This window comes from Coregonus clupeaformis, chromosome 15 (assembly GCF_020615455.1).
Source record: "Coregonus clupeaformis isolate EN_2021a chromosome 15, ASM2061545v1, whole genome shotgun sequence".
Classification (NCBI taxonomy): domain Eukaryota; kingdom Metazoa; phylum Chordata; class Actinopteri; order Salmoniformes; family Salmonidae; genus Coregonus; species Coregonus clupeaformis.
The window spans coordinates 30,737,678-30,798,625 of record NC_059206.1 but is presented as its reverse complement, the minus strand read 5'-3'; the positions used below and the strand labels follow the sequence as shown (position 1 = coordinate 30,798,625).

The 60,948-nt window shown below is 41.6% G+C and overlaps 1 protein-coding gene and 1 pseudogene across 1 annotated transcript; both read right to left on the bottom strand.

Moving 5' to 3' along the window:
- Nucleotides 1-1,269: 1,269 nt before the first annotated feature.
- Nucleotides 1,270-4,750, bottom strand: f2rl1.2 (coagulation factor II (thrombin) receptor-like 1, tandem duplicate 2). The gene is made up of 2 exons (XM_041899531.1): nucleotides 4,595-4,750; nucleotides 1,270-3,138 (listed from the first exon to the last, which is right to left on the bottom strand). Exons 1-2 carry the CDS (start codon nucleotides 4,659-4,661, stop codon nucleotides 2,048-2,050), a joined length of 1,158 nt encoding a protein of 385 aa, XP_041755465.1. The 5' UTR covers nucleotides 4,662-4,750; the 3' UTR covers nucleotides 1,270-2,047.
- Nucleotides 4,751-5,760: 1,010 nt separating this feature from the next.
- Nucleotides 5,761-34,303, bottom strand: LOC121582638 (annotated as a pseudogene).
- Between the last annotated feature and the right edge of the window lie 26,645 nt (nucleotides 34,304-60,948).

Below are 60,948 nucleotides of genomic sequence, written 5' to 3'. Positions count from 1 at the left end.
CGCTCTCACCAAGCTCTAAGAAACATATGGTTCTCAGAACGTTATGTGCTAGCTGGGGTGTGTGTGTCTGTGTCATTACCTGCCTAGGGCTCCACATAGCTAGAATAACACAATGGCGACACTTGGGTCATTGTGTTGGTCTACAGGAGATCACTGGGTTGACCTGGTCTGGTCCTTGTCTACATATAACAGACAAGATCCAGTGTCTCTCCACTAAACAACCCTGGTATCTTCTGTCCATTGTTACATTTTAACTTACACATATCAGAGGGAAAAGGCACTTTTCAAAGGTCATAAATGCAGGAAAACTGAATCATATAAAGTTAGTTTCATGCAGGTTTCTTAACACATGCAAGGTGGTGGATAGATAACGGAGGACAGTGTTCTAACCCACAGATCCCTAAAGAATGTAGGGTATATTTATTGTAGTGTCTAGTTCAACCAGGACAAATTGGGGTGTATGTAAACACAGAGCTAGAGAGTGAGCTGGGTGGGTGATACATGGACTTATCCCTAGATCCTCATCTTTTCAATCAGTAGACATAGTTTTACTCACAAGGATTTTTCTACAGTACAAACTTATTTTCACAGCTCAACATTGCACAGCTTACTCTATAATCCTCAATCTAAATACTCCTTTCTATCCAATACTCATATATATCTACCTATTGAGGGGAAGAGAGGAGTAAATCACAGTATAGTAATCAGAGGTTGTTCCTGCCTGCCCTCCAGGGGTTCCTACACAGAGACCAGTTATCTGTGGGAATCACTGACACCATGGAAACAGAAACACAACAGTTCGATATTACTCTGAAACATTCCTCAGCCTAGCCTACCTCAGCTGACTGAAACAGAGAGAGAGAGAGCGAGAGAGTCAAGTCTTCTTTATAAAAGATGAGAAACTGAAAAATCCCTGTAGTTTCAACGTTGTGTTGATATATTGACCTTCAACAACAGTCAACTGTTCTGAAACAGAAAACAGTCTTCAGATTGTCATACTGAAAGGTATCGTGACACATTCAATTAATTCCTTACCATAATCACAGACAATGACTCTTGTAACGTCATCTTCCACCAGGCATGTGAGAGGAGTGATTCAGTCTATCCAGTACTAGGAGCATTGGAATATTGATAAGGATTACGCAACAGACAAAAAGTTACACATTAGAGAACAATAAGAACTATAGAAACAAACACCTTTAGCTTATCATATTGCATACATTTATTTAAGAAACCAACAAACTTAAAACAAAAAATAACTTTTCATGGCTTAAAAAATTCACGTGAGCTTAAAACATAATGACACTAAAGTAAAAAAATAGCAGTGTTAATGTTTACAGCCTACTGCCATATATAATCTCACTGAGGTAAATATAAAGTATATTACACTGTATAAAGGCATATACCAGTGAAGATATGTAGACCATAGACTTAAAGCCAGTTTGACCCCAACACCGCCCCTCTACAATATGGGTAAATCATCATCATGATACTTTTCACCTAAAGGCATGACATTTGAGTTCCTTTACACTAGCACTATAAGGCACAATTTAAGAGTCTATATTTGGGGATTTCATAAAACATGTTGTTTACCATGTGCTAGGCAACATCATGTCCAATATGCATTGATGTTAGACCTCTTGATCTTCAAATTTAGAATATCTAACTAGATCTTTACATCTTTCGCATTAGCCCTTTAACAGCCTATCAAGAATTGTGATGAATACATTCTGCTTTCATTTCATCCATGAGAGATATGTCTATGAAAATGACAAAACAAGTAGCAAGTCCACGATATTGTCAGCCATTTTCACTACTCTGGAGCTCAGCAGCGTCCAGGGCTAATTTAAAACGTGTTCCATTTCTTGCCAATGCTGTCTATATCCCAACTGTTATAGGAGAGATCCCTCTAGTCTCTTTATTTTCATAAGGCACATTCAGACAGTTCCAGTGCATCACAGTCCACATACATACAGAGAAATATTGTATTTTCAATGAGCCTCTCCCAGTGTCTTTACCTAGTCGGCCGAATGGCTCCCATGCACTATTAGCAGGTACTGCTCTGTGTGTTCCCTGACTCAGACACATAGGCCTTGCTCTTCTTGGAGTACTTCATGGAGCTGAAGGAGACCCTCATCCTCTCCACCGTCCTGCTGCTTCTACACAGCAGTGTGTTCTTCACATGGTTCCTGAAGTCCTCAGACACAAAGTAGTAGATGAAGGGATCCAGACAGCTGTTGAGGCTGGCCAGACACAGGGTGGTGATGTAGAAGCCGTAGCCGTTGTTGATCACCCCGTCCTTGAGGAGGGTGTAGTGGATGACCAGCATGATGTTACTGGGGACGAAACACACCAGGAAGGTGACCAGCACGGTCACGATCAGCACCACGGCTTTCTGACGGTTCTTCCCAGCGTTCCCGTCCGTCATGGAGTTCCCCAGGGCCTTGAGGAGGAGAATGTAGGCCAAGATGATGACCAGGGAGGGGACTAGGAAGACAATGCCGGCCATGAGGACGAAGTAGAAGTAGGGGAGCGCTACGTCAGGGAAGGGGTTCTCCAGGTCATGAATGATGTTGACGTCATGGCAGGTGGTGATGTTGAGGTCCATGAGCTTGGCCGTGTGGTCGTAGAGGTACAGGGGGGTGGTGGTGAGCCAGATGAAGGCCCAAATAGAGACGGAGACAGTGATGGCCATTTTGTTGTTCTTCTTCTGGTGGGACAGAGGATGAGCCACCACCCAGTAGCGCTGCACACTCAGACAGGTGATAAAAAGGATGGAGCAGTACATGTTCCCGTAGAAGAAGCCCACCAGCACTTTACACAGCCTCTCTCCATAGATCCAGTCATTGCCGTTGAAGTGGTAGGCGATCTTCAGGGGCGTCCAGATGACAAACAGCAGGTCGGACAGAGCCAGGTTGGCCATGTAGATGGCGGCAGGGTGCTTCTTCTTGGTCCTGAACAGGAAGACCCAGATGGCCATGGCGTTGGTGGGCAGCCCCACAGCAAACACCACTATGTAGACAATGGGGAGGAACACCGTGGTCAGACTGCTCCGCAGAGTTTCCGCGGTTGCCTTGTCCACCGTGACGCGGTCGGCATCCTGAGGGTCGACCACCCCGATGAACGCACGTCCTATACCTGTGATAAGAAACAGGAGAGAAACATCACTGATAAAGATCTGTAATATTGGACAGTGTGTTGGCGATTTCCAACATACAATAAGCTACTATAAATAAGCTACATTTAACATAATCATCTTGAGCAGAGTTCTTTGAGTTTAAACATGTAACAGAAATTGTATTGTTAAAAAATGACATGATAAAAATAAATGCTCCAAATATAGTTGAATTATGAGGCTATTAACTTTAATTTCCCTCTCTTATTCATTGGTCTGATAATCACAAACAGGGTCATGTTCTATCTAGGCTACTCATTCTAAAAACACACAAAATACATATTCCAGTCAGGTGAAAAAACATTGACACCTACAATAAACAGCTGCACCATACTTCTTTTTATGTTAAATGATAAGACAGAGTCATTGATGCGACTAACCAGTGGGTAAATCCATTTGAATTCAATCACTTTTTGACAGCACCCCAAAATATTCAAGAGGTAAAGGTGCTCAAAGTTGACTTATTTTGCATACCCCACCATACCATTAGACATCCATGTCTTCATCAATGGAAAAGATAAACGTTTGAGATTGATCCCATTTAAAAGCTTACAAATTGGGTTGTCAAACTATTTAAACATTCCTCGATAAAAACAATTCATAACAATTTTCGCATATGTTGTAGTTTGTAGACTCTATTTTACATAATCTGAGGTTTTTGTGTTGTGTCCACCATCGGTTGCTCGAATACAGGGTGGGTGTAATGTTTTGGCTGATAAATGTACTAAAATGGGAATAAAATTGATGTTTCAACTTTCAACGATTGTTGGAGGTCCACACATCTGAGAATGTTGACTTGAATGGGAATATCTGTTGTTTTAAATTATACTGTCAATCCTCCATAGGAAACCTATTGAAATCATAGAAATATAGGTAATAGATTAAAGTAGGTTTACCTAAATATCAAAATAAAAGTCCTGCACGTGCACCACATGTGGATAAAAAAGGAATAACTTGTATTTTGACATGAGGTAAGCAGAGAAGTACGTCTACAACAGACCCACGTTTGAAGATCTGTTTAATAATACGATCCTTTAGATATTTTATCTCAAATTCCACCCGTCATAATGACCAACCTTCCTGCCCACCGACACAGTAAATTGAAATGGAATTGTATTTAACTTCTGGCTTCCCATGGACTATTTTTGTGCAACCCAATTGAAAGAAACGCTGGTGTATATAAATACTTTATCTCCTGAATGTTTTAGCATTCAGGTCCAAAAAGTCACATTCTGACCACTTCTTCCATGGGCAAAGACGTATGGAAAGTTGTTTAAATCAAAAGGGATGCTGTCAAAAAGTGTATTGAATTCAAATGTATTTACCCCAGTACAAGTACGCTAACTCAAGATAATACAATGTGTCTATAGGTAGGATACTGACAAAGGCATGAGATCAACTATAAAAGGTAAATCTTACCAATTGCATTTGCTGCACACACGCAACCGAACAACAATAAGCAGGAAAGTATTTGAGATGAGGCCATTGTCCTTGAACTTTGTACAGTATAAATGGTCGGTGTCTATGAATTGTCTTCGTCCTCCCGCGGTCGAGATGGTAGTTAACTTACTCCGATGTCCGATACATTCTCTATTACATAAACAGAAGGACACACCCTAAAAACAAGAGACTGACGGAATCAGGTTACCTGCGTGGCCTCTCTCTCTCTCTCGCGCTCTCTCTCTCTCTCTCTTTCTCTCACATGCGTCCTGATCATGTCCACATTCTGATTGTGCACACATTCTTGGGGGTCTACACATGGTCCCTCGACATGGTTTCGAGTGTCTGAATTTACACGCTCTAACCTGTTTGGTCTTATCCAAAAATAACCCAGACAAATCGCAGTTGATTCAATGTAAATCTTATTGGGGGATAGACCTATTTCTAAATAAATCTAATTATTCACAATTTTATGTATGACTGGACTTCATGTTTACCCTCTGTATTTTCAAGTAATGTGGAGGCAGCATTGTGTCATGAGTATGCTTGTCACCAGAAGGGAATGGGGAGTTTGTCAGGATAAAAATAAATATGAAAGAAACAAAGCCCAGGTAAAAAGTTTGCATATTGCTGTCCATCAATGATTCCCGCCCAAATGTACTAAGGTTGAGCATTTGCGACAGAAACAATTGATATAATGTTGCCCGAAAAGTTGTGCAGTGTTGGTAGAATCTTATTCAAAGCTGTAAATGCTGCCAAAGATGCTTCCACCAAGTGTTAACATTTTACATTTACATTTTAGTCATTTAGCAGACGCTCTTATCCAGAGCGACTTACAGGAGCAATTAGGGTTAAGTGCCTTGCTCAAGGGCACATCGACAGATTTTTCACCTAGTCGGCTCGGGGATTAGAACCAGCAACCTTTCGGTTACTGGCACAACGCTCTTAACCACTAAGCTACCTGCCGCCCGTTAACTCTGCGGTGTAAAGAAAGACATACACAATCAAGACTTCTTCATTTTGTTATTAATAAAAAATAATTCTATACTTGTTCTTTCACTTTGAAAATGTGGAGCAGGTTGTGTAGATCTGTAGGAAAAAAAATATTATTTCATATTTTGATTTTTTATTTAATTGCAGCAAAATGACAACTGTGCAAGGGGTGTGTAGACTTTCACTAGGCACTGTACAGTAGGTCAAGAATGGCTCCCTTGATAAAGAACAGTACCCATTACCAGAAGTGTAGGGTCAGTGCTGGGCACTGAGAACTAAGTTTACAGTTTCAGAGAGCTCAGTGCTGGAACAAACTTAATGGATACATCTCTGACTGTCAAAATGTGGGGGATGGATCACATTTTGTCTTCTAGATAAAACCAACAAAATCTGCACTAAAATTGTATGAGGGGAGAGGGGGCAATGCAACAAGCACATAGTCTGAAGTAGTCTGGGGTTGCATCTCCGTTTAAAATGGCTTTCTCTCCATTGATACTGATGAAAACAAAATGTCAGGTGAAAGAAACATAGTAGATTGAGAGCAACCCGGTATTGCCTTTAATCCGTCCAGTTCTTTAAAAACATCAGTACAGCCAACTTCCATCTCCACATGACAACCCCCCCTAACAGGAGCTGCTCTGTGTGTTCCCTGAGTTTGAGGTGTAGGTGCCAAGGTTGAAGTCAATTCCATTTTAATGCCATACAATTCAGAAAGTAAACAAAATCAACCAATCCAATTCCACATTTTCCTAATCAGTATTTACTGAATTGACTGGAATTGAAATGGAATTGACCCCAACCCTGGTAGGTGCTGCTCTTCTTGAAGTACTTCAGAGCACTGAACGAGACTATCATCCTAATCATGTCCTCTGGCTGCGGCACCTCAGCGTATTCTTCACTTGCTCCCTGAACTCATCTGAGATGAAGTAGTAGATGAAGGGATCCACACAGCTGTTGAGGCTGGCCAGACACAGGGTGGTGATGTAAAAGCCATAGTCATTGTGCTCTACTCGAACCAGCAGGAGGGAGTAGGTCACCAGCATCATGATGTTACTGGGGGTGAAACAGACCAGGAAGATGATCAGCACAGTGATGATGAGCACCACAGCCTTGCGCCGATTATTGGTGATGCTGGCGTCCGTCATGGAGTTCCTCAGGGACTTGAGCATCAGAACATTGGCCACCACGCACACCACGGTGGGAACTACAAATCCCAGGGTTCCCATGGTCATGAAGTAGCCGACGGCCATGCTATTCTGGCTGGGCCGGGTGACGTCGTGGCAGGTGGTGATGTTGAGGTTGGTCACCTTGACTGTCTGGTCGTAGAGGTAGAGAGGGGTGGTCAGAAGCCAGACCCCCACCCAGACTGCGACCGAGATACCGATGGCTACCTGGATATTCCTACAATTCTGGGAGAGGGGGTGAACAATAGCCCAGTAGCGCTGGACACTGATACAGGTGATGAAGAGGATGGAGCAGTACATGTTCCCGTAGAAGAAGCCCACCAGGACTTTACACAGCCTCTCTCCATAGATCCAGTCGTTGCCGTTGAGGTGGTAAGCGATCTTCAGGGGCGTCCAGATGACAAACAGCAGGTCGGACAGAGCCAGGTTGGCCATGTAGATGGCGGCATGGTGCTTCTTCTTGGTCCTGAACAGGAAGACCCAGATGGCCATGGCGTTGGTGGGCAGCCCCACAACAAACACCACTATGTAGACAATGGGGAAGAACACAGTGGTCAGATGACTGTCCAGAACCATGCGGGCGTCCAGGGAGATCTGCACCCCCACCGCTGTCTCGTCCCCCGTGAATCCTCGGTCTTCAACGTCAGCATCAAACCGCTCTGAGAAAGAGAGGAGAGAAACAAGGTGAGTATAAACAGGGCTGTTTAAGGACTTCCAACAATGGTCCAAGATGGCGTAGTAGTGCAGTTGTGTTTTTGTCGTATGTCTGTAAATAGCCTGTAAATACCCTATTTTTCTGTATTTTTCGTACATATTTCCCTATCAGACTTTTCATCCTTCTACAAAATATACTTTCCTGCAACCCGCCTCACTCAATGTGGAACGGATTCTATTATTGACTTACCTTTATCTAGAATCTAGAATCTCCAGTTGAAACTAGCTAGCCAGCTAACTAGCTACTTGCTATTAGCCACAGCTAGCGCTATTTCACCCAGAACATTGGATTTTTTTTCTGCGGGATTAATTTTAATCACTGGACATTAATCACCGGATATTCGGCCAGTCTGCACAGCTGCTATCGACCCAGAACATATCAGTTTTTCCGCCGGAATCACTGAATCACTGGACCTTTAACTCCGGATTCATCGCTACCAGCTAGCTACAACAAAACGGACGCTGTGGTCTGGCTAATCATCCTGAGCTAGGCCCATCTCCCGGCTATCTACCTCTCTGAAAATGTACCTCAATCCAGGGATGAGAAATGCGCTGCACTCGGAATTGTCCCATTATCCCAACTGTTTTACCGAGAAGATTTAAGATAGAAAAATGTCAATTTGTCCTCATGCTAGGTAGCAGAAGCCACAGCAGCCATTTTGGAATGGCAGTGTCAGCCAATCAGCTCCTTTAATTAATCAACACGACGTGCCATTCCATAATGGCTGCTATAACTACTGCTAGCTAGCATGAGGACGAAAATGGCAGTTTACTTAACTAGCAGTTGTTCAATATTACCCGGTGTAACAGTTGGGATAAACGGACAATTCAGAGTACAACGCATTTCTCATCCCTGGATTGAGGTATGTTTTTTCCGAGGCATATCTCACACCAGCTTCGCGGTATCTTAATCTACACAGTAAGCCTGTTCGACCCTAGTGCATCTGTAAGCAAACTGGTCGATCTGCTGGTTACAGTCAACTGAAGAGGTAGGGTACACACCCCTCCCTCACACAATAGGTGGGAAGAAAAAACCTGTGTGATGTCATAAGTCATGTGACCATACACGCCTGTGTTGACACTGATCTAAGGTTATGGATGATTTTCAAGTACATATGTTGTAGAATTAAACACCTATATGCCTTAAAATGTTTATGGATTGAGAACCAGTTGAAGGGCAGAGACATTTATGTGTTTTTCATAGACTCTCTGCAGCTGGTCTGAGTATGTCAATGACATGTGATGGCTGTGTGGGGATTGGAGTAACAATGGACCTAGTGTTATCATTTGTTTTGCTTATGACCCTATGACCTGACACATGGCCACATGCACATAATCTCAAGGGCCAGGGAGGATGGTAAATGATAAATGCCTTAATGTATGTACGTGTATTATTTGTAAAGAAGGGTCTGCAACCATATAATGAGATTAGGGAAAGGGTCTGCTACCAATATAATGAGATTAGGGAAGAGGCTTCCTGTGGAAAAGCGCCCATGACCTTTTGGAGTACATTACAGGTGACATCTGGACGTTGAAAGCTAAGGTAGAGTGGTACTAAAATAAGTTAATCATTTGCCCTAAGGGGAGGGACTGTATATGCTATGTAACACGATTATGCATTTGTGTGTATAAAAGGGAGCTCTAAGCCAAAGAGAGACAGTTTTTTGCTCCATGGAGCAAGCTCAGGCTTTGTTATGCAATAAAGTCTAAATTCTTGAATTCACAAGCTCCGGTGTCTTGAGAGATATTTTTGAGTCAAATATTTCCACGACATAATTGGCGAGCTTGCCAGGAGATGAAAAAAAGAGATCAGAGACGGTGTACATCTGCAGTTATGAAACGGCTTGGACGGACCATACAAACAAAAGCGGCCGCTTTTAAAAGGTAAGCCAAGTTCTTACTTATATAGTATAACGTTTGTGTGGTCCAATCCGGGGCACGGTATCAGCAGCAGAAATACCAAAGTAGGTCTCTCCAAATTTAAGAACCAGAAAATTAGAGACTAGGGGCTTTTGAATTTAAGAATACATGTCGCTGTTGTTTGTCCGAACCGTCTGTTCAATTGATTTGATTCATTTGATTCATTAGATTCATCTTGCTGATCGCTTTGTCTGAGTCATTTCGGCACGGGTGGTTGTCCCGCTGGTTGAGCGATCAGACAATAACATGTTAAGTCCTGCAGATACCGCTTTAGACGTGTTGGGGAAGTGAATCGTCTTGAGGACTGCTTAGGTAGGCAGAAATCCTGTGTAATACCGCTCCTTTTCCTGTGTTGAGAAAGTGTAACAGAAAAAATAGGGCAGAATTGACAGGTCGCTTAGGAAAGCGTAGTAGAAGTCCAGGTGTGTTGAGGAAGTGTAATACCTAGGGGGCTAAATAAATAGAAATCCTGTGGATACCGCTTTGGAGAGCTAAAATTAGCATTCCAGAGGACTGAACGGGCAGGTGGCTACCTACGGTTACCGCTCTGATGAGGAATTATTTGTTGGAGGTCTGCTCAGGTAGGTAGGGCATCATCCTGTGTTGTGGTGATGCCAAAATTAGGTAGGGTCGATCAGATAAAAAAGTTAGGTCATCCGGCGTAGGTGACACCATAAATTGGAGTAACACCGGTCATCCTGAGTAGGTGAACGGGTTAAATAGCTACAAGGGCTTCAAAATATAGAGAAAGTGTTAAATAAGAGTAGGTCTGCTCATCTCGTATGGTGAATGGTTTGCTTGTGCGGCTGTGAGTCATTCAACTGTCTGATTCATTTGGGCACAAGTGGCTGCTCATCTGTGTGAGTGAGAATAATAAGAAATCCTGCAAGTAAATAGCCTTTCTGTAAGGAAAGGAAATATATTTGAGGTTGTTTGAAGCTTCTGTCTGATGGAGAAAGGGTGTGCCCAATCTCACATTAGGAAAGAGAAGAATAAATGGTGCGTGGATATTCATTGATCAACTGAGTGTAGAAAATTCACGTTACCAGGAGGGGTAGAATAAATCCTGTTGGAGGAACAGGTCACGTGTACCGGTGTAGTCATATGACGTTTATGCATTGTATTTTGATAAATCTGTTAGGGTATGTTTCTGACATTATATTTAGAAACTTGAGAGGTGATGCAGTATTATGATAAATTGACCTCAGTAAAATAATAACTAGGATAGGGTTAACATTCCACATTTGGGCCCTTTGATAGAGTAAAATATTCCTGTAGGTTATACAAAGTAATTAAGGGCGTTTAAGAACAACATTGTATAAATATGGAATAAGAGTGGTATAATGATGTAAATTAGTCGCACTCTGAAGTTTGAATGATGAGATATAGAGGTGTGTTTGATAATTATATATACATTGAAATAATAAGCTTTTCTTGTAAATTATATCTTGGAGTTTCGTACAACAATGCCTGTCATAGAATTTTGTAAGATCAGGGAATAGTGACCAGCATATATGATTCTAGGAGGATTCTATGACTGAGGGAAAGGATTTGGGTAATTTGTTGTTGTTCCGCTGAGACTAGATGGTGATTAACTGATTTGTGGCAATAAAGAATAATTAGAAACATGAATGGTTTGGTAGATATGAATAAATTGGAATATAATGAATTTTATGTGAGTGTGATTTAATACGAGGGATTGGATAAAATTATAGGTGTTGACTTGCCCAAAAATTTAGACGTACGTGGAAATGGGAGAGAGTACATAGGACATGTGGTAGAATTAAGCATTATAATAAACTATCTATTATTTCAGAAGCAGATATATAATTAATTTGGTTAGGTCGTTAGATCTGTTTCCAAATCAATTAATGTGGGGTTTGACTTGTTGACTGCTAAGTTGATTACGTTGAGCGTGTGAGATCTGTGTCCTTCAAAGCTATTTTCTGATAAAGTGTGGTATGTGCCAGATACTAAAACTACTGACCATTATCATTGGAATAAAGGAGGATTAACTTGTCATTTCAATAAGGCATAGATTCGGCATCGCTGAACAGAGTCTAGGTTTTCTAAGTATAGTTTAGCTATAGTTGTGGGTTGTTTAGATTGAAGGAACAGTCAGGATAAGATTGGAAGATCTAGTAGCCTGCGTCTTTTCGGACTGAAGGACTCACTTATTCAACGGGAAGGAGTGAGGAGTGACTATAGTCTGAATAGCGTACTGGCAATTGCGATAGAGTTATGGCCATAATTTGAATTGTTTAGGTAGACTGGAATGAAAGTAAGGTATTTTAATATTATGAATATACATATATTATTAGTTATTGTTGGGATGTGAATAGATTTTACTAATACCATGAACTAGTTTCCGGTTAAAAGAGAGTCATACTTGTTTGACTGTATCGAGCTGAAATAGTTATTTAAAGAAAGTTTGAATAGTTGGATGGAAAACATCTATTTGACAAAATTCTAATTGTTATTACTTTATTCTATGGTTTGCGTCACCAGTGGTGTATGCGAATATTTGGTGAATTGTAGAATGATAATGTATTTTCATTACGTAAACCAGGGGATGCAAGGAGCTTTGGCTTTTATGCTGAGGGAATAGCGTCAATTTATAGTGGGTTCTGGATTTGTTGAATAAACAAACTTATGTTTTGAACTAAAGTAATGCGATGGGCTACAATTATAGCATTATCAGAGGAGGGCACTGTGTGCTCATCTGTGGTCCTCTGTAGCTCAGTTGGTAGAGCACGGTGCTTGTAACGCCAGGGTTGGGTGTTCGATTCCCAAGGGGGGCTAGCATAAATATAATAATGTATGAGCACACTAATTGTGAGTCGCTTGGAATAAGAGCATCAGCTAAATGACTAAAATGTTAACGGAGAGGAGTCTACGTGGTAATAATTTTTAGTCATTGAATGAGGTTTTGCTAGATTAAACGAGTGACAATGGTGGAATATGTCTATAAATAAATTGGATTGTGATAAATGGATGATTTTAATATATGATGGTGAACTATAGCAAGTGTTTGGTGTTACTTGTAGCTTACTTAGAAAGGATATATTAATAGATTCATTCATTCTGATAATGGCGGAGTGATGGTTTAATTGCGTGGCTATGATTTTAGTTGATTACAAGAGAAATAGGATATAGTTTACGACGCATGGAGAAGTGAATGTATTTTATGGTAATAGATCAACTGAACCAAACATGACGTTACTACGGCAATTTAGGATGGTTAATGTTGTTAAGTTCGTTTTTAAACCCTATGATAGAGGTAAATGCAGAACGCTGTTTGAAAGTGGTTTATTAGGTCTGCTAGGAAAAATTAAAGAATTTCCATTTTTGTCTGTGGATGTTGGACATTGGGGCTTGCTGAAACGTGAGAGCGCTATAAGGGACATTATGGGTTACGTTAGGTGTACGGGGATCGCGTGTTTTGTGGGAGGTCGTGGAAGGTTGAATGTTATCGGCAGGAGATTGCTAGCTAGTTAGCGGTGAGAGCTAGTGTGGTTTTCGTTGGGTGACGTCACTTGCTCTATGAACTGGAAGTAGATGCTTTGGGTGGCACTGGTGGAGCGACGGGTAATGGTGCTTCGATGGTGAATGTTGTCAATGTGTGCAGAGGGTCCCTGGTTCAAATCCAGTAGGGGACAGAAAGCAAATCTTTTACATTGATGCTATTGATATGAATTACTGGTTTCATTGATAACATTATAGGAAAGATGTCCTACCAATTCATGTCGGATAGGATAACATAGTAATTGAAATTGCATATTGGTGAATTGGATGTTTTATTGTTTTTTTGTGTGTAATTACTATCTTTGGATTGTTGATTATATGTTAACGACATGTATACTTTCTCTTCCAGGAACATGGGGATTTCTTTATTGGGAGGTTAAAAAAGTCTGTCGGCTAGGGTGGAACTAGTTAGTAAAATTAAGTAGTTTTATTTTTAGGTTGTCATAGGGAGCTACAAAAATAAATAAGGCCTGGCCATTTTTGTTTGTTTATTGTTTTACTATATGGTGTTCAAATAACCACACATTTCTATTTGTTTTTTTTGACAGGATGGAAGTGAAATATCTTAAAGGGGCATACGCATGTAATTTGGGTTTTATTTACTGAGGGATAAGTAAATATGTATGATTTATTTTGAAAAGATCTGTACTAAGGAATTACAACATTTATGAAAGGGTTTGATGGTTGTTAGAAGTAGTATACTATAGGATGAAACAATTCATTGAATGATTTCAATGACCTCTGAAATCTGTCCTGGCTTTATAGTGCGACCTGATCACCCGCACTATGAATTCTAGAGGCATGCTGAATTAGGGGGTTAGATAAAATAAGGATAATTGTGAAGAAGTTTATAATTTGGAAAAATCCTATATATAAATTAGTCTAAACAGGACAAGGATGAAGTGAGAGAGTTAGTCCTGAAGGAGAAGTATTCCTTGAATAGTGTTATGGAATACAGTTAAGTAAAGATATGCTCAAGGGTTGTCATTTTCAGTTTAGTTATTATTTTTGGTTTAATAGGCAATATTGTTGTTGTTTTGTTTTTTGTACACATGCATCACGATGTGATGCATGTGTCCAAGGGGGGAAGTTGGGATTACAGAGGTTTTAATGGTTTATTATGGTTTTGTGGGGAAATATGCAAGGTGTATTAAGGATGTGAGCAGTAGTAATAATGTGTTATAGGTTAAATCATTTTTGTTTTTGTGATAGGAGGCATGGTGTAGAGGTGGTCTGTCTATGAAATAAGTGGACTACAACAAGCTGGAAGCAGGTGTGCTTCATAATCTCAAGGCTTCTCTTGACGGATGAGAGGACATAAGTAGCATACTGTGTCTCACCTAACCTAACAATGTTCTTAAGATTTTCTTTTCATGGGTGAAGATAACTATGCCCAACTGAGTAGGATAATCTGAGTATTTTCTGTGCCCTGGAGACTATGTGATGGCAAAAGACTACAGAAGAAAGAACTGGAAAGACCCTAGGTGGAGGGGCCTGTACCATGTGTTGTTGGCTACCTTAATGATGGTAAAAGTGGTGGAGTAGATACTTAGATTCATGTTTCCCACTATAGGAGTGTTCCAACCTCAGCCATTGGGTAGCATTGTTGTCTTTTGTGTGTGTCTGTGCTTGTGTCTTTGCAGCAGTAACTCTGAGCTTCCCTATGGGTAGGCTGATTGAAGGACACTTTTCACAGACCGATGTCGATAGATTGAGAGGGACTCTGGCTGATCCGGAGACCCTAGTGACGGGGGAAGGTTAACAACTGAAGTAACCATACACATCGTTGTCCAGGTTATACCAACGATGGTACGGATAGAGGGGAGTATCGGGTATCATCTTAACCATTGTACCAGAGTGAGGGAACTGGTGATTAAGAGACTTTAAGGACCTTCCAGACTGCCGAGAGATTCCAGACCACCGAGAGATTCCAGACCTCCAAGACGCACCAGATATCCTTATCATTGATTTCTCTACACTTGACTAGTTACCTGAGAATAAGGGGAATGGAGTACTGATAATAATAAATAGCAGAAGGAAAAGACACAGAAGAGATCACTATTAAAATACAAGGGTTAAAATATTATTGGTGTGTGAGAAACCAGCACAAAGAGTATGGGGAAGTCACATGGGGTAGTGTGACCTTAAGATAATGAAAGAAAGAGACAGATGAATCATAGACATAAGAAAAAACAGTCCAAGACTTAGATAAACAATTTGATGTAGTATTTGGTGTTAGATTTCCAGGGGAAAGTGTTATTAGAAGAGAGAAGTGTAAGCAATTGTTAGAATAGGAACAAGGAAAGGGAAACACCAGAGTAATGTCAAATAGAGTATGAGCAAAAATATAGGAATGTTACAATAAAACAATTGGGTTATATAATTTGGGTAAATTCAAGGGAGAATGTGAAACATAATGATTTGTCATGTAGACAATGTTAATAGGGAGGTTTTGGATTGGAAATTAACTCAACTGAATTGTTATGATCTGTCCTTTCCTGAGGTTACAGCGGATGGTGTCGTAATGCATTGCAGAGATCATTTGGCTCAGAACGGTGTAAACCTCAATAAAAACCAAAAATCCTCTACTCGGCTGAAGAGGAACAACAAAGGCGTTGAAGACGTTCCTGTCTGAACCACTTCTGCCAGGAGACCTGAATCCAGCATCAAATCAAAGCAATATACTGGTTTGCACATGGACAAAACAGAATGATGGTGGAGGTGTGGCGGTTCAGGTGTGACATTGGAATTGGGACATTGCTATGGGCAATCCAAGATGAACTATGAAGCTATCTGAAGAACATAATGAAGACGCCAGAAGATTGAGTGCCGGTAGAGGAAGGGAGTGTTAGTTGAGGTAGTATGTTGATTAAGGAGGTATTATACACTACTAAATTTATAGTAATTTGCACAATGCATTAAGGTACTGATCTGTTGTAATTCTCGTTATGAGGAAGTTAATGCTAGAATTATTATAATATAAATATACATTCGGCTGGTGTCAATATGTGCCAAGGTGAGAGTTTTAACTTCGAATGATGGAACAAAGGTGACTAATTAAGAATTGTCATTCTAAAGTTGTTTTGGGTAATTAATTTGATTATGATTATAAATTATAAGTGGACTGATTGATCTGAATAACTTATTAATATTAATGCTTAGTGATGTTGACATGGCAATGAATGGATTAGATATTGATTATTTTGATTGTTATAATAATTATGATATGGGTAAAAAGGTTATGTAAGCTAAAGATGTTGACACTATTTTTAACGTCCTAGATATTATGGTTAAAACAAAGTTGCATTTATTTCTTATATATTTTGATGTGTTAGGATACTACCACGTATATTAGAAATATAACAAAATAAAAGGGGAGCAATGGTTACAAAGCTCAACAGTAACAATTGGAGGTTAGCTTAAAGGGAAACCTTCAAGACTTGTAACCAATACCTGACTGGGCTCCTTGTCCTCATCAGGATGGGTCAGACAATGAGGAAGATACATTGGTCTGAATATATATTCTTATAAAATGTAACCACAGATGGCAAGGCTAAGAATAAGTATATGCACATCACTCATTTTATGTTATCTTTTGTTTTATTGGTTGGGACTTAAAAGTCCCAAAGGGGGGAATTATATGGATGATTTTCAAGTACATATGTTGTAGAATTAAACACCTATATGCCTTAAAATGTTTATGGATTGAGAACCAGTTGAAGGGCAGAGACATTTATGTGTTTTTCATAGACTCTCTGCAGCTGGTCTGAGTATGTCAATGACATGTGATGGCTGTGTGGGGATTGGAGTAACAATGGACCTAGTGTTATCATTTGTTTTGCTTATGACCCTATGACCTGACACATGGCCACATGCACATAATCTCAAGGGCCAGGGAGGATGGTAAATGATAAATGCCTTAATGTATGTACGTGTATTATTTGTAAAGAAGGGTCTGCAACCATATAATGAGATTAGGGAAAGGGTCTGCTACCAATATAATGAGATTAGGGAAGAGGCTTCCTGTGGAAAAGCGCCCATGACCTTTTGGAGTACATTACAGGTGACATCTGGACGTTGAAAGCTAAGGTAGAGTGGTACTAAAATAAGTTAATCATTTGCCCTAAGGGGAGGGACTGTATATGCTATGTAACATGATTATGCATTTGTGTGTATAAAAGGGAGCTCTAAGCCAAAGAGAGACAGTTTTTTGCTCCATGGAGCAAGCTCAGGCTTTGTTATGCAATAAAGTCTAAATTCTTGAATTCACAAGCTCCGGTGTCTTGAGAGATATTTTTGAGTCAAATATTTCCACGACAAGGTCAGTTTTGTAGATTTCCACTAAGGCTTCAAGTTAGAATTTGGTAAGGTATAAGCTGATCCTAGAGCTGTGCCTATAGGGGCAACTTCACTACCACCTGCAGAAAAACGGATGTGCAAATGTGTCTCCTTGACAAGCATAGGCCTAAGGAAATGTACAGCTCAGCACTGCAGTAGAGTAGGCCTACCAGCATGTGTAGTAGGTAGGCTAGTTAATAGTGGGATAACCTTTTAGTGGAAAATAGTGCATCAAGAAGATTTCCCCACAAACCACGTTTCCATCCACAGTTTTTATGGGAGTAAAGTCATACCATATAAAAAAAAGTAACGACAGCTTTAACAGGAAGTTTCGTAACAATTTTCTAAATGCCCACAGATAATTCCTTTGTTCAACACGTTGGGATCTTTTTGTGTTTGTTGTAATATTCATATGTGTCAGCATACTGAATTGTAATTGGATGCATTCTTCCGTCGTATCATACTGCGCTATGATTGGTTAAGACCACCCAGGTGGTGAGGTAATCTTCAAGATGATCATGGCCGGAGACACATGAACATGCCAGTTATAGCTAGCTAATAAAGAGCTACATTTATAAAGGTCCTGTCATGCTGCATTTTATTATTTTGTACAAAGCATACAAAACAAGACATGGTGTCAGAGTAAAAGGACAAAAATATGGATTTTGCTGGAGTGCCTTCACCTCGAATGGATTGGGGGTCTACAAATCTACCCGATTCATGGCGTAAGTTCAAACAGCATGTGGAGTTGATGTTCACGGGTCCTCTGAAGGAAAGAGGAGAAGAGGAAAAGTGCAGCTACCTGCTCCTCTGGATCGGTGAAAAAGGGAGAGACATTTACAACACATGGACACTTACCGAGGCTGAATCAAAGGTACTGAAAACATACTATGATAGTTTTGAAGCATATGTTATGCCAAAGACCAATACAATGTTTGCTAGGTACAAATTCCATGAGAATGTACAGGGAGCTAGCGAATCGTTTTAACAGTTTGTCACTGAGCGGCGTCTGCTTGTGAAAGACTGTGATTATGCAAACAAGGATGAGTGAGAGAGAAAGAAACTGAGAGAAAAACTTTTGAATGTTGGGTCTGAGCTAACGCTGGACAAAGCTATCGACATAGCCAGATCTCACGAGCTAGCACAGGTTCAGATGAAAACCATTTTGGGCGGCAGCACGAGCGCATCATGTGAACAAGCAGTGCACGCAGTCAGGCAGAAAGGCACACCTCCGATGCCCAGAGAGCATGTTTCAGAACGGAGAGAGACAGAATTCCAAAACAGAGCGACACAGATTCCAAACACCCCAAAACATGTGGATACAAAGTGCATGGCGAACAGGATAATTGCCCAGCTAAAGGCAAACAGTGTACTAAATGTGGATAATGGAACACTTTGCAAAAGTGTGCAGAGCTTACCGTGGAAAAACAGTACAAACAGTGAGTGAAGATGAAATGTCAATCAAAGAGTCAAATGCTGATGAACTGTTTATTGATTCAGTGACACAGAAAAGTCAGATATCAGAGACAGAGCAAGCCTTTGCTGACATTGAGATAGGAACACAAGGTTTTGGGCCAGTCTGGCTTTATTCATTCCTTCTGCTTTTGAATGTTGAGAAGTAAAAGGCCTTGAAATATACCTGTGCATCAGATTGTTTATGTCCTTATTTTGTCTCTCTAAAACTAGATTGCACACTGTCCATGACATTCAAACTACACACTGGTGCACTAGTAAACATTATTCCTCTGAATAAGTACCGACGCTTGACATCTGAGTGCCAGCTACAGCCCACCACACGCAGACTGACTGGTTATGGTGGTGAACAGCTCCCAGTAAAAGGCACATGCACTTTCAAATGCAAATACAAGGAAAGTGACATGATGTTGGACTTTTACATTGTTGACACTCGAGCACCTGCAGTGCTAGGTCTTAAAGCATGTTTAGACATGGACCTCATCAAGCTAGTTTTATCAGAGACAGCACCAGTAGAGATAGAGAATGTCATGAAGGAGTTTGCTGATGTTTTTTCAGGAATAGGACTATTCCCAGGAGAATGTACCATTCACCTTGACCCAGATGCAACCCCTGTGGTCTACCCACCGAGAAAGATTCCCTTGCTCTCCGCGCCCGTCTGAAGAAAGAGTTGGAGAGCTTGGCGCAATCTGACATCGTCACCAAGGTTACAGAATCCACGGATTGGGTCAACGCGTTAGTGGTGGTGGAGAAACCATGCCCAGGCAAGCTCAGAGTATGTCTCAACCCAAGAGACTTGAACAAGGCTATCAAACACCCCCATTACCCGTTACCGACGCTAGATGGCATCACACACAAGCTAGCGGGCGCACGCTACTTCAGTGTCATGGACGCCAGATCAGGCTACTGGGCTATCAAGCTCACAGAAGAGTCATCTAAGCTCACAACGTTCAACGCACCGTTTGGAAGCTACAGGTTTTGTCATCTGCCTTTTGGGATTATCTCAGCCCAAGACGAGTTTCAGCGAAAGATCGACGAGGTGTACGAAGGCCTCGACGGAGTTGTGGCAATTGTGGACGACATCCTTGTCTATGGTCGAACCAAAGAGGAACACGACAGAAACCTCAGCGCGATGCTGCAAAGGTCCCACGAGAGAGGAGTCCGGCTCAACCCCGAGAAGAGCACAGTCTGCGCTACAGAGGTCAGCTACTTAGGACATCTTCTCACAGCGAATGGAATCAAGCCAGATCCGCAGAAGATCTCAGCCATAAAGGAAATGGAGCCACCAAAGAACCGCGCAGAGCTGGAAACAGTGCTTGGCATGGTTCTACTTAGCCAAGTTCGCACCCAGCCTCTCCAATGCTAATGTACCCCTGCGTCAGCTGCTAAAGCAGTCCAGTGAGTTCCTCTGGGACAAGCAACACAACATCGCTTTCCAGAAAGTGAAATATTTGGTCATGAGAGAACCAGGACCAATCCTTGCCTACTACGACCCCAACAAAGAGCTCAGACTCCAGGTGGATGTGTCGAAGTATGGACTAGGTGCAGTGCTACTGAAAGAAGGAAAACCCATCGGCTAAGCTTCCAAATCTCTCACAGACTGTGAAATCAACTACGCTCAAATCAAAAAGGAGCTGTACGCCATTCTGTTTGGATGTAAGCGTTTCCATCAGTATGTCTATGGACGACAAGTCATTGTGGAATCAGACCACAAGCCCTTCGAGTCAATCATGAGGAAACCGTTAGCCGCAGCCCCGCCAAGGCTACAGAGAATGATCCTTCAACTACAAAAATACGACTTCACAATCACTCACCGTCCAGGCAAAGACATCCCTGTCGCAGACACACTCTCCAGGAAGTTTCTTACCTACAAGGACAGCAGCCTCAGTGAAGGCATGGACATGCAGGTGCACACTGTGTACAGCAACTTACCAGTTAGTGACACAACACTGATGGAGATCCGAGCAGAAACAGAAAAAGACACACAACTCACACAGCTGAGGAAAGTCATACAGTCAGGATGGCCTGAGGAGAGGAGAAAATGCCCTCAGAGCGTCTCAGAGTTCTGGAACCATCGTGACGAACTATCACAGATCAACAGAATCATTTTCAAAGGAGAGAAAATCATCTCGTCTCGGAGAAGAGATTTTGACAAAAATCCATGCTGGACACATGGGCATGGAAAAGTGCAAACAGAGAGCATGGGACATTTTGCTTTGGCCCGGAATATGCAAACAAATAGAGGACATGGTTGGTAAATGCCCCACCTGTCTTGAACGATGCCCCTCAAACACCACAGAGCCTATGTTACCTCACCGTATCCCAGACCGACCCTGGCAGGTCATGGCAACCGATCTGTTCACCTGGAATAACGAGGACTACATCATAACAGTGGACTACTACAGCAGATACTTCGAACTCGACAAGCTTCACAGCACCACATCTGCAGCTGTGATACACAAGCTGAAAGCAGCCTTTGCCAGGCATGGCATTGTAGAGACTTTAATATCTGACTTTTTTTTACCTTTATTTAACTAGGCAAGTCAGTTAAGAACAAATTATTATTTACAATGACGGCCTACACCGGCCAAACCCGGACGACGCTGGGCCAATTGTGCGCCGCCCTATGGGACTCCCAATCACGGCCGGTTGTGATACAGCCTGGAATCGAACCAGGGAGTCTGTAGTGACGCCTCAAGCGCCACATTTGCTCCTGTTACAAATCAAATGAGTTTGAATCCTTCACAAAAGCATGGGAGTTCACACACGTCACCACAAGCCCACATTACCCTCAAAGTAATGGCCTTGCTGAAAAATCTGTGCAGATTGCTAAATCACTCATGGACAAAGCAAAATCAGACAAGAGAGACCCCTACCTCAGGCTCCTTGAATACCGCAACACTCTAGTTGACAACTTCAAATCACCAGCCCAGCAGTTGATGAGCCGCAGACTTCGCTCAATCCTTCCCAGCACCAACCAGCAGCTGCAACCTGAGGTCATCAGCTACAAGGAAATGCATGCAAAACGTGCACAGAGACAACAACACCCAAAGCGATACTACGACAGGTCAGCTAGACCACTGTCACCACTGAACGACGGAGAGTCAGTTAGAATCCAGGAGCATGGCTACTGGAAGCCAGCAGTTGTCATCCAACCAGCTGACACTGAACGTTCATATCACGTTCGCACCGCAGAAGGAGCGGTGTACCGCCGCAATCGTCGTCATCTACTGAACACAAAAGAACAACACACTGACGAGATGAACTGTTCCCCTGAAAGAGAACGGGATGGACTAAACACAGACACAACACAACATACACCATACTTACCTGCAACACCACAAGAACTGTTGACTGACACAGAATCATACTCAGCTTCATATCACACAAGGTCAGGAAGAGAGGTCAAGCCTAGAGCTGTCCTAGATCTGTGAAATGTCAAAGGGTGTAGGCGGATCGCTGCCCTGAAAGAGTTCCGGACTGTAAACTTGTTATTGAAAAGTTAACTTGAAATGCTTTGATTTTGTATTTGTTTGAAATGTTGAGATGTCATTGCTACAGTGAAAAGCTGAGTTGCTGAGAAATATTTGTTCTAAAAGTAACAGTATGCTAAATCATTGTTTCAGAGTCTGTTATGTTGATGCAGTCGGTGCAGTATAAATGGTTACTTACCTCGAGTTCAAACTACAGACCATGTATTCAAAAGAAACACAAAATCTGTAGAACATTTTTCATTTTTTTTAAGAAGGTGGGTGTAATATTCATATGTGTCAGCATACTGAATTGTAAATGGATGCATTCTACCGTCGTATCATACTGTGCTATGATTGGTTAAGACCACCCAGGTGGTGAGGTAATCTTCAAGATGATCATGGCCGGAGACACATGAACATGCCAGTTATAGCTAGCTAATAAAGAGCTACATTTATAAAGGTCATGCTGCATTTTATTATTTTGTACAAAGCATACAAAACAAGACATCAGTAAAATTAATTCTGCGAGAAATGGCTGTGGAAACGCCTTTATGCACAAATAATTATATAATAACCATCATATCGAAGTAAACTTGTAGTCATGCAATGATATGTAGTGTGGTCCTCCCACTACGACTAGGGAAACCATGCAGTTTATTAGACTACAGATTAAATAACTTAAAATGAACTTCACAGGGTGGTGAAAGTCCACGGTTATCTTGATGCTCCTTTCCGATAAATATCGAGGGTCTGATTCTCATGATGATCGATGCAAGACTGCCATTTGACAAATAAAATATTCTCGCTCTTTTCCATAATAATCTCATCATGTAGACTACCTGTATCTGCTAGCTATTGGCTAGAGTGCACGTACCAAGACCAGAGTAGGCACATTTGCTATTTAAAATAAATTGTACAATACATGATTCAACAAAGGCTATTTTGTTATTGGCTAAATCCAAATCACTATTTGACAGCATCCCTTTTGATTTGAACGGAACCAAAACCTTCAAGAGCTAAAGGTGCTCAAAGTTGACCTATTTTACATACCCCACCATACCATGAGCCATCCATATCTTCACCGGAAAAGATAAACGGTTGAGATTGATATAATTTAAAGCTTACAAACAGAATTGTCAAACTATTTTATAAGTTCTTGAAAAAAATGATTTTTTAAAATAAAAATGGTCCTTGTTTTACCTTAAACGTCAATTATCTAAATATGTGTAAACGCCGATGTTTTTCATATTCGCATATGGGTCATTCTTGGGCTGCGGTAATATGTTTTACAAATATATATATATATATATATATATATATATATATATTATTTTTTACTAGAATAAATACATTTTCTGAACACCCCACAACATTAAGGACATATTAGACCTTCAAGAAAACCTATTTTCCCACCTCAGGCATTAAAGCCCTTTTATTATTGTCAATTTTTGTCTGATATGGACAACATGTACAGTGGGGAGAACAAGTATTTGATACACTGCTGATTTTGCAGGTTTTCCTACTTACAAAGCATGTAGAGGTCTGTAATTATCATAGGTACACTTCAACTGTGAGAGACGGAATCTAAAACAAAAATCCAGAAAATCACATTGTATGATTTTTAAGTAATTCATTTGCATTTTATTGCATGACATAAGTATTTGATCACCTACCAACCAGTAAGAATTCCGGTTCTCACAGACCTGTTAGTTTTTCTTTAAGAAGCCCTCCTGTTCTCCACTCATTACCTGTATTAACTGCACCTGTTTGAACTCGTTACCTGTATAAAAGACACCTGTCCACACACTCAATCAAACAGACTCCAACCTCTCCACAATGGCCAAGACCAGAGAGCTGTGTAAGGACATTAGGGATAAAATTGTAGACCTGCACAAGGCTGGGATGGGCTACAGGAAAATAGGCAAGCAGCTTGGTGAGAAGGCAACAACTGTTGGCGCAATTTTTAGAAAATGGAAGAAGTTCAAGATGACGGTCAATCACCTTCGGTCTGGGGCTCCATGCAAGATCTCACCTCGTGGGGCATCAATGATCATGAGGAAGGTGAGGGATCAGCCCAGAACTATACGGCAGGACCTGGTCAATGACCTGAAGAGAGCTGGGACCACAGTCTCAAAGAAAACCATTAGTAACACACTATGCCGTCATGGATTAAAATCCTGCAGCGCACGCAAGGTCCCCCTGCTCAAGCCAGCGCATGTCCAGGCCCGTCTGAAGTTTGCCAATGACCATCTGGATGATCCAGAGGAGGAATGGGAGAAGGTAATGTGGTCTGATGAGACAAAAATATAGCTTTTTGGTCTAAACTCCACTCGCCGTGTTTGGAGGAAGAAGAAGGATGAGTATAACCCCAAGAACACCATCCCAACTGTGAAGCATGGAGGTGGAAACATCATTCTTTGGGGATGCTTTTCTGCAAAGGGGACAGGACGACTGCACCGTATTGAGGGGAGGATGGTTGGGGCCATGTATCGCGAGATCTCAGTAAGAGCATTGAAAATGGGTCGTGGCTGGGTCTTCCAGCATGACAATGACCCGAAACACGCAGCCAGGGCAACTAAGGAGTGAGAAGCATCTCAAGGTCCTGGAGTGGCCTAGCCAGTCTCCAGACCTGAACCCAATAGAAAATCTTTGGAGGGAGCTGAAAGTCCGTATTGCCCAGCGACAGCCCGAAACCTGAAGGATCTGGAGAAGGTCTATATGGAGGAGTGGGCCAAAATCCCTGCTGCAGTGTGTGCAAACCTGTTCAAGACCTACAAGAAACGTATGATCTCTGTAATTGCAAACAAAGGTTTCTGTACCAAATATTAAGTTCTGCTTTTCTGATGTATCAAATACTTATGTCATGCAATAAAATGCAAATTAATTACATAAAAATCATACAATGTGATTTTCTGGATTTTTATTTTAGATTCAGTCTCTCACAGTTGAAGTGTACCTATGATAAAAATTACAGACCTCTACATGCTTTGTAAGTAGGAAAACCTGCAAAATCGGCAGTGTATCAAATTCTTGTTCTCCCCACTGTATCTTCAACCCCGTTACAGACAATATGGAAGTTGTCTGAATATGATTATCAAAGAAACTTGTTATAAAATCAACATTTTACCTAATGCTCATGTGTCCCCCAAACCAATTAAATTATTATAAACATAAAATGTATGTAAAATCTCAGAATTGTGCTATATTAAACCCTGAAATAGACACATTATGTGTCAGCAGGCTCATCATTTAAATAAAAAAATGCTTTAAATTCAGAATTTAAAGATACATCTAATCTTCTTGGGATTGTCCTTAACATTTCAGACTGAGCTCAGAAAACATTAAATTCATATTTATTCATCTTTGCCATTTTATTTAACAAATATTGTCATGTGACGGGATTGAGACTACGGTGACAGGGATTTACCCCAAAACATTGCATTTCATTGTATGCAACCATGTAATAAGGACATTCGATATATTTAGAATAATCTGGGTTTTATTAACCAAACTGCAGTTAATATCGAAACAAATAAAAACACATCAGGCATTAGGGTAATGAATAACATTCGACTGGTTTCATCAAAAAAGTTCAATGTGTCATCAAACTGTAGGAACATTTTCCAAGGGCATTTAGAATGCTAGAACAGCTGTAACTACAGCACTAATGTCAGCATGACTATCCTTCTTCTCAGGAGCACCATATTCATTCATTCATTCATTCATTCATGGTTTTCTTCCTGAGAGTCTGGCCCACACATCTCTCTCAACCTCTACGTGGCGGGATGTCACACGCTGTGGGGGTGGAATCATCTCAAGGACTTCATCAAACTGATACCAGTGGATGTCGTCTCAAGAAGGCCAGAAAAATCTGTTTGGTCCTACACGATGCATACATTTCACTTGTACACTCATTTCATCCATGCCGAGGATGATGCCTGGATAAAGGTCATCATCATATTCCACTACACATCACTGCCCAAGAAGACCTGGATATCCCCACTGAATTTTGTCCACAGGTTGTGGATTTTCCTCATTGGCTGGCTGTTCTGGAGCTGCCAAGACCTTCTGCCTGAAACTGAAGTGTTGTGTGTTAAAGGATGTACAGTTTAGGTCCTTCTTTGTTGAACAAAAGCAGCTGACATCACGAGACATCAGCTCACCAGGAGCAACAGTGATGACCTGGTGTATTCTCATGGTGGAGGGCACCGCTTTTATCAGGTACTGATATCACTGCCCTTAGCCACCAACCTGTCTGCTGTTCTCTTCAACGTTCCTCCCACACCATCAGGAGCCCCTTTTCCATGGCTTGACTCAAAAAAGATCCATGTACCAGCTTTGAATCCACGTTTGTGTAATTCTGTTGTGAAAAGCAGGAATGCCTCTCTGCTTATACTGTGTGCAAGGCTCATCACTAAAAAAGTGCAATACAGACACTTGTGGATGTGTGGCCTGAAGGTAGTCTAGCACTGGATTGAGGTGTTTCCATATAGCAGGAGGGCCTTTGTGCCTAGAGGGGGGGGATAGTTGTGAAGCATATAGGATCCTGTTGGCCAACATCCAGTACCTCAGTATGTAGAGTGGCCTGCTAGTGTGAGGCCCCAAAGTGAACAGCTTGGATCTCCGATGTGTATTTGCAGACATACACTACCTTTCAACAGTTTGGGGTCACTTAGAAATGTCCTTGTTTTCGAAAGAAAAGCAATTTTTTTGTCCATTAAAATAACATCAAATTGATCAGAAATACAGTGTAGACATTGTTAATGTTGTCAATGGCTATTGTAGCTGGAAACGGCTGATTTTTAATGGAATATCTACATAGGCGTACAGAGGCCCATTATCAGCAACCATCAGTCCTGTGTTCCAATGGCACGTTGTGTTTGCTAATCCAAGTTTATCATTTTAAAAGGTTAATTGATCATTAGAAAACCCTTTTGCAATTATGTTAGCACAGCTGAAAACTGTTGTGCTGATTAAAGAAGCAATAAAACTGGCCTTCTTGAGACTAGTTGAGTATCTGGAGCATCAGCAATTGTGGGTTACAGGCTCAAAATGGCCAGAAACAAAGAACTTCCTTCTGAAACGCGTCAGTCTATTCTTGTTCTGAGAAATGAAGGCTATTCCATGCGAGAAATTGCCACGAAACTGAAGATCTCGTACAACGCTGTGTACTACTCCCTTCACAGAACAGCGCAAACTGTCTCTAACCAGAATAGAAAGAGGAGTGGGAGGCCCCAGTGCACAACTGAGCAAGAGGACAAATACATTAGAGTGTCTAGTTTGAGAAACAGACGCCTCACAGGTCCTCAACAGGCAGCTTCATTTAATAGTACCCGCAAAACACCAGTCTCAACGTCAACAGTGAAGAGGCGACTGCGGGATGCTGACCTTCTAGGCAGAGTTGCAAAGAAAAAGCCATATCTCAGACTGGCCAATAAAAATAAAAGATTAAGATGGGCAAAAGAACACAGACACTGGACAGAGGAAGATTGGAAAAAGGTGTTATGGACAGACAAATCGAAGTTTGAGGTGTTTGGATCACAAAGAGAACATTTGTGAGACGCAGACCAAATGAAAAGATGCTGGAGGAGTGCTTGATGCCATCTGTCAAGCATGGTGGAGGCAATGTGATGGTCTGGGGGTGCTTTGGTGGTGGTAAAGTGGGATATTTGTACAGGGTAAAAGGGATCTTGAAGAAGGAAGGCTATCACTCCATTTTGCCATGCCATTCCCTGTGGACGGCACTTGATTGGAGCCAATTTGGCTACAACAGGACAATGACCCAAAGCACAGCTCCAAACTATGCAATAACTATTTAGGGAAGAAGCAGTCAGCTGGTATTCTGTCTATGATGGAGTGGCCAGCACAGTCACCGGATCTCAACCCTATTGAGCTGTTGTGGGAGCAGCTTGACCGTATGGTACGTAAGAAGTGCCCATCAAGCCAATCCAACTTGTGGGAGGTGCTTCAGGAAGCATGGGGTGAAATCTCTCCAGATTACCTCAACAAATTGACAACTAGAATGCCTAAGGTCTGCAAGGCGGTAATTGCTTCAAATGGAGGATTATTTGACGAAAGCAAAGTTTGAAGGACACAATTATTATTTATATTAAAAATCATTATTTCTAACCTTTTCAATGACTACATTTCCTATGCATTTTGCGAAATGTCCTATTCAAACTCATTTCATGTATGTTTTCATGGAAAACAAGGGCATTTCTAAGTGACCCCAAACTTTTGAACGGTAGTGTAGTTCTCTGAAAAGTCACATGGATCAAGGCCTCCTTGATATTCATAATTAAAGTAAATAACTCAACCCTGTCACAGGTTTACAACCCCGTTACAATGAAACGTGACGGGTTTGAGTGTGACGGAGTTGAGTTATTTGGCTCAAAATGGGCTCTGCTCCTCATGTGGTGAAGGACAGGAGACAACATGGTGTGCATGACATTAATAGATTGTATATTTTATAGGTTAAAGTATAATTTTGATAAGTACTAGTTTTCCATCATAATTTCATGTAACGGGGTTGAGTTGGTCAGCTCGACAATTCCCACCTGACAAAATTAAAAATTAAAAATAAAGATATCAAATAATGTGATTTCTTGCCTGTTTCTGTACCATGCAGTTGCAAATTGAATGATGTCACTTCCTGTTAATGATGGCACATAAGGGTGGACTGAACATTGGCAGAGTTTGGTTGGCGTGATGGGGTTGAGTGTAGACTGAGGGACAGAGCTAAATTGTGTGTTTTTAATCAATAATCATGCATTTATTTGATAAAAATACTTTCTCAACAAAATAACAAATATATGTTTGCATTAATGGCAAAAGTTATTAATTATGTGCACATTTTAATATTAAGGGAGACATGACACAATTCTTAGTGTCAGTTAAAAAATAAGATTTTTTAAATAATAACGTTTAAATTAATGCTATAGTTATTTCAATTCATTATACTGGACATTTAAATTTATATACAAAATATTTTAAAATTTCATTTTGGTGACCCAATACTTGCAAAATAATATAAAAAGTCAGAGGGACTGAAATATTACCAGAGCACAAGAATGAACCATATGTTGTAGCTTAGACCCTATTTTACATAGGGTCTGCACGACACAAAAACAACAACATGCATGGTCTTGTGTCTCTACTGAATACAGGGTGGGTGTCATGTTTTTTCTGATAAATGTACTAAAATGAGAATCAAATGGAAATCTGAACTTTCAAATGGTACCACAAAGATGGTTGGAGGTCCATACATATTTATTTTTTTACTTGAATGGGAAAATCTGTAGTTTTAAAGTATACTGTCAATCCTCCATAGGAAACCTATTGAAATCATAAAAGTAAAGATCAAAGAATAGAAATGAGCATTTAAAATGGAATTCGACAGTGGGTGTACCGGCGGCCATCTTTGTGTTAGTAATTAGAAGTAAAAATTTCAATTCAATTTTCATTCAATGGTTTAGGGTAGGCCTACCAGCTAAATTGCCGTGGTTTGAAGGAATGTCTTTTCTATGAGTTTTATTTCTATGATTGAAATGGCACGCACCCTGTATTCAAGAGCATGTTGTGTCAACTGATAGCGGGCACAACACAAAGGAGTGACTGAGGAGTGTTTTTCTCTGTTCTGCTGACGCTCACACAGAAGTAATAAAGGCCTAGTTCAATACTTTTGTGTGGGGAAAAAATGGCTTCATTTTATATACACTACCGTTCAAATGTTTGGGGTCACTTTGAAATGTCCTTGTTTTCCATGAAAACATACATGAAATGAGTTTGAATAGGACATATAGCAAAATGAATAGGAAATGTAGTCATTGGCAAGGTTAGAAATAATGATTTTTAATATAAATAATAATTGTGTCCTTCAAACTTTGCTTTCGTCAAAGAATCCTCCATTTGCAGCAATTACAGCATTGCAGACCTTTGGCATTCTAGTTGTCAATTTGTTGAGGTAATCTGAAGAGATGTCACCCCATGCTTCCTGAAGCACCTCCCACATGCTGGATTGGCTTGATGGGCACTTCTTATGTACCATACGGTCAAGCTGCTCCCACAACAGCTCAATAGGGTTGAGGTCCGGTGACTGTGCTGGCCACTCCATTATAGACAGAATACCAGCTGACTGCTTCTTCCCTAAATAGTTATTGCATAGTTTGGAGCTGTGCTTTGGTTCATTGTCCTGTTGTAGGAGGAAATTGACTCCAATCAAGCGCTGTCCACAGGGTATGGCATGGCGCCGCAAAATGGAGTGATAGCCTTCCTTCTTCAAGATCCCTTTTACCCTGTACAAATATCCCACTTTACCACCACCAAACACCCCCAGACCATCACATTGCCTCCACCATGCTTGACAGATGGCATCAAGCACTCCTCCAGCATCTTTTCATTTGGTCTGCGTCTCACAAATATTCTTCTTTGTGATCCGAACACTCAAACTTCAATTTGTCTGTCCATAACACTTTTTTCCAATCTTCCTCTGTCCAGTGTCTGTGTTCTTTTGCCCATCTTAATATTTAATTTTTATTGGCCAGTCTGAGATATGGCTTTTTCTTTGCAACTCTGCCTAGAAGGTCAGCATCCCAGAGTCGCCTCTTCACTGTTGACGTTGAGACTGGTGTTTTGCGGGTACTATTTAATGAAGCTGCCAGTTGAGGACCTGTGAGGCGTCTGTTTCTCACACTAGACACTAATGTATTTGTCCTCTTGCTCAGTTGTGCACTGGGGCCTCCCACTCCTCTTTCTATTCTGGTTAGAGACAGTTTGCGCTGTTCTGTGAAGGGAGTAGTACACAGCGTTGTACGAGATCTTCAGTTTCTTGGCAATTTCTCGCATGGAATAGCCTTCATTTCTCAGAACAAGAATAGACTGATGCGTTTCAGAAGGAAGTTCTTTGTGTCTGGCCATTTTGAGCCTGTAATCGAACCCACAATTGCTGATGCTCCAGATACTCAACTAGTCTCAAGAAGGCCAGTTTTATTGCTTCTTTAATCAGCACAACAGTTTTCAGCTGTGCTAACATCATTGCAAAAGGGTTTTCTAATGATCAATTAGCCTTTTAAAATGATAAACTTGGATTAGCAAACACAACGTGCCATTGGAACACAGGACTGATTGTTGCTAATAATGGGCCTCTGTACGCCTATGTAGATATTCCATTAAATATCAGCCGTTTCCAGCTACAATAGCCATTGAAAACATTAACAATGTCTACACTGTATTTCTGATCAATTTGATGTTATTTTAATGGGCAAAAAAATTGCTTTTCTTTCGAAAAAAATGACATTTCTAAGTGACCCCAAACTTTTGAAAAGTAGTGTATATACACATACATACAAAAATACACACACACACACACACACACACTATATATACAATGCCTTCGGAAGTATTCAGACTCCTTGACCTTTTCCACATATTGTTACATTACAGCCTTATTCTAAAATGTATTCAATTGTTTTTCCCCCTCATCAATCTACACACAATACCCCATAATGACAAAGCAAAAACAGCTATTTAGAATATTTGTCTAATTTATATTTTAAAATAAACTGAAATATCACATTTAAATAAGTATTCAGACCCTTTACTCAGTACTTTATTGAAGCACCTTTGTCAGCAATTACAGCCTTGAGTCTTCTTGGGTATGACGCTACAAGCTTGGCACACCTGTATTTCGAGAGTTTCTCCCATTCTTCTCTACAGATCCTCTCAAGCTCTGTCAGGTTGGATGGGGAGCATCACTGCACAGCTATTTTCAGGTCTCTCCAGAGATGTTTGATCGGGTTCAAGTCCGGGCTCTGGCTGGGCCACTCAAGGACATTCAGAGACTTGTCCCGAAGCCACTCCTGCATTGTCTTGGCTATGTGCTTAGGGTCGTTGTACTGTTGGAAGGTGAACCGTCGACCCAGTCTGAGGTCCTGAGCACTCTGGAGCAGGTTTTCATCAAGGATCTGTCTGTACTTTGCTTCGTTCATCTTTTGCTCGATCCTGGCTAGTCTTCCAGTCCCTGCCGCTAAAAAACATCCCCACAGTATGATGCTGCCACCACCACACTTCACCGTAGGGATGGTGCCAGGTTTCCTCCAGACGTGACGCTTGGCATTCAGGCCAAAGAGTTCAATCTTGGTTTCATCAGACCAGAGAATCTTGTTTCTCATGGTCAGAGTCCTTTAGATGCCTTTTGGCAAACTCCAAGCGGGCTGTCATGTGCCTTTTAATAAGGAGTGGCTTCCGTCTGGCCACTCTACCATAAAGGCCTGATTGATGGAGTGCTGCAGAGATGGTTGTCCTTCTGGAAGTTTCTCCCATCTCAACAGAGGAACTCCGAAGGTCTTTCAGAGTGACCATCGGGTTCTTGGTCACTTCCCTGACCAAGGCCCTTCTGGGTTCTTGGTCACCTCCCTGACCAAGGCCCTTCTCCACCGATTGCTCAGTTTGGCCGGGCGGCTAGCTCTAGGAAGTGTCTTGGTGGTTCCAAACTTCTTCCATTTAAGAATGATGGAGGCCACTGTGTTCTTGGGGAACATTAATGCTGCAGAAATGTTTTGGTACCCTTCCCCAGATCTGAGCCTTGACACAATCCGGTCTCGGAGCTCTACGGACAATTCCTTCGACCTCATGGCTTGGCTTTTGCGCTGATGTGCACTCTCAACAACCTTATATTAGACAGGTGTTAGACAGGTGTCCAATCAAGTTGTAGAAATATCTCAAGGATGATCAATGGAAACAGGATGCACCTGAGCTCAATTTCGAGTCTCATAGCTAAGGGTCTGAATACTTACGTAAATAAGTATTGCAGCAGAGGTAACTCTGGGTCTTCCTTTCCTGTGGCTGTCCTCATGCGAGCCAGTTTCATCATAGAGCTTGATGGTTTTTGCGACTGCACTTGAAGAAACTTTCAGTAAAGTAATGATGGAATGTCGTTTCTCTTTGCTTATTTGAGCTGTTCTTGCCATAATATGGACTTGGTCTTTTACCAAATAGGGCTATCTTCTGTATACCACCCCTACCTTGTCACAACACAACTGATTGGCTCAAACGCATTAAGAAGGAAAGAAATTCCACAAATTAACTTTTAACAAGGCACACCTGTTAATTGAAATGCATTCCAGGTGACTACCTCATGAAACTGGTTGAGAGAATGCCAAGAGTGTGCAAAGCTGTCATCAAGGCAAAGGGTGGCTACTTTGAAGAATCTTAAACAAATCAAAATATATTTTATATTTAACACTTTTTTGGTTATTACGTGATCCCATATGTGTTATTTCATAGTTTTGATGTCTTCACTATTATTCTACAATGTAGAAAATAGTAACAATAAAGAAAAACCCTGGAATGAGTAGGTGTGTCCAAACTTTTGACTGGAACTGTATTCTCCAGACTTGCCCAGAGAGAATTGTTGATATGTTGTCAATTTTTTATTCTAGATCATATTTCCTTAGGAAAAATGCGCCAAAAATGCATTTTAATTACATGTCTTTAGTATTTTACAGACAGAAAGATTAATAAAGTATTTATCCACAATCTGCTGTGCACAAGTCCTGGAGTGTCTTAACAAAATAAAACCAAAATATTTAGGCTGACTTCATCAAGTGTCCAGAAACATTGATTTGCGCAATGTGCAATTTGCTCGATTTTGGGAAGATGACATCCCTCATTGCCGTCTTGAGGTTTGTTACCACACCGACATAGGAAATACCATCACAACATGACAGGCAGGAGTATTTTACAATATCTGTATTCATTTAGGCATCAGACAAGTATCAGACTCAATAAATTGTCCATCAAGGCATTAAAGAACATCACAATGTTGTTTATCTGATCGAAGAAAAAACAACAAATAATGAGAGAAATAGAGGGAAAAGGCTTTCTCTTACCATTTTTCTGAGACAGATAGAGCTCGGCGCAGGCCAATAAAAATATAAGTTTCAACCAATGTAGCTTGAAACTCATGTTAACTTCCACAAAGCTTTCCAGCAATAATCTACCTGCGATGTATTTAGTGTTGAATGCTGATTCAAGCGTTTGTGTATTCCTTTTGTCTGTGCAACTTTGAAGTCAACTCTAGCAGCAGATTCGACCCGCTTGTTTATAGCTGCACTAGGGTTAGACAGGCTTCCTGTGTAGATTAAGAATAAACAGAGCCGGTGCAAAATATGTTTCGGAAAACGTACCTCAATCCAGGGATGAGAAATGCGCTGCACTCCGAATTGTCCCATTGTATTTTTCCATTAAGGCTTCAAATTAGAATTTGGGGAAGGTATAAACTGATCCTAGAGCTGTGCCTATAAGGGCAACTTCACTACCACTTGAAGACAAACGGATGTGCAAATGTGCCTCCTTGACAAGCATAAGAAAATGACTGCTGAACACTGTAATAGAGTAGGCCTGCCAGCATGTGTAGTAGGTAGGCTAGTAAATAGTGGGATAAGGTGGAAAAGTCGTACCATATACAAAAACACTACTGTAATAGGACGTTTCGGTACAATTATATAAATGCCAACAGATAAATGTGGTCCTCTGTAGCTCAATTGGTAGAGCATGGCGCTTGTAACGCCAGGGTAGTGGGTTCGATCCCCGGGACATATGCACACAGTCCATACGTTAAAATGTATGCACACATGACTGTAAGTCTCTTTGGATAAGAGCGTCTGGTAAATGGCATATTATAATTCCTTTATTCGACATGGTGGGATCTTTTTGTGTTGGTAAAATTAATTATGTGAGAAATGGTGGCGGAAACGTCTTTATGCACAAATATTGATATAATAACCATTTTTTAATTTTTATTTTTATCATTTAGCAGACGCTCTTATCCAGAGCGACTTACATGAGCAATTAGGGTTAAGTGCCTTGCTCAAGGGCACATGGACAGATTTTTCACCTAGTCGGCTCGGGGATTAGAACCAGCGACCTTTCGGTTACTGGCACAACGCTCTTAACCACTAAGCTACCTGCCGCCCTATCGAAGTAAATTTGGAGTCACGCGATGATATGTAGTTTGGTCCTCCCACTACGACTAGGGAAACCATGCAGTTTATTAGGCTACAGATGAAATAATTTATTATGAATTTATCTTGATGCACCTTTTCAATAAATAGCGAGGGTCGATTCGGGCGACATGATGATCGATGCTTGACTGCTGTATTGACAAATACAAATAGGCCTATTCTCGTCCAGAATAAAATCATAATGTAGACTTCCTGGATCTGCTATCTTTTGGCTATAGTGCACCTGCCAAGAGCAGAGTAGGCACATTTGCTATTTAACGCAACAGTTTTTGTAACAAAACTATCGATAGAGTTGAAAATGCTTTTGATTTTTATTAATTATATGAAAACTTAAGCGAAAAAGTACATTTTGTGTGCACTACTTCATCAAGCACTGATTTATATCTGCCACAAGTCCGTTTTGGCGGAAACACACCACTGGTGGGAAAATGTGCATGTGTTCTTTATGCCGATTTTAGAATATTCACATGAAAATCTGTCTCCAATTGGATGGAAATGTAGCTACTGTTAAAGAATATGATTCCCTGCTGATCTCCCCTGCCCTTCCCCCCAGAGTAATGAGAGTGGTGTGTCTTACATCAGGTCCTGTGTCCTCAGGGCATGCTCAGTGGAAATTCCAACAGTTTATCTTTTTGTTCAGGTGTGGACTGGGACCTGAAATCGGCCCTGGCATTTCTAACTCAACTTCCCATTTTTTTCATTACTAGCCAGATACTTATCATTTTATGAGAGGACAGAGGAGGGGACAGGAAGTAACAATGCTATCTGACCTATTGTCTTAAGATAATAATATAAATACGTGATCTATAGAAATGAAAAGGTTTTATTGTAGAGTTAATTTGGTAAACTACCTGCAATTGATGAGTGTGTGTGTATGTGTGTGCATAAACATGTTTTACTCTATATTTCAGCTATCCGCAATGCCTCAGTGTCCATTATTTTATTCCTTCCATTAATTGTAAATAAATTATACCAGAAACAAGAGAAACAAGAGCACACAAAACAATTGATAGTTATTTGAAACATGTATTTTTCAATGTTCTGTACATTTATGGCACAAATACCTTCTTTAATACCATTTCTGTAAATACTTTTTCATTTCATGTTATCGTCCAGAAAAAATAGAATAATTCCATTTAGCAAACTGCGTACTTGTTTGTACTAAATAGGTATATAGCGCCTCCTGCTGTATGTAATGTAACATGCAGGACCGTGACAAGGTGCTGTAAATGTACTTGATTTAAAGTAAGTATAATTCGCACCAGTAGGGGGTATCACAGCACTATTTACTCTACCTTAGCACCCCTAGGCTGGGGATTTGGGTAGTCAAAAAGCACTTCCATTTCTGAATGCATAGATCGACATTACCACAATTTGACTTTTTTTGTAATAATGATTCGGAGCTAAAGTTATTGTAGTGATAAGATATAGTGCATGGTATTTCTATACAACATTGACATAGTGCATAGGCTATACATTTCACATTGCTGAGTAAATGTCTCTACATAGAAACAATGGTGACAAAATAAACAAAACAACAATTCTACAATACAGGCATGGAAGTGACCTCACTCAGCTTGAGTAGAAAAGCATTTCCTTGTATTGTTCACTGTGAGCTTTTAAAGAAATTGTACAATACATGATTGAACAAAGGCTATTTTGTTATTGGCTAAATCCAATCACTTTTTGACAGCACCCCTTTTGATTTGAACGAAACCTTCCATAAATATTTGCCCATTGTAGAAATGCTCAGAGGGTGACTTTTTGTACTTTAAAGAGATAAAGGCGCTCAAAGTTGACCTGTTTTGCATACCCAACCATACCATGAGACATCCATATCTTCATCACTGGAAAAGATAAACGGTTGAGATTGATATAATTTAAAAGCTTACAAACGGCCGTCAAAGTATTTTATAATTTCTTGGAAAACATTTTTTTAATACAAATTGTCATTTTTTAACCTTAAACTTCAGTTATCTAAATATATGTAAAGTCTTTTTTTTTTCATATTCATATTACATATTACAGAGTTTGCACAACACAAAAACAACATGCATGCTCTTGTGTCTCAACCGAATACAGGGTGGGTGTCATGTTTTGGCTGATATATGTACTAAAATGGGAATCAAATGGAAATTTCAACTTTCAAATGGTACCACAAAGATGGTTGTAGGTCCATACCAAAAACATGTTTTACTTGAACAAGAATATCTGTTGTTTTAAATTATACTCTCAATCCTCAATAGGAAACATTTTGAAATCATAGAAATATAGGTCATAGAATATACATGACCATTTAAGTTGACATTTGACAATGGGTGGACTGGCAGCCATCTTTGTGATAGTAATTAGAAGTAAAAATTTGAATTCAATTTACAATTTGATGGTGTAGGGTAGGCCTACCAGCTGAATTGCAGTGGTGTGAAAGGATAGGTATATTCTATTAATTGTATTTCTATGATTGAAATGGCACCCACCCTGTATTCAAAAGCAACTGATAGCGGGCACAACACAAAGGAGTGACTGAGGAGTGTTTTTCTCTGCTCTGCTGATGCTCATACTGGAGTAATAAAGGCCTAGTTCAATAATTTTAATAATTTTACCACACCTATCTGATGGATGGATTATCTTGACAAAGGTTAAAATGCTCACTAACAGGGATGTAAACAAATGTGTGCACAAAATGTGAGAGAAATAAGTTTTTTGTTCATGTGGAAAATTTCTGTTATCTTTTATTTCAGCTCATGAAACATGGGACCAGCACTTTAGTGTATGTTTTTACAAAAAAAAAACATTTTGATTAATAAAATATTTAAATCAGTCGTCTTCCTCAAATAAAGGGGATGATGACGCAATATTTGCAAAAGGGAGGGAATCTGATTTCATTGGTCCTCAACTCGCTGCTCAGTCATTTAATTCAGGGTAAGTGGAGTTAGCCAACCAACCTTCCTACCCACCGGCACAGTAAGTTGACTTCTGGCTTCCCACTGACTATTTTTTGTGCAGCCCAATACAACTGAAAGCAACAGTAGTGTATGTAAATACTTTATCTCCTGAATGATTTGGCATTCAGGTCCAAAAAGTCACTTTCTGACCACTTCTTCCATGGGCAAAGATCTATGGAAAGTTCTGTTTAAATCAAAAGGGATGCTGTCAAAAAGTGATCGAATTTAAATGGGTTTACCCCAGTACAAGTATGCTAACTCAACATAATACAATGTGTCTACAGGTAGGATACTGACAAAGGCATGAGATCAATTATAAAAGGTAAATCTTACCAATTGCATTTGCTGCACACACGCAACCTAACAACAATAAAGGACTGATGGAATCAGGTTACCTGCGTAGCGTCTCTCTCTCTCTCTCTCTCTCTGTCACATGACATGGTTTCGAGTGTCTGTGAATTTACACGGCTCTAACCTGTTTGGTCTTATCCAAAGATAACCCAGACAAATCGCAGTTGATTCAATGTAAATCTTATAGGGGGATATAGACCTATTTCTAAATAAATCTAATTATTCACAATTTCATGTATGCCTGGACTTCATGTTTACCCTCTGTATTTTCAAGTAATGTGGTGGCAGCATTGTGTCATGGGTATGCTTGCCACCAGCAAGGAATGGAGTGTTTGTCAGGATCAAAATAAATATGTTTGATAGAGCTTGGTGAGTGTGGTTGTCTATGGTTATTTTGCATACAACTTTCCCACAACGTTCTGGGAATGGTGCAGGATAGTTGCTTGGCTTTGGAACATTCTTAGCACAAAATACCGTTATATTCTTGGTATTTCATTACTTTAACAGAACGTTTCCTGAAGGTAAAAAAATGGTTACATTTAATACAATTGTTCGTAATGTTCTAGGAATGTTCTCGAACTGATTTGACATTGGGAATATTCTCAAATAGTTCAGAGAACGTTAAGAAACAACGTTCTTCTGTGGGAATTTCAGAACTTCAGCGTAATGTTTCCTAATGGTTCTACACTGAAGAAAAATATAAACGCAACATGTAAGGTATTGGTCCCATGTTTCATGAGCTGAAATAAAATATCCAAGAAATTGTCCATTTGCACAAAAGGCTTATTTCTCTCATATTTTGTGCACAAATTTGTTTACATCCCTGTTTGTGAGCATTTTTCCTTTGCCAAGATAATCCATCCACCTGACAGGTGTGGCATATCAAGAAGCTGATTAAACAGCATGATCATTACACAGGTGCACCTTGTGCTGGGGGCAATAACAGGCCATTCTAAAATGTGCAGTTTTGTCACAACACAATGCCACAGATGTCTTAAGTTTTGAGGGAGCATGCAATTGACATGCTGACTGCAGGAATGTCAACCAGAGCTGTTGCCAAATAATTGAATGTTAATTTCTCTACCATAAGCCGCCTCCAACATTGTTTTAGAGAATTTGGTAGTACGTCCAACCGGCCTCACAACCACCGACCACATGTATGGCGTTGTGTGGGCGAGCGGTTTGCTGACGTCAACGTTGTGAACAGAGTGCCCCATGGTAGCGGTGGGGTTATTGTATGGGCAGGCATAATAAGGTACAACGAACACAATTGCATTTTATCGATGGCAATTTGAATGCACAGAGATTCCGTGATGAGATCCTGAGGCCCATTGTCGTGCCATTCATCCGCCGCCATCACCTCATGTTTCAGCTTGATAATGCCCCATGTAGCAAGGATCTGTACACAATTCCCGGAAGCCAAAAATGTTGTAGTTCTTCCATGGCCTGCATACTCACCAGACATGTCACCCATTGAGCATGTTTGGGATGCTCTGGATCGACGTGTACGACAGCGTGTTCCAGTTCCCGCCAATATCCAGCAACTTCGCACAGCCATTGAAGAGGAGTGGGACAACATTCTACATGCCAAAATCAACAGCCTGAACAATATATGCGAAGGAGATGTGACACGCTGCATGAGGCAAATCGTTTTCTGATCCACGCCCCTACTTTTTTTTTAAAGGTGTCAGTAAAATCTTTGAAATTGTTGCATTTATATTTTTGTTCAGTATATTTAAAGTAATGTTCTCAAATTGTTCCAAGAACATTAGGAAATAACCTACAACTGTGGGAATTTCAGTACTTCAGCATAACGTTCCTTCATGGTTCTGTTTAAAGTCATTTTCTCAGAAGGTTAAGAAACATTGTTCTTCTGTGCAAGGGTGCAACTTTCACTGGGGACAGGGAGGACATGTCCCCCCCACATTCTGAAATTGCATTTTTGTACCCCCCAGTTTTATCATTGGAATGTCATACAAAACGAGGCAACGGTGTGCTTTAGGACTATGCGGACGCAGTCGGGTAGGCTGTTTGGAGTGTTTATCCGACTGGATTTAGGATCAAGCGGACACCACAGAGCGGGCTGACAGGCTGTGCGAAGGCAAAGCTTCTGGAAGGCTGGCTGGACCAGCACGGGAGAGTTGAGCATAGTTCAGTGTGTACGTGTTGCGCTCTTTCACTGAGTTGTAAAAGGAAGCAGAACAGAAACTGGCTACTCTTTAGTTGACTGATGTAGCTGGCAATGTAACTGCTGTTTAACTTAACAGAAAAAAAACTAAACTAGTGTTTATTCGCAGTGCTGAGCTAGTATTGTAACTGACATGTAACATTAGCTAATGTTTCATCCCCTTTCGACTGAGGTGAATGAATAAGCTATGCTAGTGAGTAGCTACCACAGCCAGGTCAGCTCTAGCCTCTCTAATGTCACCCCGCTCCTCCGCACACTCCACTGACTTCCAGTTGAGGCTTGCATCTACTACAAGACCATGGTGCTTGCCTACGGAGCTGTGAGGGGAACGGCACCTCCTTACCTTCAGGCTCTGATCAGACCCTACACCCAAACGAGGGCACTACGTTCATCCACCTCTGGCCTGCTAGCTCCCCTACCTCTATGGAAGCACAGTTCCCGCTCAGCCCAGTCAAAGCTATTTGCTGCTCTGGCACCCCAATGGTGGAACAAGCTCCCCCACGACGCCAGGACAGTGGAGTCACTGACCACCTTCCGGAGACACTTGAAACCCTACCTCTTTAAGGAATACCTGGAATAGTCTAACAGTAATCCTTCTACACCCCCCCTCCCCCCCACCCTCCCCCCAGTGGTGGTTGTCCCACTGGCTATCATAAGTTTAATGCACCAATTTGTAAGTCGCTCTGGATAAGAGCGTCTGCTAAATGATGTAAATGTAAATGTAGTTATCTGTCAGATAGCGATATGAGGTGGCTATTATTACTATCTACAGTGGGGAAAAAAAGTATTTAGTCAGCCACCAATTGTGCAAGTTCTCCCACTTAAAAAGATGAGAGAGGCCTGTAATTTTCATCATAGGTACACGTCAACTATGACAGACAAATTGAGAAAAATAAATCCAGAAAATCACATTGTAGGATTTTTAATGAATTTATTTGCAAATTATGGTGGAAAATAAGTATTTGGTCAATAACAAAAGTTTCTCAATACTTTGTTATATACCCTTTGTTGGCAATGACACAGGTCAAACGTTTTCTGTAAGTCTTCACAAGGTTTTCACACACTGTTGCTGGTATTTTGGCCCATTCCTCCATGCAGATCTCCTCTAGAGCAGTGATGTTTTGGGGCTGTCGCTGGGCAACACAGACTTTCAACTCCCTCCAAAGATTTTCTATGGGGTTGAGATCTGGAGACTGGCTAGGCCACTCCAGGACCTTGAAATGCTTCTTACGAAGCCACTCCTTCGTTGCCCGGGTGGTGTGTTTGGGATCATTGTCATGCTGAAAGACCCAGCCACGTTTCATCTTCAATGCCCTTGCTGATGGAAGGAGGTTTTCACTCAAAATCTCACGATACATGGCCCCATTCATTCTTTCCTTTACACGGATCAGTCGTCCTGGTCCCTTTGCAGAAAAACAGCCCCAAAGCATGATGTTTCCACCCCCATGCTTCACAGTAGGTATGGTGTTCTTTGGATGCAACTCAGCATTCTTTGTCCTCCAAACACGACGAGTTGAGTTTTTACTATTTTGGTTTCATCTGACCATATGACATTCTCCCAATCCTCTTCTGGATCATCCAAATGCACTCTAGCAAACTTCAGACGGGCCTGGACATGTACTGGCTTAAGCAGGGGGACACGTCTGGCACTGCAGGATTTGAGTCCCTGGCGGCGTAGTGTGTTACTGATGGTAGGCTTTGTTACTTTGGTCCCAGCACTCTGCAGGTCATTCACTAGGTCCCCCCGTGCGGTTCTGGGATTTTTGCTCACCGTTCTTGTGATCATTTTGACCCCCACAGGGTGAGATCTTGCGTGGAGCCCCAGATCGAGGGAGATTATCAGTGGTCTTGTATGTCTTCCATTTCCTAATAATTGCTCCCACAGTTGATTTCTTCAAACCAAGCTGCTTACCTATTGCAGATTCAGTCTTCCCAGCCTGGTGCAGGTCTACAATTTTGTTTCTGGTGTCCTTTGACAGCTCTTTGGTCTTGGCCATAGTGGAGTTTGGAGTGTGACTGTTTGAGGTTGTGGACAGGTGTCTTTTATACTGATAACAAGTTCAAACAGGTGCCATTAATACAGGTAACGAGTGGAGGACAGAGGAGCCTCTTAAAGAAGAAGTTACAGGTCTGTGAGAGCCAGAAATCTTGCTTGTTTGTAGGTGACCAAATACTTATTTTCCACCATAATTTGCAAATAAATTCATTAAAAATCATACAATGTGATTTTCTGGAATTTGTTTTCTCAATTTGTCTGTCATAGTTGACGTGTACCTATGATGAAAATTACAGGCCTCTCTCATATTTTTAAGTGGGAGAACTTGCACAATTGGTGGCTGACTAAATACTTTTTTTCCCCACTGTAACTATCTAAATCTTTTGTAGCCTTTGTTTTGTCACGTTTCAGAAGTAAATTAACTTGCAACAGTTGATGTACCGTTCGAGAGAGCTGGCCAAAAGTTGGCTTACATTAGCAATTATTTTTCCCTCAATCAAACTAGACCTGAATCAAACGATGAAACCATCGGTCAAACGATTGATATTCTGACGTATTTTCAGTGCAATGTGAGTTGTATTAGTCAGTATGTCGATGTAACGTAATTGATCTGTCAGTTTCCATATCTAATTCCCTACTTTTCACACTGACACAGTAATAAACAGCTCTAACGTTACAGGCTTCACTGTCATGGTGCACAGTAGAGGTCTACGATTTTCTTCATCCCGCTCCTGCCCCCACCCGCTGGCTTTCTGTCCGACTCCCACCCGCTACCGCAAGAACTGGTCCCAAACCCAACCAATGTTATTTTAGGCGTTGTCACGATCGTCACATGATGAAGCGGACCAAGGCGCAGCGTGATAAACGTACATCTTTTATTGCAGTACACCACACGAACAAAACAACAAACGAAATGTGAAGTCCTAGGTTAACACAAACCATACGGAACAAGATCCCACAATAAACTAGTGCAAAACAGGCTGCCTAAGTATGGTCCCCAATCAGAGACAACGAGCTACAGCTGTCTCTGATTGGGAACCACCCTGGCCAACATAGATCAACACGATCTAGAAACAAAAACATAGAAAACAAAACATAGAAAATCCACACCCTGGCTCAACATATAAGAGTCCCCAGAGCCAGGGCGTGACAGGCGTATGTGACGCAGCTCACTTGCCAGCCATGGTCACAGCAATTTTGCACCCTATAGGTAATATCAAATGCGCAAAAATAACTTACGAAATAGGTTAAATTACCAGAGATTCTCACATTGTATTACTGGGCTATATCAGCCAATATGCTAGATGCAGTGATGGAAAAAGTACCCAATTGTCATACTTGAGTAAAAGTAAAGATACCTTAATATAAAATGACTCAAGTAAAAGTGAAAGTCACCCAGTATATGCTACTTGAGTAAAAGTCTAAAAGTATTTGGTTTTAAATATACTTAAGTATGAAAAGTAAATGTAATTGCTATAATATATTTAAGTATCAAAAGTAAAAGTATGAATAATTAAACATTCCTTATATTAAGCAAACCAGACCGCACAATTTTCTTGTTTTTTTCATTTACAGAAAGCCAGGGGCACACTCCAACACTCAGCCATCATTCGCAAACAAAGCATTTGTGTTTAATGAGTCCGCCAGATCAGAGGCAGTAGGGATGACCAGGGATGTTCTCTTGATAAGTGTGTGAATTGAACAATTTACTGTCCTGCTAAGCATTCAAAATATAACGAGTACTTTTGGGTGTCAGGGAAAATGTATGGAGTAAAAAGTACATTATTTTCTTTAGGAATGTAGTGAAGTAAAAGTTGTTAAATATAAATAGTAAAGTAAAGTACAGATACCCCAAAAAACTAGTTAAGTACTATTTTATAGTATTTTTACTTAAGTACATCACTGGCTAGATGTAGTTTGAAGAGACCTGAGTTGGAGAGACTTTCACTTTCTCTTGAGCTATTTTTATAGCCTACCTTTGAGGAGTGGGAAGATTTTCAGACTGAGAAATATGGGTGATCAATATTTAGGCCTATTTCTAGGCAATGTAATAAACTACAGCCTAATAGGCCTATTTAGGAAGTACATTTCCTTGGAAAGATAACTGCCCCGTGCTTCTCCGCCCATGTATACATAGGCTATAGCCTACTCTATTTAATTGTGACCACACGCGCACCTGATCTCGCAGGTATGGCTACTGAACTGGAAGCAACAAGAATGATGACAGCGACACTTGCTACGTTTTGCATAGTCCTATAGGATATAGCCTACCTTTTAGGAGGACGATTTGCAGGCAGAGACAAATAAATGGGTAATCCATACTTATTGAAAATGAAAAGGCGCAACGCTCGCTCACCACAGTAGCCTAACCTATGTGCACGTTGTGCCTTTTCTTTTTCAATGATTCCATTTTTTTATTGCACTTCGACTCACGTTGGTTGAGCGCCCTCCATTTCTTTCCATTATCAATATTTATTTACAGACACTGTAGTAAAACTACAGTCTAATCATATTTAAATTAATTTCATATTCAAGTTACTTGCCACGTGATTCTCTGCCCATGTAGGCAGCCTACTCTATTTTAATGAGACCACACATACTAGGTGCACTTGAACTCTCACGCCCAACTAGGAGAGGTAGCCCAACTGAAGTTGAAGCAGCAAATTCTGAGTGTGTGAATAATGCAAAAAATATGTGATTTTAATACAATAGGTAGGCTAATGCATACAAAACAGAAATAGGACCGTTAAAAACAATCTGTGGGACAACAAAAGTCATCTGTCTGACTGCCCGCTCCTGCCTGCAGCATGAAAAATGCTGACCGTGCCGGAATGATCTTGGTCATGACCCGCAGGTCCCGCAGGCATCCCACGGGAATGAGGCCCTCTAGTGCAGTCAGTACACAAGACTATGCTCATCATGTCTTAGCAGGATCAGATGGTGACAGGGGTCCCAGCAGAGTCAGGCAGCCAGGGAAGACCAGTCTGTGACAGAGGTGAGGTGAATTGCTGAAGATACAACACTTTATACTCTCTGTCCAGCAAACACTGGTCAAGCCAGATGCTATATTAAGGCAGTCTGACAAACCTCCAAAGTTGATTTCCAAACTGTGTCAAGGGTTGATAGAGGCTTTTCCCAATGACACAAAACATGTAAAACAAAAATGTGAGGAAGACGCTATTGATGATGATGATGATGAATGGATAGAGATATGTTAGAATACCCAGTCATGTTTATATAATCTCAAACATAAATTACTGCAGTTTAAGACCATCCATAGAACGTGCTACACTACTGGTCAAAAGTTTTAGAACACCTACTCATTCAAGGGTTTTTCTTTATTTTTACTATTTTATACATTGTAGAATAATAGTGAAGACATCACAACTATGAAATAACACATATGGAATCATGTATTAACCAAAGAAGTGTTAAACAAATCAAAATATATTTTATATTTGAGATTCTTCAAATAGCAACCTTGGCTTTGATGACAGCTTTGCACCGGTCTTAAAGACAATCAAAAGTTGTCTTTGTACTTTATTTGTAAGAGTTGTTCATTTGTTAGGCTATTGGTTAAAGGTGCAACACAATATTGATTATTGAATTATCATGGATCTAGTTCAGTCTTATCAATCACTTAAACATATTTCATAATCTCTTACATAGCTTGATGACTGTGGGCATTTTATCTTACTTTTTGTTGTTCTAAATAGAGAAGGGCCATGGGTCATATTAGATTTTGTAGAAATGCAGGAAATGTGCTTTAGATGCCCAAAAAAATGGGAGGACCCCCAGACGCCCTGGCAAGTTATGTCCCCCTCTGCAAATAGCACTGCTGGGTGATTTAAAAAGTCATTGTCAATCGATCAATAATATAATAATACTCTTCGCAAAAATGTATATTTTAAATTTACAATATGTAGAATCTATGAGAATAGAAAGGTTCAAAACTTTTGTGAAACATCACAGCACAGTTGAAAAATAATATGGCAAATAGAAATCAAATGTGGATGGTATTCAGAGATACATGGGAGGGGTTGAGTGGAGCTGAAGAATGGGACTAAAAACGAACAAAAGATAACTATTGTAAAATATACTGTGTCCGTAAAATTTATATAGTATGTATCAGCAGAAAGTATGAGCCTAAGTGTTGTTGTCAATTACTTTACTCCAATTGGGGGAGGGATGGTAGGGTTAGGGGAAAATAGTAAAGGAAAATATATTAAAATATATTTATTTCATCACATTCCCAGTGGGTCAGAAGTTTACATACACTCAATTAGTATTTGTTATCATTGCCTTTACATTTTTTAAACTTGGGTCAAACATTTCGGGTAGCCTTCCACAAGCTTCCCACAATAAGTTGGGTAAATTTTGGCCAATTCCTCCTGACAGAGCAGGTGTAACTGAGTCAGGTTTGTAGGCCTCCTTGCTCGCACATGCTTTTTCAGTTCTGCCCACAAATGTTCTATAGAATTGAGGTCAGGGCTTTGTGATGGCCACTCCAATACCTTGACTTTGTTGTCCTTAAGCCATTTTGCCACAACTTTGGAAGTAAGCTTGGGGCCATTGTTCATTTGGAAGACCCATTTGCGACCAAGCTTTAACTTCCTGACTGATGTCTTGAGATGTTGCTTCAATATATCCACATAATTTTCCTTCCTCATGATGCCATTTATTTTGTGAAGTGCACCAGGCCATCCTGCAGCAAAGCACCATTTACATTTACATTTACGTCATTTAGCAGACGCTCTTATCCAGAGCGACTTACAAATTGGTGCATTCACCTTATAGCCTGTGGGATAACCACTTTACAATATGTTTTTTTTTTGGGGGGTAAGGGGGGGGTAGAAGGATTACTTTATCCTATCCCAGGTATTCCTTAAAGAGGTGGGGTTTCAAGTGTCTCCGGAAGGTGGTGAGTGACTCCACTGTCCTGGCATCGTGAGGGAGCTTGTTCCACCATTGGGGTGCCAGAGCAGCGAACAGTTTTGACTGGGCTGAGCGGGAACTGTGCTTCCGCAGAGGTAGGGGGGCCAGCAGGCCAGAGGTGGATGAACGCAATGCCCTCGTTTGGGTGTAGGGACTGATCAGAGCCTGAAGGTACGGAGGTGCCGTTCCCCTCACAGCTCCGTAGGCAAGCACCATGGTCTTGTAGCAGATGCGAGCTTCAACTGGAAGCCAGTGGAGTGTGCGGAGGAGCGGGGTGACGTGAGAGAACTTGGGAAGGTTGAACACCAGACGGGCTGCGGCATTCTGGATGAGTTGTAGGGGTTTAATGGCACAGGCAGGGAGCCCAGCCAACAGCGAGTTGCAGTAATCCAGACGGGAGATGACAAGTGCCTGGATTAGGACCTGTGCCGCTTCCTGTGTAAGGCAGGGTCGTACTCTCCGAATGTTGTAGAGCATGAACCTACAGGATCGGGTCAACGCCTTGATGTTAGCGGAGAACGACAGGGTGTTGTCCAGGGTCACGCCAAGGCTCTTCGCACTCTGGGAGGAGGACACAACGGAGTTGTCAACCGTGATGGCGAGATCATGGAACGGGCAGTCCTTCCCCGGGAGGAAGAGCAGCTCCGTCTTGCCGAGGTTCAGCTTGAGGTGGTGATCCGTCATCCATACTGATATGTCTGCCAGACATGCAGAGATGCGATTTGCCACCTGGTTATCAGAAGGGGGAAAGGAGAAGATTAGTTGTGTGTCGTCAGCGTAGCAATGATAGGAGAGGCCATGTGAGGATATGACAGAGCCAAGTGACTTGGTGTATAGCGAGAATAGGAGAGGGCCTAGAACTGAGCCCTGGGGGACACCAGTGGTGAGAGCACGTGGTGCGGAGACAGCTTCTCGCCACGCCACTTGGTAGGAGCGACCGGTCAGGTAGGACGCAATCCAAGAGTGAGCCGCGCTGGAGATGCCCAGCTCGGAGAGGGTGGAGAGGAGGATCTGATGGTTCACAGTATCAAAGGCAGCAGACAGGTCTAGAAGGACAAGAGCAGAGGAGAGAGAGTTAGCTTTAGCAGTGCGGAGAGCCTCTGTGACACAGAGAAGAGCAGTCTCAGTTGAATGACCAGTCTTGAAACCTGACTGGTTTGGATCAAGAAGGTCATTCTGAGAGAGATAGCAAGAGAGTTGGCTAAAGACGGCACGCTCAATAGTTTTGGAGAGAAAAGAAAGAAGGGATACTGGTCTGTAGTTGTTGACATCAGAGGGATCGAGTGTTGGTTTTTTGAGAAGGGGTGCAACTCTCGCTCTCTTGAAGACGGAAGGGACATAGCCAGCGGTCAAGGATGAGTTGATCAGCGAGGTGAGGTAAGGGAGAAGGTCACCGGAGATGGTCTGGAGAAGAGAGGAGGGGATAGGGTCAAGCGGGCAGGTTGTTGGGCGGCCTGCCGTCACAAGTCGCAAGATGGTATCTGGAGAGAGAGGGGAGAAATAAGTCAAAGCATAGGGTAGGGCAGTGTGAGCAGGACCAGCAGTGTCATTTGACTTAACAAACGAGGATCGGATGTCGTCAACCTTCTTTTCAAAATGGTTGACGAAGTCATCCACAGAGAGGGAGGAGGGGGGGATTCAGCAGGGAGGAGAATGTGGCAAAGAGCTTCCTAGGGTTAGAGGCGGACGCTTGGAATTTAGAGTGGTAGAAAGTGGCCTTAGCAGCAGAAACAGATGAAGAAAATGTAGAGAGGAGGGAGTGAAAAGATGCCAGGTCTGCAGGGAGTCTAGTTTTCTTCCATTTCCGCTCAGCTGCCCGGAGCTCTGTTATGTGAGCTCGCAATGAGTCATCAAGCCACGGAGCTGGAGGGGAGGACCGAGCCGGCCGGGAGGATAGGGGACATAGAGAGTCAAAGGATGCAGAAAGGGAGGAGAGGAGGGTTGAGGAGGCAGAATCAGGAGATTGGAGGGAGAAGGATTGAGCAGAGGGAAGAGATGATAGGATGGAAGAGGAGAGAGTAGCGGGAGAGAGAGAGCGAAGGTTGCGACAGCGCATTACCATCTGTGTAGGGGCAGAGTGAGTAGTGTTGGAGGAGAGGGAGAGAGAAAAGGATACAAAGTAGTGGTCGGAGACTTGGAGGGGAGTTGCAGTGAGATTAGTAGAACAACAGCATCTAGTAAAGATGAGGTCAAGCGTATTGCCTGCCTTGTGAGTAGGGGGACGGTGAGAGGGTGAGGTCAAAAGAGGAGAGGAGTGGAAAGAAGGAGGCAGAGAGAAATGAGTCAAATGTAGACGTAGGGAGGTTGAAATCCCCCAGAACTGTGAGGGGGTGAGCCATCCTCAGGAAAGGAACTTATCAAGGCGTCAAGCTCATTGATGAACTCTCCAAGGGAACCTGGAGGGCGATAGATGACAAGGATATTAAGCTTAAATGGGCTAGTGACTGTGACAGCATGGAATTCAAATGAGGAGATAGACAGATGGGTCAGGGGAAAAATTGAGAATGTCCACTTGGGAGAGATGAGGATTCCTGTGCCACCACCCCGCTGACCAGATGCTCTCGGGGAATGCGAGAACACATGGTCAGACGAGGAGAGCGCCAAGAAGTCGAGGGACTGGAGGGTAGCATAGGCTGAGATGAACTCTGCCTTGTTGGCAGCAGAACGGCAGTTCCAGAGGCTGCCTGAGACCTGGAACTCCACGCAGACGGGCCTGGACATGCGCTGGCTTGAGCAGGGGGACCTTGCGTGCGCTGCAGGATTTTAATCCATGACGGCGTAGTGTGTTACTAATGGTTTTCTTTGAGACTGTGGTCCCAGATCTCTTCAGGTCATTGACCAGGTCCTGCCGTGTAGTTCTGGGCTGATCCCTCACCTTCCTCATGATCATTGATGCCCCACGAGGTGAGATCTTGCATGGAGCCCCAGACCGAGGGTGATTGACCGTCATCTTGAACTTCTTCCATTTTCTAATAATTGCGCCAACAGTTGTTGCCTTCTCACCAAGCTGCTTGCCTATTTTGCTGTAGCCCATCCCAGCCTTGTGCAGGTCTACCATTTCATCCCTGATGTCTTTACACAGCTCTCTGGTCTTGGCCATTGTTGAGAGTTTGGAGTCTGTTTGATTGAGTGTGTGGACAGGTGTCTTTTATACAGGTAACGAGTTCAAACAGGTGCAGTTAATACAGGTAATGAGTGGAGAACAGGAGGGCTTCTTAAAGAAAAACTAACAGGTCTGTGAGAGCCGGAATTCTTACTGGTTGGTAGGTGATCAAATACTTATGTCATGCAATAAAATGCAAATTAATTACTTAAAAATCATACAATGTGATTTTCTGGATTTTTGTTTTAGATTCTGTCTATCACAGTTGATGTGTTCCTATGATAAAAATTACAGACCTCTACATGTTTTGTAAGTAGGAAAACCTGCAATATCGGCAGTGTATCAAATACTTGTTCTCCCCACTGTATATTGCACAAGTTGTTTATCTTCAGTGTGTCATTGCTAAAATTCCATGCGCTCCATCTATGAAATACAGCCAGACAGAATATACACACAGTGCTCACTCCAAGCAAATACAGTTGAAGTCGGAAGTTTACATACACCTTAGCCAAATACATTTAAACTCTGTTTTTCACAATTCCTGACATTTAATCCTAGTAAAAAGTCCCTGTTTTAGGTCAGTTAGGATCACCACTTTATTTTAAGAATGTGAAATGTCAGAATAATAGTAGAGAGAATGATTTATTTCAGCTTTTATTTCTTTCATCACACTCCCAGTGGGTCAGAAGTTTACATACACTCAATTAGTATTTGGTAGCATTGCCTTTAAATTGTTTAACTTGGGTCAAACGTTTCGGGTAGCCTTCCACAATAAGTTGGGTGAATTTTGGCCCATTCCTCCTGACAGAGCTGGTGTAACTGAGTCAGGTTTGTAGGCCTCCTTGCTCGCCCACGCTTTTTCAGTTCTGCCCACAAATGTTCTATAGGATTGAGGTAATGGCTTTGTGATGGCCACTCCAATACCTTGACTTTGTTGTCCTTAAACCATTTTTCCACAACTTTGGAAGTATGCTTGGGATCATTGTCCATTTGGAAGACCCATTTGTGACCATGCTTTAACTTCCTGACTGATGTCTTGAGATGTTGCTTCAATAGATCCACATAATTGTCCTTCCTCATGATGCCATCTATTTTGTGAAGTGCACCAGTCCCTCCTGCAGCAAAGCACCCCCACGGCATGATGCTGCCACCCTCGTGCTTCACGGTTGGGATAGTGTTCCTCGGCTTGTAAGCCCCCCTTTTTCCTCCAAACATAACGATGGTCATTATGGCCAAACAGTTCTATTTTTGTTTCATCAGACAAGAGGACGTTTCTCCAAAAAGTAAGATCTTTGTCCCCATGGGCAGTTGCAAACTGTAGTCTGGCTTTTTTATGGCGGTTTTGGAGCAGTGGCTTCTTCCTTGCAGAGCAGCCTTTCAGGTTATGTCGATATAGGACTCGTTTTACTGTGGATATAGATTCTTTTGTACCTGTTTCCTCTAGCATCTTCACAAGGTCCTTTGCTGTTGTTCTGGGATTGATTTGCACTTTTTGTACCAAAGTACGTTAATCTCTAGGAGAGCGGTATGACGGCTGCGTGGTCCCATGGTGTTTATACTTGCATACTATTGTTTGTACAGATGAACGTGGTACCTTCAGGCGTTTGGAAATTGCTCCCAAGGATGAACCAGACTTGTGGAGGTCTACAATTTGTTTTCTGAGGTCTTGGCTGATTTATTTTGATTTTCCCATGATGTCAAGCAAAGAGGCACTGAGTTTGAAGGTAGGCCTTGAAATACATCCACAGGTACACCTCCAATTGACCCAAATGATGTCAATTAGCCTATCAGAAGCTTCTAATGCCATGACATAATTTTCTGGAATTTTCCAAGCTGTTTAAAGGCACCGTCAACTTAGTGTATGTAAACTTCTGACCCACTGGAATTGTGATCTGTCTGTAAACAATTGTTGGAAAAATTACTTGTGTCATGCACAAAGTAGATGTCCTAACCGACTTGCCAAAACTATAGTTTGTTAACAAGAAATTTGTGGAGTGGTTGAAAAACAAGATTTAATGACTCCAACCTAAGTGTATGTAAACTTCCAACTTCAACTGTATTAACACACAAACAATAATTTTGAGAAAATTGTCATTGTTCAGCCAGTCTAAAAATGTATTGCATATCATGCAAACGATAGTTGCAGTATTCAAAACTCCCGACTATCAATAGGTGTCTATTAGATATACAGTATTACAATTAAGATATGTAGTTTGCTAACTTTTTTGCACATGCAAATTGGGGCCCATAGGAAGTTAACACTCAAATATATGTTTAATAAAGAGAACCAGACTCTGAATGTAAGTTTTCATTTATTTGATGTGACATACAAACATTTTAATTGTATTTAAAGCGTCATAATGTGTGGCTTGCGTCACTTAACGTCCGATGTTACATATACACAACGTTAATTTTTTGAGTGGCTATACTTTGCCAAAAATTAATATTTTTATTTAAAAATGTACTCTGGTGTCTCTAATAAGCATTTTGCATGCATAGAATTTCACAAACACACCACAACCACACAATTTCAGTTTCGGAGGAGCAGAACTGCCGTGTTGACAAGCTGCAGAGGCGTGACATTTAGTGACTTCCTGTTTGGTACTTACAAAGATCGGCAACCAGATGGTGTCGAAAGTGTTTATTAGGATCTCATCTAGAAGAGAGTGGTGTTATTTTGTTTTGATCGTGTACAGACACGTTACCAGGTGGCAGCTGGTAGCCTAGCAGTTAGTAACCAAAAGGTTGCTAGTTCAAATCCCCAAGCCGACTAGGTGTCAAATCTGTCTGTGCCCTTGAGCAAGGCACTTAATCCTAGTTGCTTTGGATAAGAGCATCTGCTAAATGATTTAAATGTAAAGACACTGTTGTAGGTAACATAGGGGGTTAAATCCATGTTTTGTATGGAGTGAGAAATGCCTCTTGCATGTTTGTAGATCTTTGTTTTGGTCGCACTTTGTGACACGCTGTCCTCTACTTCCGCATAGCATAAAAATCTACTAGTTCCTGCAAAGATGTTGGGAAATACAAGATGTCTGACAGATAAAAATGGTGAGGGAACTCCTTTTAAAAAAATTATAATATATATACACACACTACCGTTCAAAAGTTTGGGGTCACTTAGAAATGTCATTTTTTTCCATGAAAACATACATGAAATGAGTTTGAATAGGAAATATAGCAAAATGAATAGGAAACATAGATTTTTAATAGAAATAATATTTGTGTCCTTCAAACTTTGCTTTTGTCAAAGAATCCTCCATTTGCAGCAATTACAGCCTGGCAGACCTTTGGCATTCTAGTTGTCAATTTGTTGAGGTAATCTGAAGAGATTTCACCCCATGCTTCCTGAAGCACCTCCCACACGTTGGATTGGCTTGATGGGCACTTCTTACGTACCATACGGTCAAGCTGCTCCCACAACAGCTCAATAGGGTTGAGATCCGGTGACTGTGCTGGCCACTCCATTATAGACAGAATACCAGCTGACTGCTTCTTCCCTAAATAGTTATTGCATAGTTTGGAGCTGTGCTTTGGGTCATTGTCCTGTTGTAGGAGGAAATTGGCTCCAATACCCACAGGGTATGGCATGGCGTTGCAATATGTAGTGATAGCCTTCCTTCTTCAAGATCCCTTTTACCCTGTACAAATCTCCCACTTTACCACCACCAAAGCACCCCCAGACCATCACATTGCCTCCACCATGCTTGACAGATGGCATCAAGCACTCCTCCAGCATCTTTTCATTTAGTCTGCGTCTCACAAATGTTCTTCTTTGTGATCCGTACACCTCAAACTTAAATTTGTCTGTCCATAACACTTTTTTCCAATCTTCCTCTGTCCAGTGTCTGTGTTCTTTTACCCATCTTAATCTTTTATTTTTATTGGCCAGTCTGAGATATGGCTTTTTCTTTGCAACTCTGCCTAGAAGGTCGGCATCCCGGCGTCTGTTTCTCAAACTAGACACTCTAATGTATTTGTCGTCTGGCTCAGTTGTGCACCGGGGCCTCTCACTCCTCTTTCTATTCTGGTTAGAGCCAGTTTGCGCTGTTCTGTGAAGGGAGTAGTACACAGCGTTGTACGAGTTCTTCAGTTTCTTGGCAATTTCTCACATGGAATAGCCTTCATTTCTCAGAACAAGAATAGACTGACGAGTTTCAGAATAAAGTTATTTGTTTCTGGCCATTTTGAGCCTGTAATCGAACCCACAATTGCTGATGCTCCAGATACTCAACTAGTCTCAATAAGGCCAGTTTTATTGCTTCTTTAATCAGCACAACAGTTTTCAGCTGTGCTAACATAATTGCAAGAGGGTTTTCTAATGATCAATTAGCCTTTTAAAATGATAAACTTGGATTAGCAAACACAATGTGCCATTGGAACACATGACTGATGGTTGCTGATAATGGGCCTCTGTACGCCTATATTCACATAACAATCAGCTGTTTCCAGCTACAATAGCCATTTACAACATTAACAATGTCTACTCTGTATTTCTGATCAATTTGATGTTATTTTAATGGACCAAAAAATTGCTTTTCTTTCGAAACAAGGACATTTCTAAGTGACCCCAAACTTTTGAATGGTAGTGTATATATACACACAAACAAGAGTACATAGACCTAACAGACGGGGTATTACATGTCGAGATACATTTTCAATTTGTCTAAAAGTTGTATGGTACATATTGCTTTTTTGTTTTTACACTTACTGATAATTTCAAAATAATATTTCAATGCTATCTTAAACAATGTGAAGAGGGGTTTGTTCTCCACCCACTTCATTTTATGGATAAAGAATCTTCCATGAAAAATAAACAAATTAACAATGAAAGTTAAATCAGGGTCCATATCATTTGGATCAAAACAATACATATCAGAGTCTTTCAAATTAACTTTAATAGTAGTTTATTTTTTAATAAAATCTTCTAACTCACTCCAAAATCTTCTGACGTAAGAACAGTCCCAAAATAAATGGTCAAAAGTCTCTGGGTCACAACCACAAAAGACACATTTGTTATCAATAGCTATTTTGAATCTGTGTACAATAAAGGTCTTTACAGGGTAGATTATATGAATGAGTTTGTATAATACTTCATTCACCTTATCTGATATACAGTGCATTCTGAAAATATTCAGACCCCTTGACTTTTCCCACATTTTGTTATGTTACAGCCTTATTCTAAAATTGATTAAATTGTTTTTTTCCCTCATCAATCTACACACAATACCCCATAATGACAAAGCAAAACCAGGTTTTAGACATTTTTGCAAATGTATTAACCCTTGTGTGGTGTTCGGGTCTGTGGGACACATTTTCAATATTTACTAAAATAACAAAATTATTTTTTCAACCTGAGACTCGTTGGCCTTGGCTCATGTAAAATAACACATTTTCATTGAGTGCACACTGTGCACCCCCCTACACATTTATATTACATATGTGGTGTTCGGGTCAAGTAAAAATGAAACAAAAAGGTTTGCTGTGTGCCTTCACTCTGTCTTCCTCCTCCTTAGACCTGCTGTTTCAACATAGCACCAAGAACCTGTCTGTCTCCCTGCCTGTCTGTCTGTCTGTCTGCCTGTCTCCCGCTTTTCTCGCACTCTTTACCCTTTGTAGTGTGTGAAACCTCACAATGTCTTGTGGGAACCTGCACAATGTTATTACAATACATTATTTCAATACATTATTTCGATACATTGTAAAAGAAAATCTGTGTTTTCCCACACTCTACCCCAACCAGGTGCAAATTGGGAGAGGGACACAACAAATAAATAGCTTGTGTGGCTCTTTACCACAATCAATCAGTATAGCAAAAATAATCTCTGCTCAGAGGGCCTTAGAATTTTTTTTTGCAGAGAGAGAAGCTAGTGTGGAAGGAGCGTCTTCCACTTTGGAAGATGAAGAATTTTCTGAATATGAGGATAAAATGTCTCTGGACCGCCTTCCACTATTTTACAACCCTGGGACCAACGTTACTGTTGATGAGCAGCTTATGCCATTTAGGGGCCGCTGCCCCTTCAGGCAGTACATACCGTCTAAACACGCAAAATATGGAATCAAGATCTGGGCTGCCTGTGATGCTGCTTCATCATATGCGGGGAACTTGCAAGTGTATATGGGGAAGCCAGATGGAGGAGCCCCTGAGAAGAACCAAGGGATGCGGGATGTCCTGGACGTCACGCATGTGATGTTGTGGCCACAGGGACTCCGTGGCCACAACATCACATGCAATAACTTTTTTACTTCGCACAAGCTGGGACAGGAGCTCTTCAAGAGGAAGCTGACGATGGTAGGAACAGTACGATAAAACAAGCCAGAGCTCCCACCTCAGCTGTTGAATACACGCAACAGGCCTATCAATTCCTCTAAGTTTGTGTTCACGGCCGACATGTCCCTAGTGTCCTACGTGCCAAAGAAAGGCAAAAATGTGGTACTCATGAGTACGCTGCATAGGGATGGGAGAATCTGTGGCCAGGAACATCAAAAACCATAAATCATAATGGATTACAATGCCACAAAGGGAGGGGTGGACAATTTAGACAAGCTGGTGACTGGCTACAGCTGCAAAAGAAGAACCCTATGCTGGCCACTTGTGATATTCTTCAATATCTTGGACATCTCGGCGTACAACGCGTTTGTCATCTGGATGGCATTGAACCCAGATTGGAACAGGGGGAAGCTCCAGAGGAGACGGCTCTTTCTTGAGGAGCTGGTCAAGGCATTGGTAAGACCTCAAATCCAGAGGAGGCAACATATCCCAAGGACCCCAGCTTCTGCAGCCATCGTGAGGAGGATTCAGGAGGAGGATGCTGGTGCCCCATCCGCCTGACCCACAGAACCAACAACTCTAATACCGGAAGTAAGTGTGAGTGATGTTGTTGCATGTGTGTGTCTCTGACTCTCCTACCTTGGCCTGCTGTAACTATATATGTGAGTGAGTGAGATGTTAGCAAAATTCCTGAACTAAGTGTTTTCATCATTCTAGATTGCAGCCGGTAGCAACAAGAAGCGCTGCGATGTGTGTGGACCCAAGATGGACAGGAAGACACAGTACACATGCATCAAGTGCAAGAAATACATTTGCAACACACACACAGTAAAACTCTGTCCCTCATGTGGTGTGTAGACCGGCCTTAATTTTTGTTCATTTATCATTTCCATTAAGTACTGTATGTAAAATGTGTCCTTACAATTTGTTCAGTTCAAAGCAATAAACATCAATAGTGATGAAAACCTTGTTTCATTTATATTTTTTCAAGATAAACATGATGTATTCCACCCATGTCTTGATTATAATTTATTTTTGTTTACAAAATAGCGCTTTCATTGATAAATGTGATCTAGCAGAGGTTAATGGAAAATATTAACCATGTATGCTGTCAATATTGCTTGTAATTGATATAAATCGACATCTAAGTATTAAGTATTTTTACGTAAATTGTTATGGCTGTATTGTTTTAAAAACCCAATAATGTTGTGGGTCCATCAGACCCGCGAACATTGGGTGAATAACAAAAACATGAACACCACACAAGGGTTAAAAATGAAAAACTTAAATATCACATTTACGTTATTCAGACCCTTTACTAAGTACTTTGTTGAAGCACCTTTGGCAGCGATTACAGCCTCGAGTCTTCTTGGGTATGACGCTACAAAATTGGCTCACCTGTATTTGGGAAGTTTCTCTCATTCTTCTCTGCAGATCCTCTCAAGCTCTGTCAGGTTGGATGAGAGCGTCGCAGTACAGCTATTTTCAGGTCTCTCCAGAGATGTTAGATCAGGTTCAAGTCCAGGCTCTGGCTGGCCACTCAAGTACATTCAGAGATTTGTCCCGAAGCCACTCCTGCGTTGTCTTGGCTGTGTGCTTAGAGTAGTTGTCCTGTTGGTAGGTGAACCTTCGCCCCAGTCTGAGGTCCTTAGCGCTCTGGAGCAGGTTTTCAGTACAGGAGCTCTCTGTACTTTAATCCGTTCATCTTTTGCTCGATCCTGACTAGTCTCCCAGTCCCTACCGCTGAAAAACATCACCACGTGATGTTGCCACCACCATGCTTCACCGTAGGGATGGTGCCAGTTTTCCTCTAGAAGTGACGCTGTGATGTGGTGATTTGAAGGAGTCAGGCGCAGGAGGGTAAATCACAGAATAACAGGACTTATTCTGGAATACAGAGTTACGTAATAAAGCGTCAAAACAGTCCAGTGCGCAAAACAGGTGCACTGAAACCAAGAAGGTACACAGGGAAAATAACCGGGTGATACAAAATACAAGGAGCTCCACCGAGCTTCACTAATCTCACAATATACAATCACACACAAAGACAAGGGGCAGAGGGAACACTTATACATGTACTGATGACGGGATATGAACCAGGTATGTGTAATAAACAAGACAAAACAAATGGAATGATGAGATGAGGAGCGGCAGTGGCTAGAAGGCCGATGAACGCCGAAGCCTGCCCGAACAAGGAGAGGAGGCAGCCACAGAGGAAGTCATGACAGTACCCCCCCCCCCCTTGACGCGCAGCTTCAGCAGCGTGCCGACACCGGCCTCAGGGATGACCAGGAGGACGCGGAGCAGGGCTTGCGGTGGAAATCCCGCAACAGGAAGGGATTGAGGATATCCCTCACCGGGACCCAGCACCACTACTCCGGACTGTACCCCTGCCAATCCACGAGGTACTGAAGGCCCCACCCGACGCCTCGAATCCAGGATGGAACGGACGGAGTATGCCGGGACCCCCTCGATGTCCAGAGGGGGCGGAGGGACCTCCCGCACCTCAGACTCCTGGAGCGGACCAGCCACCACCGGCCTGAGGAGAGACACATGGAACGAGGGGTTAATAGGATCATCTGGAGGGAGTAATAACCTACAGTTGGGAAAAAAAGTATTTAGTCAGCCACCAATTGTGCAAGTTCTCCCACTTAAAAAGATGAGACAGGCCTGTAATTTTCATCATAGGTACACGTCAACTATGACAGACAAAATGAGAAAAAAATTCCAGAAAATCACATTGTAGGATTTTTTATGAATTTATTTGCAAATTATGGTGGAAAATAAGTATTTGGTCAATAACAAAAGTTTCTCAATACTTTGTTATATACCCTTTGTTGGCAATGACACAGGTCAAACGTTTTCTGTAAGTCTTCACAAGGTTTTCACACACTGTTGCTGGTATTTTGGCCCATTCCTCCATGCAGATCTCCTCTAGAGCAGTTATGTTTTGGGGCTGTCGCTGGGCAACACAGACTTTCAACTCCCTCCAAAGATTTTCTATGGGGTTGAGATCTGGAGACTGGCTAGGCCACTCCAGGACCTTGAAATGCTTGTTACGAAGCCACTCCTTCGTTGCCCGGGTGGTGTGTTTGGGATCATTGTCATGCTGAAAGACCCAGCCACGTTTCATCTTCAATGCCCTTGCTGATGGAAGGAGGTTTTCACTCAAAATCTCACAATACATGGCCCCATTCATTCTTTCCTTTACACGGATCAGTCGTCCTGGTCCCTTTGCAGAAAAACAGCCCCAAAGCATGATGTTTCCACCCCCATGCTTCACAGTAGGTATGGTGTTCTTTGGATGCAACTCAGCATTCTTTGTCCTCCAAACACGACGAGTTTAGTTTTTCCCAAAAAGTTATATTTTGGTTTCATCTGACCATATGACATTCTCCCAATCCTCTTCTGGATCATCCAAATGCACTCTAGCAAACTTCAGACGGGCCTGGACATGTACTGGCTTAAGCAGGGGGACACCTGGCACTGCAGGATTTGAGTCCCTGGCGGCGTAGTGTGTTACTGATGATAGGCTTTGTTACTTTGGTCCCAGCTCTCTGCAGGTCAATCACTAGGTCCCCCCGTGTGGTTCTGGGATTTTTGCTCACCGTTCTTGTGATCATTTTGACCCCACGGGGTGATATCTTGCGTGGAGCCCCAGATCGAGGGTGTCACGCCCTGGCTCTGGGGACTCTAGTATGTTGAGCCAGGGTGTGAGTTTTCATTTGTTTTTCGTTTCTAGTTGTTGTATTTCTATGTTGGCCAGAATGGTTCTCAATCAGAGGCAACGAGTGTCAGCTGTTGCTGGTTGTCTCTGATTGGGAACCATATTTAGACAGCCTTGTTTTCCCACAGTGGTTGTGGGATCTTGTTCCAGTGTGGTTTGTGTTAGACCGAGGACG

Coding starts and splice junctions, on each gene's coding strand:
- f2rl1.2 (XM_041899531.1), bottom strand. CDS start 4,661: ATGGCCTCATCTCAAATACTTTCCTGCTTATTGTTGTTCGGTTGCGTG. Junction 3,139..4,594: donor GTGTGCAGCAAATGCAATTG/GTAAGATTTACC, acceptor TTCTTATCACAG/GTATAGGACGTGCGTTCATC.